This window comes from Panthera leo, chromosome E3 (assembly GCF_018350215.1).
Source record: "Panthera leo isolate Ple1 chromosome E3, P.leo_Ple1_pat1.1, whole genome shotgun sequence".
Taxonomy (NCBI): domain Eukaryota; kingdom Metazoa; phylum Chordata; class Mammalia; order Carnivora; family Felidae; genus Panthera; species Panthera leo.
Window position 1 is genome coordinate 16,130,035 of NC_056694.1, and position 57,466 is coordinate 16,187,500.

The 57,466-nt window shown below is 38.9% G+C and overlaps 1 protein-coding gene across 3 annotated transcripts; it reads right to left on the reverse strand.

The window, feature by feature from the left end:
• Positions 1–1,328: 1,328 nt before the first annotated feature.
• ZNF713 (zinc finger protein 713) lies at positions 1,329–48,119 on the reverse strand. 3 transcript variants are annotated; one of them, XM_042922226.1, is made up of 6 exons: positions 47,927–48,118; positions 35,381–35,469; positions 14,633–14,759; positions 14,203–14,295; positions 3,855–4,841; positions 1,329–1,422 (listed from the first exon to the last, which is right to left on the reverse strand). In XM_042922226.1, coding segments are annotated over exons 2-6 (1,296 nt in total). In that variant the 5' UTR covers positions 35,468–35,469; positions 47,927–48,118; the 3' UTR covers positions 1,329–1,420. The 3 variants fall into 3 exon arrangements, with proteins under 3 accessions (XP_042778160.1, XP_042778158.1, XP_042778159.1); XM_042922224.1 differs by lacking the exon at positions 1,329–1,422 and having other exon boundaries at positions 2,881–4,841; positions 47,927–48,119; XM_042922225.1 differs by lacking the exons at positions 1,329–1,422; positions 47,927–48,118 and adding an exon at positions 37,541–37,742 and having other exon boundaries at positions 2,881–4,841.
• Between the last annotated feature and the right edge of the window lie 9,347 nt (positions 48,120–57,466).

Genomic DNA, 57,466 nt, shown 5'->3' on the forward strand with positions numbered 1-57,466 from the left:
AGAGCAAAGTTAATATAATCAAGTATGTTAAAACACAGCTGTAAAAAATTGAATATGGTATATGTATGATTCATTATTGACCTTAAAGAGTAATATAAAATTTTTCTTGCTAAGTATGTGTTTATGTACAGATGTGTGTTTGTATATACACATTTGTGTGTGTGTGTGTGTGTGTGTGTGTATAATTTGTTCCTGTTTAATTGGTTAAGAACAAACATAGGGGTGGTGTGTTGAACCATTATCAAGGAAGACGAAGAACTTGATCCAACCAAGCAGAAAGATGGTTCAACAGTTAATCAGCTCCAATGGTTATATACAATAACCAAGTAGAAAGAGGATTCAACAATGTGTTGCAAAATGATGAAGTAGCCAAATGTTCTACAGAGGAAAATGGATAACAAAACTTGGATTCTTCAGGAAGGAGCTGGAGGGCCTTATTAACTATACTAATGAAGCATAGAAAAGCTTTAAATAATGCTAGTCAATAAGATTCTTATATCAACTAGACAGAACAATGGGCCAGATGGTTTTGGGAAAGTTAAAGTGTCAAAAATTTCCAATCTATACAAAAAGAAAGTCTTAAAATGCCCCATGACATAATAAGTAATATTTTGATATAAAAGAAAAATGAAGAAAAGTTATTTGGTCTATGCAACTAGGTTTTATTGATGACCTGATTAAGGGTTGGCCAGTTGCTTATCTGTAAATTGCAATTTATTTGTCTGAGAAATTATTATTCTTATTTTGGGTTAGATAAGATTACTAGAACCCAGGAAAGGTACACAAATACCTGGTAGGACAACCTAAGCCTAGCAACCAATGGACAAAAACTGGAATGCCATTCAAATAAAGATAAGAAAACAATTAAATCCATGAAGCTAACATTTTAATGGTTTTGGTATAATTAATATTCTAGGTATGTCTTACCTGTTTCTTAAGGTATTTAAAATATTTACCACAATCTGAAATTTTAGGCTTGTGATTTAATGAGTTTTAGATGTTTTTAATCCCAAAACCCATGTTAAAAAGAGTGGGGATATCTAATTTTAGACATTCTTGTTTTTATTTATTAGTTTCACATCTGTGAATAATTAGGGGAATGTTGGATGCTTAAAGAATTTCAGTTTCTTAAACTAATAAACTAAACATTAATCAAAATACAAATAGTAATGACTATATTTCTCTAAGCCCACAAGGCCTGTGGACATAAGAGAATCTATCACATGATGATCCTTTAACACTCTGAAGTTCTGAGAAAGTCACACAGGTTTTAATGTTGAGCAGCAATCTTTCACTTTATTAATATTAATATATTTAACAATTGTTTTCAAAGTGTTACAAAATACTGCTCCAGGCACTGTTGGTATCCACTGAATCAGGAGTAGATGATCCATGTTCTAGTGACATTTCCAGTGAGAAATCCTGAATAATAAATTATTTATTATTATTGTGTCTAAGCTTAAATATCTCTTTTCATAAAAGAAAGGCATTAGCACCTGGTTAGACAGACCAAATGAACTAATATACATGAAAGGGTAATGTCTTGCCCTCCTAGACAGAAATAAGTCACAACTAACAGGTCTTTGAATAAGTACTACACCACTGGCTTCCCTGCTCTAAGAACCAGTATTTTGGTGTAATCAATATATTTAGGGTTCACTCCTTAGTTTGCAACATTTTGAAGAGAACAAAGGACATGAAAATAAATTCATCTCAGAATCACTAGTTTACTGTACACCTAAGCATAATCATTTATGACACTAAAGAATATTTAATAAGCTTCTATTTTTATGATTCTTATTATGTCAGTCCAGACACCTCTTTTCTAGGATTATCCAAGTTCTGAATCTCTTCTGAAAATTCCATTGTTCTCAATTCACCTGTTGGATATACTGCCTTATACTGTAGCTTTTAACACTCTTTGTGGATACATCTTTTTATTTTTTTTCCCGACTGCAAAATTAAACTTTGATCAAAGCATTTATCAATTGTAATTAGCCATTACTTCTTTTAATACATACCTCTACTGTCTGAGATTTCACCTTGGCTCACTCTCTCTTTTCCTGAAATCTGAGTGCCCTACTTATGGCAAATGAATGTTAAATGTAGTTCATTTTGGAACTACCCTGAAAATGGATCTCTACTACACAGACATCTGAGCACAAAATGTTATTAAAAATTCTCCTTGACCATAGTAACTCATGGTTTTATTAACTGTTGCACACTGCTGATGCACAGGACGTAAATGTACTTTGAAAAGTTTAACTTCTGTGATGAAATGAGTTCATTTTATTACTTTCTTTTAGTGTTTTAATTTTTAAGTGTCTTTAAATCATTTCAGCTTTGACTCAAGAACTTTATAAAATCTAGTCCTTCAGAGGGGAAAAAAAAGAGAAGTCTTGAGATGGGAGCTACGTTAGAAGAAAAAAGGTGAGGAAGCAAGGGGGAAATACATTTCTACCTTAGCCTCATGGCTTCTTCAAGCCATGCCTGAGGAAAGAGAAAAACAGAAAACCAAGAAACTGAAGCAGCCCCAAAAATGTATTTATTTGTGGCTTATGACAGTTTACATTTATAATGCTTTGTAACATCAAAATGTGATTATCTGTTACACAGGACAGTATTCATAAAAAAAATTAACTACTTTAAATTCTTTTTGGAAAAAGGTGTTACATAAATAAATTTATATAAATAAAATGAATTTTTAGGCCAATTTATTAGTACTTCCTTAGTTATTTATATAAGCCAGTAAGGCTCTTCCCTGGTTCTCAGCTTCATCATGGCACCACAGCTCAACATCTGGTATAGTCTTCTACTTCTTGTCTTTCACAGTTGTGTAGGGAAGTGTAGGGATTCTTAGCCCCTGGTCATTATATAAAAACAAAACAAAACAAAACAAAACAACAAAAAACTCTCTATTCAAACACACAAAAATACCCATTTTAATTAAAAAAGTCTATGTTTGCTAGAGGGAATTTTAAAACTAGAACAACAGGATAGAAAAGTAGGCTTCTCTGAATCATTTTCAAAGTTCATCACTATGACCCTTAGTCTCCTCCAACATGCTTCTTAAAATGATCCTATAAGTTGACGAAAACGCAAAAGTTGCTGAAATGAAAACAAACACTGCCAATATCCTGTCACATTGTATTTCAAATAAAGGTACGGAAGATTTAGGTAGTACATCAAACAGATATTTTTAATTTCAAAGTTATATATGTATTTTGATAAATAAATATGTTTATTTATTTTAGAACAAATATAATTGGCATATAAAACTCATAATTTCTGCAAATAATATTTCCTAGGCAATGCTAAAAATTCTGAGTCCCTTTAAGGAAAAATATTAAGTAAACACTGAGTATGGTAAAAACTGTAAAGGAAACAAATGGCTGGTTTGAGAAATATTGCTTTTATGTTTATTTCAAGTTTATGTGACTGGTTATACTACATCACTGCTTTAAGTAATCAATGTTTACATACTTTAAAAACTTTATATCATAAAAGTTACAGGAGAATAATTTCAGATTATTGCCTATAAGATTTCTGATCATTAAAAAAAGTTTTATATCATGTTTGGAACATGACTCAATATTACCTTATTTATAAAATAAATTATTTTCACTATTTATAACCTCTCCTGGGAATATGCTAATTTAAGATCTAAATTTATTTGGTTTCTATGCATTAAAAGTTTATTTATAAATTCTCTCTTCTCTATGAATAATTTGATATTCAAGGGGATGAAAAGATCTGACCAAAAGTTTTCCTATATTTATATATTCATATGATTTCCCCCCTGTGAGTTATATGCTGCTGGGTAAGAGAAGGACTGGAACTTAAGGTTTTCTCACATTTATTATATTCACACAATTTCTCCCGAGTATGGATCTTCCTATGTTGATTAAGATGTGCACTCTGGCTGAAGGCTTTCTCACATTCATTACATTTATAGGGTTTCTCTCCTGTATGAGTTCTCTCATGCTGATTAAGATGTGTCCTCTGGCTGAAGGCTTTCCCACAAAAACTACATTCATAAGGTTTCTCTCCGGTATGAAGTCTATGATGTTCAGTAAGGGATGTGATACGGCTAAAGGCTTTACCACATTGATTACATTTGTAGGGCTTCTCTCCAGTATGAATTCTCAGATGTTGAGTAAAGGATGAATGTTGACGGAAGGCTTTCCCACATTCATTGCATATAAAAGGTTTTTCTCCTGTGTGAATTCGCTGATGTTGAATAAGATGAATCCTCTGGCTGAATCTTTTCCCACATTCATCACACTTATAGGGCTTCTCTCCTGTAAGGACTATCTGAGGTTGAGTAAGAGATGAGTTGTGGCTGAAGGCTTTCCCACATTCACTGGGTTTCTCTTCAGTATGAATATGATTAGTAAGAAGAATATGTTGATTGAAGATTTTTCCACATTCATTATATTCATAAGGATTCTTTCTTACATAGTCTCCCTGATAGTAAATCAAGTCTGAATTATGTTTTATGCTATTTCCTTGTGTGTCAGAATTAAGGGGTATTTTAATTGAAGGAATTCTCTGATGCATAATAAGGTTTGAGTTTACATTATAGTTTTCTCCAAATCTATTACAGTCAAGGCTTCTCTCCTGTGTGATCTTTTTGTGGGTGAAAGATACTTGTGCTAAATGTCTCTGCTGATTTTCTTGGTTAAACTCTAATTGGTAATCAAAATCCCAGAGTCCTCCTAAGATGGAGTACCAGAAACTGTCTCCTGTTAGTCTCTCCATTATCATGTCATGGTTTTGATTTTCATCAGAAATATTCTGGTTTGGAATTGATTTTTTGATATCAGGTCTATTCTCTCCACCTAAAAGAAATTCAGAACATACAAATACTTTGCCATCTTCTCTGTTTTGAAAAAGAAATTGTTGCACAATGAATTACCAAGTGAGACTTAAAGTAATATGAACAAAGCATATGTGGCATAAGTTTTAAAATATGGCCATGTAACAAGGGGGAAGACTATAAAAGGATCACAAAAAGCAGTGAGCAGGGGGAAATTTTAAAACATGTGTGGTAATCATAAGAAAAGATCATCCAGGAGTATCCACAGTTGAAAGGAAATGGAAAGGAGAGTAAGAAATATCAGAGAAAGATCTGTGTTCAGAGGTAGGAGGTATCAGAGGAAAGACTACTGGAAGAAGACAGATCCAGCCCTTATAAATCTCATCTGTGGATTATCCTTATGCAGTGTCAGCTACTTGTTTATTGAAAAAGTATGTATTTCTTCCTATTTTAATTTTTTGTTTAAAATGATAAAATGAATACTTGCTTTTAGTAACATATTCAAATAATGTAGAAATGCATAAAGTAAGAATTCCAATCTGTAGAGGCAGCTGTTTGGAGCTGTTTGGAGGCTGTCTTGCCAGATTTTTTCCCTATGTTCATACAAATATAAATGTAAATCATATGAATTGTGATAAAAACAAAATTTTATTTCAGCCTCCTACCACTTCTTTGAACTTAATTTAGTGGGGGTATTCTTATTCTGCTTCCAGATGAAGATTTGGGCAGGTTCCATGGCTTCTCCCCTCATTCTTAGATAACAGATACTCCTGTTACATTCAAACACAGTCTCTATTCAATAATTAAAAATTTTAGTCATGTGTTTAATAATCAAAGTTCCAAAATTAATCCCTTTCTCTTCCCCTGGGCTGTTATAGAGTCATATTCTTCCTTTCCTCCCACTGCCTGCCTCTTCCCCTGCCCTACTTTCTTCCTGCTAGATTTTTCCCTGACTACTCTCTCATTTCTTTCCCCACTTAACTATTTCCCTGGCCACTCTTTCCTTCACTTACTAAGTGTTGTTTAGTTCCCTTCTAACAAGAGTTGGAGGGTAGGAGTCATGTGGAGGGAGGGATTAAGAGAAAGGCCAATTTTTGTATAATTGAGTGGCTTCACATTCTCAGCTTGACAGAAAGCTAAATAGGACTCACTTTGGGAACTTTTATGATTCTTGGGAGGTTTTAGCTGGACCTCTCTCTCTCCTCTCATTTCCATGATCTAGACAGATAAAGCTCTAGTTTGGATAGTCCCTTCAGACCAGCCCTACAGCGTGAATCCTACTGGACAAGATCCAAGATCATGTTGCCTGACTCATAACACTCACGATACCTTGTTCTAACAAATTTGGATAGTACAGACAGATCCTAACTCAACAGTTTCTCTGGCTCACCTACAAAAGCCATTTCATTAGTTAGCTGTTCTTGGGCCTTAGACTGCTTTAGGTTTCTCAAATGTGAGTCACTCACTAGTCTTGGTCTTCCAACCATAGGGAATGTATATATAAAAGCTGAAGGAGTGTTGCCCTTGAAGCTGGCACATACAATTATCATCCTAATTAGGACACTTGAGAGTAAAAGGGGGCTCCATTAATAATAATGTCAACAACTGTCTTGGGAAAATAAACTGGAATTACATCATAATACTGTTTTGTATTTTGTTTTTTTACATTACTGCATATTATGAACACATTTACATGTCAACAAATACATTTCCATATAATTTTTAAAGGTTTTAAAATATCCAATTTTCTGGATATGTCAAAGTATTTTTAATCAATCACATTTAGGTTACCTTGGACTTACTGTTATCACAAACAGCATGGCAAGAATAGTTGGCTGAACATGAAACATATATTTTATAAAGAAAAAAAGAAAATTGTAAAAAACCAATCAGTTTGCTTAAAGATATACAAAAAGATACATAAACAGAACATACTCTGGTCTAAAATTGTATGTGGAAAAAAATAGTGATTTAGAAGATTCATTTTAAACCCACTGATCATTTCAACCAGATTACCAATCAGATTTTATTTTCAGCCCAAATGCTTTTGTCTTGCCTAGGGACTTTGGCTCTAAAATGTTTAGAATGACTGGCTATAACTTTGAAGACACATTTTCTGCCTAGGAGTAGAGTTCAGGGCCTTCATTCCCTATGGCCTAGCTTCTGAAACTTTTGTTTATTCCTGGAAACATGGTGGCTTGATCAACATATTCATGGCCATTTTTGTTGACTGCCTTCTTTCTATGCCTCTGTGAGGGAAAAGGGAAAACTGCTGCTGGTGGACAGACTTTTCATCTACTGATAACAGGAGTGACTATGCATGGGCTATATAAACACTGCTCCCCCACTCTGAATATCTTCAAGGCACATCAGATCTGCAATCACAAGGCTGCCTATCTACATCCCAGTGAGATGCCAGGGAACAGAATCTAGACTCCAAAGTGAGACAATGATCACCTTGAGTTTCAAAGCATTTGTGAAAAACAAACTCTAGTCCATTTGCTCTAGCTCCTCACCTAACCTAAGGCCCCATGTTAGCAGACATGACTGCAACTTTCCTTAAAAGGAGGGTGGGCTCTGATAAGGATGAATACTTTTATCAAGCCATGTATAAGACAGCATGCAGAGATGCTGTTCATTCATTATTCACTGTGTACTTTCTTCCTGGTTTGGCCTTACCTGGCTAGGAACCCAATCATTAATTGAAGCTCCCAAGTCCTACTTTGTACTATTGCCTACTCCCCTCTTACACTGCCTGATCCTCTGCTGTCTGAGATTACAGAAAAAGTGCTACCTGGGAAGAAAGTGTTTTCAGACATGGAAGCAGAAGAGCTTTGCCTGCCTACACTGTGAGAATGACATGCAATCTATTTTATGCCCAAGTGCTAAACTAAGCAGGTGTAATATCTTGGTCATGGCTACAGACTAAGCCTCTCTAGCTTATTGCAGGGGTTCATCAGGCTTTCATTATTCTTGCAGGAGCCTAAGGGCTCTACATGAAGAAAAACAGGGAGTTTGCTGTAGTCTCAAGTGGTTACTGTTTGTCTTCATTGACTCCATATTTCCTGGATCAACTTTTGGGGTTATGAGCTGCTGATAAAATTAGATTTCTAGGATACCTAGACCTCTGATCTCCTTTGTATCCAGGAAGGGATACCCTCTAGATGTGACCATGGTCAGTTTAAGCATGTTGTGATGTCACTGGGCAACTTGAACAACATCTTGAAGGGCCTTCTGGACTGCTGTATATCTCATCAAGTAAACAACTTACCCTGATGTTTAGCCTCATCCAATGCCTTTTGAACTGAATTATTTAGAATTAGGAAGGAAGGAAACAAGAAGGGAAAGAGGAACAGAGAGAGGGAGGGAGAGAAAGGGAAAGAATTAGGGAGAAAGGGAGGGAGAAAAACAAATTTTAAAAAGTTTGCCCTTTCTATGTGCAAGGCACTGTAGTATTTCCAGTTCCCTTTTGTTAATTAAAAAACATGCCCTGATCTATAGTGAGTTATGACATTAATTTATTGGGTAGAACAATAAATTAAAAACTGAAACAACAGTTATAGAGAGGGAGGGGGGAAAACCATAAGAGACTCTTAAATACTGAGAACAAACTGAGGGTTGATGGCAGGTGGGGGAGAGGGGAAAGTGGGTGATGGGCACCTGTTGAGATGTGCACTGGGTGTTGTATGGAAATCAATTTGATAGTAAATTATATTTAATATAAAAAATACTTCAAAAAATAAAAATAAATAAAAAATAAAGTCTTAATTTTAAAAAGAAAAAAAACTGAAACAAAATAGCTTAGAAAAGATGAGAAACTATCAGAGTTCATCTGACAGCAATAAAGATAAACAGTGTTTGGTAAAACTTTTGTCTCAATTTTATAGATTATACTGATCTTATGAGTTGCAATAAAAATGGATTTCTTGATGATAGTGGTGGTTATAAATAATTAAAAATGATTGTTTTAGCAGAGGTTGTAAACTTTTTCTATAAAGGGTCATCTCGTGAATATTTAAGGTTTTGTGGGTCATATGGGCGTTACTGTTTACTCAACTCTGCTGTTATAGTGTACAAGCAGCCACAGACAATATATGAGTGATAGAGGGAGTGTGGCTGTGTTCCCATAAAACTGTTTACACAAACATATGATTCTAGACAATGTTCGTTCATCCAAAGAGTCTACAATACCAAACAGGGTTGTCTGGAAAGGGAGACCCCCTTGATTAATCTAAGACATCCTGTGTTGACTGGTGGTTCATCTTATACTAGCAATGTATGAGAGTGCTTTCTTTCCTACAGACTTATCAACAGTGTATGCAGACAAATTTTTGGGCTTTTGCTAACCTGATAGGTGAGAAAAGGTCATCTGGTGTAGTTTCAATTTGTGTTTCTCTTATCATGAGTGAGACTGAACATTTTTTCTTACATTAACCATATTTGTACTCCTTTACCTAAGAACTGTTCACATGTGTATATTTCTATTGGGCTGTTGGCCTCTTATTGATTTAGAGGAGCCTTTTTAAAATTAGGCTAGATTAGATTATTTTGAGAGAGTGAGAGAGCGAGCGTGATTGAGGGAGGGGAGAGAGATAATCCCAAGCAGGCTCTGCACTGACAGTGCAGAGCCTGATGCAGGGCTGGAACCTGTGAACCATGAGATCATGACCTGATCCGAAACTAAGAGTTAGACACCCAACCAAGTTACTCAGGCACCCCAGGAGCCTTTTGTTAATGGGAGCTTAGCCCTTTTGATATAAGTTGCAAATATTCCCCCCCACCCCAACCATTGCCATTTACCTTTTCACTTTGCTTATTATTCTATACCATGCAGAATTTGGGGATTTGTGTCTGTTGAAAGTATAAATCTTTTCTTTTATGGCTTCTAGATTTTGAATCATAGTCAGAAATGACTTCCCCATTTCAAGGTTATAAAAGTTTCTCCTATGTTTTCTTCCATGCTCTTATGGTTTCATGTTTTACATTTAATGTCTCTGATTCTTTTGGAGTATCTTAGTTTAAGGGGTAAGCTATGGATCCAACTTTATCTTTTTCCAGATGACTACTCAATATTCATTAAAAGGTCTACCTTTTATAGTTACAATTGTGGTAAGCACAGCATAAAGATGATTCACTAAGCTGTGCTCCTGAAACTAATGTAACATTGTGCGTCAATTATACTAAAAAAAAAAAAAAAAAAAAAAAAAAAAAAAAGTCTACCTCTTAAATACCAGTTATCTCAATATCATTTTACTAAGATGTGTACCTTTTCCTTACTAATTTGAAATAATGCCTTTAACAGATACTAAACCCCTGCATACATCTAGGTCTATTTCTGGATTTTCTATTCTGTTCAGTTGGTTGCCTTGTTTTGCTTAATAAACTTTTGCTATATATTATCTAGTTGAGATAACCCCTCATTGTTTTCCTTTCAGAGTTTTCCAGATTATTTTTGTGTTTTGGTTTTTCAATATGAACTTTAGAATGAGCTTATCTAAGATTCCCCCAAAATCTTGAAGGCACTTTTTATGGGATGACATCACATGTGTATTAGGAACACTGACATCTTGGTATGTCTATTTATTCAAGTTTATTTTTGTGTCTGTCAGTGTTTTAAAGTTCTCCTCATGCAGGTGTTGCACATTTCTTTTTAAAAGTTTATTTCTATGTGTTTTATCTTTTTAGTTACTATTAATTGGGCTCTTCTCTTCCATCTTATTTTCTAACTGATAGTTGTTTGTGCTTTTACCTTCATCTCATTTCAACAATTATTTACCTGGCTATACAGTTATATCTGAACTTTGATCCATACAAGTAATCTCGAACTCAGTGTCACACTCTCTGGCTCAGTGAGTAGACTATGGCCTTATTCACTCTCCACCTGCTTTCTAATCTCATCAAGACCTCTGCTGCTTTGACTTGTTTGTTGTTTTCTGGTTTCCAGTCCTCTGCAGGCCTTACTTTACTTTTTGTCACTTTTTGGACTCTATGTCAACTCACCTGAATTAACAAACTCTCTCTCAGTTTTCCTCCTTCAGTTCCACCAGTCTGACAGGCTCTCAGCCTGGGCTCTACAAAGCCTTTCCAGGGGCGCCTGGGTGGCTCAGTCGGTTAAGCGGCCGACTTCGGCTCAGGTCATGATCTCTCGGTCCCTGAGTTCGAGCCCCGCGTCGGGCTCTGTGCTGACAGCTCGGAGCCTGGAGCCGGTTTCGGATTCTGTGTCTCCCTCTCTCTGACCCTCCCCTGTTCATGCTCTGTCTCTCCCTGTCTCAAAAATAAATAAAACGTTAAAAAAAATTTAAAAAAGCCTTTTCAGTGCCAAGAAGAATGGGAGAAATGGCAAATATATGCATAGTTACTGGAAACCACAAATGCATAGGGCAAAATCTCATCTGGACCCTCAAAGCTGCTTGGTAATCTCTTGATTCATTTTTGGTCAGTTTCTGTTGACCTTAGTAAGCTAAAGCAAGTGCTCCTCAAGTTCTGTACTTATCCTTCCCCGATTCCTTTATATTCAAAAGACAACCTTGCCTCCTACTTTGCCGAGAAAATAGAAATAACCATTGTGAACTCTCCCAAATCTTTCTTCAACAAAATTATTTACATAAAAAATCACCCTCATCTCCTTCTTTCCAATCCCACTCCCATCTCTTCTAGAACATTGCTTCATAATTTGTATCTATTTTCTAATTACCCCCTCTGTTAACTCCTCCCCTTCAGCATTACAAACAAGCTAAAACCATTCCTGCTTGGAACAATCCTCTTTGGACACTAGCTTCTATTCAAGCATATGCTTTCTATTGTCTCCCTTTATTATTCTGGCTTCTTATAAGAGTACTGCATACTTACCAGCTCTACTTGTTTACTTCCTGTTCACTCAAAATGTACTAACTGATCATTCTTATATAATCACTCTTATTAATATAATTATTAACTTCTTTGTTTCTAAGTCCACTGGACATTTTCCAGGTCTCATCTTCATCTGGAAGAGATTTCTAGATAAACAGGCATCAGTAGATGCCAAAAAGGCAAGCAGTAACCCAGAGGGCAAGCCAGAATTAGATCAGTTCATCAACGGAAATGTTTTGCCACATCCTCATCAGAGGAACCAGCCACTGTGTCTCTGTGTCTTACAGGATAATGCAAAAATGCAATCTGTCTTCTTGGAGGAGACTGCCAGGCTGCTGATTCCTGACAAGGAGGATATGAGGAAATCACTTGTTCAAGCCGATCTGTGAACCAAGAGCCTTAGGCATGCACATAATAATTTCTGGAAATTTTCCTAAGTTAGCAATTATTTTCTCTACCTGGGGGTCTGTGGATAGGGACATAATGGGAAAGAGCGTGGATCTTACAAATGGATATGTCTGTGGGGAAAAATATGTGCCTGAGGGAAAGAATAGCTTTGTCTTCTGCTGTAAGTTCCTATGCTGGCAATTCACCTGGGAAGGGAGTTTTCATTTTCTTCCTTTACTTTCTTACTTCCCAGGTTTCAAAGTGTGGAAATTCATAGAAATAACGTCACTTACTGTTGTCAGGGAAAGTGTTAGGGTTCCTGAAAAAATGTTTTAATTATTAGCCTCTACTTATGGAATGGCAGCACTGGTCAGACCAAAATTCAGGTTCAATGAGACTAAAACAGGAACAAGGATTCCTACCTAACATGACCTGGAGAACTAAAAGCAAGGACAGCCAAGTCAAAGCCACACTGAAAAATAAGCTGAAGACTGAATGACAGAAAACCAAGTCTAAATGGGAAAACCAGGTGCCAGAGCAAAGAATCAGGGTGGACACTAGACACAGATGGCGTAGGTTAACTTGACTTAATAAACCAGAGTGGAAAATACCTAACTCAGTGTCTGGCATATGTTTAACAGACAACTACTTGCTAATATAACTGGGCAGAACACTGTAGGTGGTATGCCAACAATAGAGAGCTAAGCGCTTGGGTTTTTTTGGTTAAGAAGCCTCTCATTTAAAGAGTCCATCAACTGATGAATGGATAAAGAAATTGTGGTTTATATACACAATGGACTACTACGTGGCAATGAGAAAGAATGAAATATGGCCCTTTGTAGCAACATGGATGGAACTGGAGAGTGTGATGCTAAGTGAAATAAGCCATACAGAGAAAGACAGATACCATATGGTTTCACTCTTATGTGGATCCTGAGAAACTTAACAGAAACCCATGGGGGAGGGGAAGAAAAAAAAAGAGGTTAGAGTGGGAGAGAGCCAAAGCATGAGAGACTCTTAAAAACAGAACAAACTGAGGGTTGATGGGGGGTGGGAGGGAGGGGAGGGTGGGTGATGGGTATTGAGGAGGGCACCTTTTGGGATGAGCACTGGGTGTTGTATGGAAACCAATTTGACAATAAACTTCATATATTGAATAAAAATAAAGAGATACTTTAAAGAGAGAGTATAAAGTCAACAAATCCAGGTTTTGAAATAATTAAAATAATGGTATGACATTCATAAACAAAAATATAATCTGAAATCTGGGAAGAGAATGTGGGTGAAATACTGAGGCTAGAAATATAGACATGGGAAAATGACACAGAAGGGCTATTTTAAAGCGATGTACTGCAGAGTTGAGCACCACGTCTGTAGGAATACATACCTTTAGAAGAATGAAAAGGGACAGAAGGTAGTGAAAGAAGCAGGTAGAGATACAAGACTGAGACTACAAGAGACAAGAATTGTGTGTATCACAAGCCAGGGTGGAAGAAAATTTCAAGAAAGTAAAGCCAACACAATCGAATGCAACAAAGTCATAGGAGACAATAACCGTTTTTGGTTTTTTTTTTTTTTTTTTTTTTTTTTTTTTTGCCACTGGATTTGACTGATAGGAAGTTAGCGGTAATCTCCAAGTAAACAATTTTAGTAGTACAGGTAGGACAGGGGTCATATCACACAGATAATCTAAAGAATTAAAATTCAGGTTATGGGTTTTAGGCAAATTTAAAGAATTTGATAATAAAAGGAAAAAGAATGAAAAGTAGGTAAAAATGGCAGAGGATCTTTGACATGGAAAAGAAAGATTTAAAGAATACTGAGAGAGGATGTATGAATAAAGCCCAGAAAATGTTATGTGGAGATTTACAACACCAAGGTATTTATGAATGTTAAAATTAATACCTTGAAAGTAACTTTTGTGTTGTGTAAATTTTTAAATAATAAGTATATATTATCTGTTTAATCAGAAAAAAATAAGAGAGCCATTTCCACTTTGGAAAAAAGTCAAACATAAACTGAATTTAAAAAGTCCTCAGTATTCTTTAAATCCCAGAGGCAGAGATTTGGAGCACACTCAGTTGAATATTTCAAAAGTGACTGCTTCTCTTTACTGAGCAGCAAATACCCAAATGCTTGCTCCTCACCTGCACGAATGTCCCCTGAGCTGCCTCTTTCCATCATCCATTGCTCCTCCTGCTCCAACTGACAGATCACCTCTGGCTTATAAAGTTGATGCCCTATTCATGGGAAAAATGTATGCCATAGAAGTTTATACTGGGAACAAAACTGTCTCTCAGAACTCATTTCCAACTTTTTTAGTCTTTAGAGCCTCTGGATTTGGAAAGGGGAAACTTCAGAGGCAGCGAAATAAAGCTTACTCATCTCAAACTCAACAAAGTCAAGACCTTTTACCTGAGGAGAAACAGCAGGAAACAAAGGTCCTCTGTCTCCAAGCATTGATTAACATTCTGTCCTGGCCTGAACTATATTCACAAAAGCTTTGGAAATTTTCACTACTTAAGGAAACAAACCCCTTAAGAATGGTTTCTAGTTTTACAGGGGCAACATCCTTACCCAGTGCGACCAGATTCCTGTAGTTCTCCAGCATCACATCTCGGTAAAGATTCTTCTGAGCAGGGTAGAGCTGGTCCCACTCCTCTCGTGTGAAGTCCACAGCCACATCCTGGAATGTCAGTGATTCCTGAAATATCAAGAACACCCTGCTTAGCCAGACACTGCTTTTTACAGGGGTCCTTTGGGGAAAGGGCAAAGGTGCAACAGTGGCAGTGGCAAAGGTTAGGATGTCTGAACTGTTGAGCTGCCAGTCTTCAAGGCTCTCTCTTGAGTAATCTAGGTCAAAAATTTTAAAACAACAATTACTGCCTGTCTATCATCTTTTAAGACAGACATAAAGACATGCACGAAATAATGCTTGCTTTTAAGTTTTTTACAGTTTGTTGCAAGGGAAAGACTCTCCTCACCTAAACAATTGAAAAACTATAGGAAATTCATGCTGTAAGATTTCAGAAATGAAAGAATCCAGGATCAGTAGAAATACTGAGGTGTAAGGAGGTGTCAAGTTGGGGGATTTTGTGTATTCTCAACAGATCCTTAATAGATTTTTAAATTTCAGACAGAATTAAGAGAAAGTATTCCAATGGGTTGGAAAAAAAAAAAAAGCAGCAAGGGCAAACAGGTTGAGAATAGAAGACACATGGTGCATGTGGGGATCAGAAAAAGAAACTACCTTGTTACAGGTAGGAAATTCAAATAAAAAAGGGTGACTTCTAAATTTCCTCCACTGTCAGTGCTTTTTAACAATCCTTTTGCTTTAAGGGACACACCATACAAACACAGGCACATACAAACAATATATATACCTCCCCCTCTTCCCTTACTACCTAACTGTCTCCCACCCCCACCAAATACCACCCATAATAACTCCTCAACCCATCAGAATGAGTGTAGTGTTACAAATAAGTCTTTTCCCCCATAAGGTAATAGTCGATATTTAAATACAGTTCTGGCATTTTACTTATATTAATTTTCATGCTTTGATAACATATCCTTCTAAAATATATTTCAATTAAGTGACATAGACAATTTAGAGATGAGTCACCAAGGCTGGAAGAAATTAAATAATTTATCCAAGGACATACAGCTAGTAAATAGCAGGAACTGGATTTTATCTTCAATCTTATTCTAAGACTATGTTCTTTCCATCATACCACAAAGATGTGTTTTCTGCTTCTACGAACATCTTCCCTCTTGTGACTTTTATTTCTAATTTCCATTCTACTTTCCCCATGCTTCTTGCATGCAGTACCAGGGTGAGGAAAACTTTTAATTTATTATAGTCTACATTTTTTAATACCTGCATTTGTAGTTCTTTTTTGGCTGTTTTATTTAGTACTTTTTATTTCCTTCTATACCTTCTAATGATTTTGCATTTGGTTACCTGTTTCTATTTTATTCTTTTTAAAAAATATCCTTATTTGAATTCTATTTTTAGGTAGATAATGTATTAATATTAATATAGTTCATAAACAAAAACATATAAAAAGGTAGTAAAAAAAAATCTCTCTCCCAGGCTTCTTTCCTCTCTATCCAGCTCTTGCTCCCAATAGATAATCACTATTTATAATTTTTAGTGTATTTCCCCAAAGTTCTTTATGCAAATATGAATATGGATTTTTATTTTCTCCCACTTTTTTTTTTTACCTCAAATGTAACATATTGTATAGATTGTTTTTTTAAATTTTATTTAAAGTTTATTTATTTAATTTGAGAGAGAGAGAGTGAGAGCAAGACCAGGTGCGTAAGCAGGGCAGGAGCAAAGAGAGAGGGAGAGACAGAATCCCAAGCAGGCTCCGTGCTTTCAGCCCAGAGCCCTACTTGCAGCTCAAACTCACAAACTGTGAGATCATGACCTGAACTGAGATCAAGAGTTGGATGCTTAACTGACTGAACCACCCAGGGGCCCCTCATTATAGTTTTTAAACTTAAAAAATTTTGACATAATTTCAGACTTAAAGAAAAGCTGCAATAATAAAAAAAAATTCCTCCTTCTCCTCTACCTTTTTCTTTCTATAATTTTTCTGGACTGTTTAAGAGTAAGTTGCAGACATGATGCCCCTTTACCTCTAAGAAATTCAGTGTTTACTTTCTAAACAAGGGATTCTCTTATGTAACAACAGCACAATGATCAAAATCAGGAAATTAGCACTGACACAATACTGTTGTCTAAACTATATACTAATTCAGATTTCATGAAATGTCCTAATAATGTCCTTTATAACAAAAGAAATTTCAAGACCATGTACTACATTTGTCTTCTATCTTTTGTCTCTTTTACTCTGCAGCAGTTACTGAGCCTTTCTTTAAATTTCATAACATAGATATTTGGAAAAGTATAAGCTAGTTATTTTGAGAATAAAACTCTGTTTGGTCTTGTCTAATGTCTCCTCACGAGTAGATTGACACCACACACTTTTGGCAGAGGTAGTACGGAAGGGATACCGGATTCTCGGTGAATCCTATCAGAAGGCACACATTATTGACTCGTTCCATTACCAGCAATTTTGATAATTTGGTTAAGGTGGTTATCTACCAGCAATTTCTACTAGAAAATTACTATTTCATCCTGAAATTTTTAAGTATCTTGTGGGGGAGATACTTTGAGACTATGTAAATATCTTGTTCCTTAAACTTTTATCCACTAGTTTTGGCACTGATACTTCTTGCCTGAATGAATTACATTTATGATGGTTGCTTACTTTTCTAATTCCATCATTCTTTGTATAAGTTGGCTTTCTATTGTGATGAAGAGGTTTCCCTTCTCATTCATTAATTTGTATCAGGTGGATTTATTTATTTTATTCAGTAATTTATAATCATTTACTATCACTATTTATTTTAATGCTCAGATTGTCTTAAATTTAGTTGGGAGGAGTCCTTCAAACTGGCTCTGTGTCCTTCAACATTTCCCTATCATTCTCTGAGCACTTTACTTTTTGGGGACAGAAAAATGTTCTTTCAAGGTACATTTTGTGCTTTTCTGTCCCAAGGATGGAATTAACAATTTCTTCAAGGATCCATGGTTCCTTCTAGTGGTCAAACACTGAGCGGCTCTGCTTCTAACCAAAGGATCTGTAGGGCTGCCGTGTATCATGTTCTGTTCTATTGGTCAAATACGGAGTGTTATGTCTACTTCCTCTTAATGGAGAATGGCATTTAAAAACCAAGATGTGGACCCTAGGTGTGTTCAATGCTACTGGAATGTTACTGCTTTTAGGCCTTCTAAGTGGTTGTACCTGGGAAATAGAGGTATGTATATAATGATGTATGTATACATGAACACAAATACAACTCCATAACCATTTCTATACTTAGCTGTATATATTATGAGATCACACTGATACCTCTAATTCCAATCCAACATGGCAGAGTTTATCATCTCTTTTCGTGCTAACTCATGCCTCTGCACAAAAGAAACCTACAACTTAGAGCTCTGTATTTGCAGTTGCTTTTGCTTTTAGCCTCTGAGTAGAGTCCAACAATTTAGGTTTAAAGGTTAACTCCTTTTTCTGCCTGATTCCTTAAGTGTGGTTATGTCAGTAATTTGAAATACAGTTTAGTTCATTTGTTTCTGCTTGTATTCGATTGTAGGCCCTCCCTGCAAACTCTTTCCCTCTCCCTGCCATTCCCTCTTTCTTTTTCACCCATTCTCATTCAAGCCCTATTGGCAACCAATCTCAGACTAAATTTCAACCTGGTGTTCCTTTTTTCTCAAATGAGCAAATATACATATACGTATGTTTTTATTTCCTCTTCTTTCGTACACAAAAAATAGTGCACTATAGATACTCTTGTATTTTGATTTTTTCACTGAACAGTTTATCCTGGAAATTCCTCCACATCAGTTCATGGTTATCTATCTCATTCTTTTTCATGGCTACATGGATGTCTCTTGTGTGAATGTTGCACAATTTATTTAACTAGTGTATTAAAAACACTTTAGTTATTTTCTACTCTTGCTATTATAAATAATGCTGCAATGAATTATCTTGTATGTATATTATTTTGCAACTGTGAACAAGTCTGTCTGATGAATCAATTTCCCAAAATAGGATATCTAGTAACAGAATACATGAATCTGTAATTCTGATATATATTGTCAAACTGATCTTTTATAAGGGTTCTATCAATTTACATGCTATAACAATCTATTGTTGCATAACAAACTACTCCAAAGTTTAGTAGCTCAAAAGAACAATCATTTATTTTGTTTACAAAATCTGAAACATGGGCAAGACTCAATGAGATTAGCTCATCTTTGTCCCATTTGGTTTCAGCTGGGATGGCTCAACTTTGGGCTGTAGGAATCACTTGTAAGATGGCTTGCTCATAAGGCTGACAAGTTGGCTGTCAGATGGTGCTCAGACAGGGGTCTCAGTTTCTCTCTGCATGGGTCTCTCAACAGGGTGCTTCTGACTTCTTCATGGGATAGTAGTTGGATCCTGAGTGTAAAATTCCCAAAAGGACCACCTTTTATGACCAAGCTTCAGCAGTCACATTGTTCACTTCCACTATAGTCACAAGCCTATGAAACTGCCCAGATCCAAGGGGAAGATACAGAGCCTTACCTCTTAATGGAAAGTTTGTCTTTCTTTCTTTCTTTCTTTCTTTCTTTCTTTCTTTCTTTCTTTCTTTCTTTCTTTTTCTTTCTTTCTTTCTTTCTTTTTCTTTTCTTCTTTCTTTCTTTCTCTCCTTTCCTTTCCTTTCCTTCTTTTCTTCCTTTTCTTTCTTTCTTTCTCTTTCTTTCTTCCTCTTTCTTTTTTTTTTTTTTAATTTTTTTTGGAGAGAGAGAGAGAGAGGAAGAGGGAGGGGAGAGAAAGAATCTTAAGCAGGCTCCACACTCTGTACAGAGCCCTGTGTGGGGTTCAGTCTCACAGCTGTGAGATCATGACCTGAGCTGAAATCAGGAATTGGATGCTTAACTAAGCCACCCAAGCTCAGATGGAAAGAGTTTTCAAGTCACATTATAAGAGGAGTCTGTGGGATGGGAGAGATTATGCCATTTGTGGAAAATACTCTCTGCCACAGTATATCTTCTAGAATATAAAAATTCACATTCCTTCCACATGCAAAATATACCCATCTTCTTCCCCTAAGCCCCCAAGTTTCATTCCATTATGGCATCAGTTTGAAGTCCAGGATCTTGTCATCTAAATTAGGTCCACATACAGATAAGGATCTTAGAGTGTAGTTCCTCATGTTTGGTTCCTTGAATGATTTCTGTCTATACTATGACCTGTGAACTAAAGAAGTAGTTATTTGGTCCCATCCTGAACTCCTCCCCCCACCCCCAATTTACAGTGGTAGGAAAGGCACAGAAATAATCACTGGAGGTATCCCCATTCAAGTAAATAGCCGTTCATTGTAGTTCGAAAATGTAGCTGAACTGTGCACATGTTGAGAGGTGTGAATGGGAAAGTTTCATTTTCAAATCCAGTAACTCTCGGTTTCTGTATATTTAATGGACCTTTTTTTAGCCTATATTTTTCCTTTTACATTTTACTTTAGGTAGCCAGAAGCTAAAGCAATCAGGGATTTCAATTTTCTACGTGAAAATCTCCTTAGATAGATCATTGGGTTCATTAAGTATATTTCCTATTTTCCTTATTATGAAGGTGACAACATTGCCCATTATTTCTTCTTTGAGGATGTTGTTTCCTCTTCACGTGGGCTTCTCCAAGGACTGTCTGGTGCTCTAAATGGCAAGGTAGCTGGATTTAGAGCAAGCATCCCAAGAGAATGAGGTGGAAGACTTATTGCTTTTTGACTTGCCTTTGAAGTCACAAAGCTTTACTTCCACTGGTCATAGACCTGCCCAGAGTCATCGGAGGGAATACACACCTCAATGTCTCTTGATGCAATGAGTATCAAAGTCACACTGTAAAGGAAGTGTTTCTGATGGGAGATGTTTTGGCCACTTTTCTGAAAAAGCAAGTTGCCACACACTTATACCAGCAATGTAAGAGAGTGCCTGTTTCCCCAAAGCTTTGCCAAGAGATTATTTGACAAGCTTGTGGAAAATGTCAAACTCATGGCACATATGAAGCTTGGTGATAAAATATCAAGCTTCTCTAGTTTTATTTTTTTTTAAGCTTCTCTAGTTTTAATTTAAACTTTCTCTTGTTATGAGTATATTTGACATTTTCTTTAAGATCTACCTGAATTTTCTTTCCTGTGAATTGTCTTTTTATGTTATTTGTACATTTTTTTATTGGATTAATAATCTCTTATTGATTTAGAGAAGTGTTTTATATATTTCAAAAATTAGCCCACTGTTAATTTGAGTGGCAAAATGTTTTTCATCATTTGACAATGTCTTTTTACTTTGCTTATAGTTTTCTTATCATGCAGACTTTTTGGGTATTTTTAAGGAGTTGAGTCCATCAATCTTTTCTTTTATGGTTTCTGGATTCCCAGTAATTATAAAACCTTTCCTCAGTGAAGGGATTCTTCCATTTTTTAAATTGATGTATAATTGAGATACATTATGTCAGTTTCAGGTATACAACATAATGATTTGACATTTGTATACATTGCAAAATGATCACCACATTAAGTCTATTTATCATCTGTCACCATACAAAGTTACCACACTTTTTTTTTTCTTGTGATGAGTTTTGCTTTCTTAGCAACTTTCAAATTTGTCATATAATATTATTGACTAAAATCCCCCCACTGTACATTACATCCCCATGACTTATTTTATAACTCAAAGCTTATATTTCTTGATCTCCTTCACTCTTTTTGCCCACCTCCCAACTCCCCTCCCCTCTGGCAACCACCAATCTGTTCTCTGTATCTATGAGTTTTGGGGCTTTTTTTTTGCTTGTTCATTTGTTTTGTTTTTTAGATTCCAGATATAAGTGAAGTCATGTAAGATTTATCTTTCTTGGACTCATTTCATTTAGCATAATACTCCTGAAGTCCATCTATGTTGTCACAAATGGCAAGACTGCATTTTTTTTTTTAAGGCTGACTAGTATTCCCTTGTGTACACACACACACACATACATACATACATACATACATACATGTACACACACACTACATCTTTTTTAAAATGTTTATTAATTTTTGAGAGACAGGGAGACACAGAGTGCAAGCAGGGGAGAGGCGGAGAGAGAGGGAGACACAGAATCTGAAGCAGGCTCCAGGCTCTGAGCTGTCAGCACAGAGCCTGATGCAGGGGTCCAACCCATGAACTGTGAGATCATGACCTGAGCCAGAGTCTAACGCTCAACTGACTGAGCCACCCAGGAGTCCCCTACATCTTCTTTATCCATTGATGGGACATTTAGGTTGATTCCATATCTTGGTTATTACAAACAATGCTGCAAAGAACATAGGGGTGCATATATCTTTTTGACTTTGTGTTTTTGTTTTCTTCATATAGATACCCAGAGGTGGAACTGCTGGGTTGTATGGTAGCTCTATTTTTAATTTTTTTAAGAGTTTATTTATTTATTTTGAGAGAGAGAGAGAGAGAGGGAGGGAGGAAAGGACAGAGGGAGGGAGAGATCACATGCATGATCCAGGGAGGGGCAGAGAGAGAGGGAGAGAGAATCCCAAGCAGCCTCTGTGCTGTTAGCATATAGCTCGATGTGGGGCTTGATCTCATGAACTGCAAGATCATGACCTGAGCTGAAATCAAGAATTGGACACTTAACTGCCTGAGCCATCCAGGTGCTCCTATTTTTAATTTTTGAGGAACTTCCATACTGTTTTCCACAGTAGCTGCACTAATTTACATTCCCACCAACAGTGCACAAGGGTTCCCTTTTCTCCACAGCCTTGCCAACACTTGTTAGTTTTTGTCTTTCTGATAATAGTCAATCTGACAGGTGTGAGGTGATATCTCATTGTGGTTTTGATAATTAGTGATGTCGAGCATCTTTTCATGTGCCTATTGGCTTTCTGTATGTCTTCTTTGGAAAAATGTCTATTCAGATCGTCTGTCCATTTTTAAAATCAGATTGCTTGTTTTTCTGTTACTGAGCTGTATGAGTTCTTTATATGTTCTGGATATTAACCCATTATCTGATATGTTATTTGCAAATATCTTCTCCCATTCAGTAGGTTCCTTCTTATTTGTTTTATTTTATTTTTAAAAAATATTTATTTATTTTTGAGAAGAGAAAGCAAGTGGGGAGGTTCAGAGAGACAGGGGGACAGAGGATCTGAAACGGTGTCTGCTCTGACAGCAGGGAGCCAGATAGGGACTTGAACTCACCCGTGAGATCAAGACCTGAGCTAAGGTCAGATGCTCAACTGACCAAGCCACCCAAGTGCCTTAATATGTACCTTTTTAATTTTGTTGATGGTTTCTTTCACTGTGCAGAATCCTTTTAGTTTGATGTAGTCCCATTTGTTTATTTTTGCTTTTGTAGCCATTGTTTCTGGAGTCAGATCCCAAAAAATATCACTAAGACCAATGTCAAGGAGCTTACCATCTTTTTTTTCTTCTAGCTATTTTATGGTGTCTGGTGTTACAACTTCCATTTTTTCTTGTAATACTTTTAGGCTTAATTTTTCATATTTAAATCTTTGACCCATTTGAAGACTATTCTTTTTGTTCTTCCAAGTTTTAAATTCCAAATAGTTAACATACACTGTAATATTAGTTTCACATGTAGGATTTAGTGATTCATCACTTACATAGAATACCCAGTGCTCATCACAAGTGCCCTCTTTAACACCCATCACTCTTCATCACCCATCACCCATCATCCTCCCACCTACCTCCCCTCCAGCAACTCTCAGTTTGTTCTCTAGAGTTAAGAGTCTGTTTTATGGTTTGTCTCTCTCTTCCCACCTGCCCCTCCCATGTTCACCTGTTTTGTTTGCAGACTATTTTGATGTAAAGTATGAGGTGTGGATTCAACTTTACCTTTTTCCAGATGGCTCTCCAGAAATGCCAACATCAATTATTGAATAAACTATCTTTTCACCACTGGTTTGAGATAACAATCTTCATCATATGAAAATTTCTATTTTTCTTTCTTTCTTTCTTTTTTAAAGTTTACTTAATTATTTTGACAGAGAGAGAAAGAGAGAGAGAGAGAGAGAGAGAGAGAGAGAGAGAGAGAGAGAGAGAATCCCAAGCAGGCTCCACATTGTCAGAGCAGAGTCTGACACAGGGTTCTAACTCATGAACTGTGAGATCATGACCTGAGCTGAAACCAAGAGTTGGACACTTAACTGACTAAGCCACCCAGGAGCCCCACAAATTTCTATTTTTCAAAAAATATTCAGTGCTTCCTTATGTGACAATCATGGTGCTTGAGTGTCATAGATCCTGGGTCTAGAGTTCTCTCTTGTTCAGTAAGAATGCAGGTCGCAGAATTAAAACGCGAGAGAGGCTAATGTTCTGAGGAGACAAGAGCCCTGAGTAAGGGTCCTTGCTTTGTTTTTATTAAAATCAGAAGTCTTATTGTTGGAGAAATGAATAAAGTGCTGCACTAAAGATGGCCGACGGGACTAAAACAAGCTCTGGTCTCTAGCTTAGAGACCCCTCTTTCCGGGTTCTTCTTGCCCTGTTTGCTGTGAGCATGAAAACCCCCACAGATATGGAAGCTGACAACTATAAATTACCCTTCCCACTTGCATTCAGGCTCAGATCTTTGGAAAAAGTCTCCTCTGAGCCCGCCGGTGTTAAATAAATCTCTGAACCACCAAGATCTCCAAGTGCCACTTGTTTTTTTCTGCCAGTGTTCCAGCTTGGTTCTGTAACATATTTGGTTGCCTGACCAGGAAACCCAACCATGCTGGCCCATTGTTGCCACCGGTTTGGAAGAACGGTGAGGCAGTGACGGAGCGAGGAATCGCAAAGGAGAAGGCGCGCCCTGCCTGAATTTTGGCAGTCTCCTATTTGGTCGCCTCAGGCTGGCCCCGCTCCATCGTTCCCACCGGACTCAAAGAGACTGGTAGGTGAGGACCTGGACCCGACGTCAGAACCGGTAAGGCCGGGGCCCCAAAGTAGTCAGGCCCATCCAAAAGGGTGGATGGGGGACCTGATCACTCCCCAGAGACGTTAGCGCTCTCACGGGTAGAAAATTTTGCAGGAGGGAATGTAATAGCCTCTGGTGTGTGTGTGTGTGAATGTGCGGCTCAGCCAGGCTTGCCAGTCGAGTTTGAGTTTGTAGCTCCATGGACAGGCACCCTTAAGGTCCCCAAAAGTCTACGGAGTCTGAATGGGCTTTCCTGTATCGTGGTGAAAGCATACAGTCCAGGGCGGCATCAGGATAGACTCCAATTGCAAGTCACAAAGCTGAGTCCACTACAGCCAAGCCTCACCTAAAGTTTCCCTTGGGAACGCGACCAGTGGAGTATCTGATTGGTCCTCTCATCTGAGGGGATACCCTCCCTTTGTCTGTCTCCGCAACAGTGAACACGAGAAAGGAATTAATCATGAGGTCAAAATAGAGTAAGCCTATGATTTTAGAGGTCATGCTCAGAAATTTTAAAAAGGGATTTTCAGGTGATTATGGAGTCAAAATGACACCTGGGAAGTTAAGGAACTTTTGTGAACTAGAATGGCCCATATTCAATGTAGGATGGCCCCTGGAAGGGATATTAGATGCTGAAATAGTGCAGCAGGTTTGGCTGATAGTCACTGGGAACACAGGTCACCCTGATCAGTTTCCATACATCAACTCCTGGCTTGAAATTGCCTGAAATCCTCCGCCTTAGGTGCAATTCATCCATAGCAAGCAGAGCCAGGCAAAGGTTTGAGCTGTTTTATCCAAAGACTCACCCAGGTAGCCAAAGAAGCAATCCACCACTCCCCTAGTGTTTGCAGGAGACCCAGAGGAAGATCCCATCTTTCCACCACCTTATGACTCACTGGGCTCCCTCCCCCCTTCCCCTGAGCTTGAAACTCCCCGCCCCCCCCCCCCCCCCCCCGTCTGTCTCTCCTCCTCCACTGCTGCTGCCACCCATCCCTCCTCCCCTCCCAGACCCAGAGAACCCTCCCTACAAGGGCCAGCAGCCAGACTGCGCCCCAGACCCAGACCTAACACTCTCCAAATGCCTGTAAGGGAGACGAAAGAGCCTGAAAGACAGAATGAGGACAGAATAGTCCAGCCCAGCTGTTCCATGATGTATTATTATCAACCTTTCTCTACAACCAACCTCCTCAATTGGAAACATAACACTCCATCATACTCTGAAAAGCCACAAGCAATGGTCGACTTGATGGAGTCCCTCTTCCAGACCCACCAGCCGACTTGGGAAGATTGTCAACAGTTACTCTGTACTCTGTTTAATACAGAAGAAAGAAGAAGAATGAGAGAAACATGACAGTACCTAGAAGATCACGCACCTCTGGGGATCAATGACCCTGCTGTCTGGGCTCAAGCTGCTGCCCCTGATTCAATGCCCAACATGGGATTTCACCACAGAAGGAGGACAAGCCCACATCTGACAATACCAGGAAGCCCTCCTTCGGGGAATCTGAACTAGAGCCAAAAATCCCATGAACATGACTAAAATATTGTCAGTCACACAGCCTGGGGAGTCTCCCAGACACTACTATGAAAGACTATGTGAGGCATACCGTGTATACACTCCGTTTGACTCCCAGGCACCAGAAAGTCATCAAATGGTAAATACCTCTTTTGTGGCACAGGCTTCCCCAGATATCAGAAGAATACTCCAGAAGTTGGAGGGCTTTGCTGGGGTGAATATCACTCAGCTGATAGAGGTCACCAATAAAGTTTTCAGGAACAGATAAGTTGCAGCCGAAAGAGAAGTGGAGAGAAGACTAAAAAGAAGGCCACCTTTCTTGCAGCAGCACTGAAAGAAATAGACACTGCAAAGATGGGAAGACCCCAACCACCAAAAAGGGGGAAGCCCAGAGCCCCCTTAGCAAAGGACCAACGTGCATACTGCAAAGAGAAGGGACACTGGTAGAATGAATGTCCGAATTGGAAGGGGCCCTCAAAACCCAGCTGATATTGGGAGGAACCTCGAGGCGAGGACCTCATTGGTCTGGCCAGGATAGAATCAGACTGAGGGGGACCGGGCTCTTTCTCTCTTGGCCCCCATGAGCCCACGGTTGAAATGAAAGTAGGCAGCTGAACAATAACTTCCATGGTTGACACTGGGACTAAACACTTGGTTGTTACTTCCCCGGTAGCCCCTTTCAGCCAAAAGACAGCAACCATACTTGGAGCTACTGGGACATGGGCGATACAAGAGCCCTTCTGTCAAGCTCAACAATGTGAACTTGGGGGTCACAAGGTCTGGCATGAGTTCCTCTACTTACCTGACTGCCTGATTCCTCTCCTGGGCTGAGATCTGCTCTCCAAACTTGGGGCCAGATAACTTTTGAACCCACTGGACACACTAGCCTCCAATTAAACCCAAGGCAGAAGGAAACCCTGGTCTTGGTGATTACCCTGCCAAGGGAAGAAGAATGGAGACTATTCTGTGCCCAAGCCCTACCCTGTAACCCCTCAGAATTCAGGCTTACATTCCCTTCTGTATGGGCTGAAGATAATGCACTTGGACTAGCTTGGAGTCGGGCCCCCATCATTGTTGACCTGATCCCTGGAGCCCAACCTCAGAGACAAAGGCAGAACCCCTTCCACTCGAGTCTAGAATGGGTACACAAGAGCACCTGACCAAGCTCAGAGAGGAAGGTATTCCAATTGAGTGCCAATCAGCTTGCCAGTCAAGAAGCCAGGAGGAGGATACAGACCAGTACAGGATTTGAGGGCCATTAATAAAGTGACTGTTTCCTTACACCCAGTGGTTCTGAACCCGTGTACTCTCCTCAGCCAAATTCCAGGGTCAGCCAGATGGTTTACATGCCTCAACCTAAAGGATGCTTTCTTCTGCCTCTGCCTGGCTCCTCAAAGTCAACCACGGTTTGTCTTTGAACGGACTGAGCCCGTTACAGGGTGCCAGATGCAGCTGACCTGGATATGACTTCCCCAAGGCTTCAAGAACTCACCCACTTTTTTGGGGGAAGCATTAGCTACAGACCTCACCAACTTTCCAAGGGAAACCACAGGGTGTGTCCTCCTCCAATATGTAGGTGACCTCCTCCTTGCCACCGACACCCAAGAAGGCTGTATGAAAGGTACCAAGGCCCTCCTGCAGCTCCTATCCTACTTGGGGTACCGGGCCTCTTGGAAAAAGGCACAGATTTGCCAGCAGCAGGTCCAATACTTAGGTTTCCTCCTCACAAAAGGAAAAAGAAAACTAGGACCGGAAAGGAAGAAGGTTATCACCACACAGCCACAGCCCCAAACGAAATGAGGCTTGTGTGAATTTTTAGGGGCTGCAGGGTTCTGTCGCATTTGGATCCCTGGATTCTCAACCATAGCGAGGCCCCTCTATGACCTGTTGGGAGGGCCAGACTGGGAGCCCCTCGCATGAACTGATGAGGCAAGGGCCGCTTTCACAGAAATAAAGTTGGCTCTGGGACGAGCCCCAGCCCTGGGTTTGCCCGACACAGAAAAGCCCTTTAACCTCTTCGTACATGAAAAGGACAAAACAGCCCTTGGAGTGCTCACTCAGAGCATGGGGCCTTGGCAATGGCCAGTGGCCTAACTGTCAAAAAAAACTTGATCCTGTGGCTGCAGGATGGCCACTGTGTCTCAGAGCGCTGGCAGCCACAGTCCTGCTCATCAAGGAGGCAGACAAACTCACACTGGGACAAACACTTAATGTTAAGGTCCCACACGCGGTCATGTCCCTCATGAGTACCCAAGGATATCATTTCCTCTTCAATTCTCAGCTGACACAATACCAAGGACTTCTCTATGAAAACGCAAGGGTCACTCTCAAAACAGTAAGAACACTAAATACGGTCACCTTCTTTCCGACGGAAGAGGGAGAACACGACCATGACTGTTCCGAAGTAGTGGATGAAGTCTACGCCAGCCGCCTGGACCTCCAAGACCAGGCTATAACAAACCCAGAGATCACCCTGTTCAGCAATGGGAGCAGCTATTTACAAGAGGACAGCCAAAGAGCAGGATATGAAGTAACCACAACCACCGAAGTTCTGGATGCCGAGGCTTTGCCGGAAAGATGGTCGGCACAATGAGCTGAACTGTAAGCCTTAAACCCCAGCCCTCATCCTTAGCAAAGGTAAATGAGTTAACATCTACACTGATTCCCAGTATGCCTTCGCTACTGTGCATGTACATGGGGCCATCTATAAAGAAAAAAGACCTCCTTACTGCAGGGAAAGCTGCAGGGAAAACTATCAAAAACAAGGAAGAAATACTAAAGCTTCTTGAGGCTGTTTGGCTCCCAGACAAGGTAGCTATCCTACACTGTAAGGGACACCAGAAAGGAGATGACCCCACATCTCAAGGAAATTCCCTGGCCGACAAAACAGCCAGAGCGGCCGCCTGTGGTGATCCAGGTGAAGCTCCTCCCTACACTATGACTCTTGCACCCCAGAGGGAAGCCTCCCCACCCCTGTACGCAAATGAGGAAAGAAGTTGGGCCTCGACAGAAGGGGGCACATTAAGCAAAGAGGGATGGTGGGTCATGCCAAATGGGCACATCTTTGTCCCGTTGTCTATGGGAAAACACCTAGTGAAGGAATATCACCAACTCATGCACCTAGGGAAAACTGCACCAGAGGCCATCCTCAAAAAGAACTACTATATCAGCCAGCTGCTGGCATTATGCCGAGCTGTCAGTGAACGATGTGTAACGTGTGCCAAAAACAATGCTTGGTCTGTCCCACGGCCCCCGCCTGGCACACAAAGGAGGGAGGCCACCCCTTTCGAAGATTTAGAGGTGGACTTTACTGACATACAACCAAATAAAGGATTCAGGTATCTTCTTGTAATCATCTGCACATATTCGGGATGGGTCGAAGCATTCCTGATCAGAATAGAATGAAGTCGCGAGGTGGCCAAAGCTCTTCTACGGGAGATTGTGCCTCGGTTTGGTCTACCCTTAACCATACACAGTGATAATGGACCTGCGTTTGTGGCAGACATTACACAAACCCTGACAAAATCCCTTAACATTACCTGGAAACTGCACACTGCTTACCGACCCCAGAGCTCAGGGAAAGTAGAGCAGATGAATTGAACCCTCAAGGAAACCCTGGCTAAGTTCCACCAAGAGACTAATTGCCCATGGCCAGATTTACTACCGCTGGCCCTCTTGCATGCCCGATGCATGCCTGGGGCACTAGGATTCTCCCCTTTTGAGTTATTATATTGGTGACTCCCCATGTTTAGGAAAACTCTCAGGAGACCTACACCAGATTGGAGACAAGGGAATAAGAGAACAGCTCCAGACCTTGGGGGTAGTCCTAAACAAGTTACAGAGATACACCATAGAGAGGGCCCCAATTTCCTTAGGGACTCTCGTTCACCCCTTTCTGCCAGGAGACTCTGTGTGGGTCAAAGATTGGAAGAGGGAACGTCTTAAACCACGGTGGACTGGGCCTCATACTGTTATTCTAACAACTCCTACAGCCCTTAAAGTTTCAGGTATTACCCCATGGGTCCATCAATACAGAGTTAAGAAGGCCAGCTCAGAAGAACCCACAACTTGGCGAAGTGATCCAGATCCAGTCAACCCGCTTAAACTGGCCCTCAAAAGGGACACTGGCCCCTGAGACCTCCAGCCCTGCTCCAGCCACACCCTGGCTGTCCTGCGCATAGCAGAAGCTTGAGGAATCAACACGTGAACCTAGACCAGGGGTTTGGATGCAACTCTGCCAGCCCTTGCCCCTTACTGGTGTCATAGCACTAATCTTACATCTTTTAAAAATTATTTTTTTTACACTTATTTATTTTTGAGACAGAGCACAAGTGGGGGAGAGGCAGAGAGAGAAGGAGACACAGAATCCGAAGCTGGCTCCAGGCTCTGAGCTGTCAGCACAGAGCCCGATGCGGGGCTCAAACTCACGAACTTCGAGATTGTGGCCTGAGCCGAAGTTGGACGGTCAACCGACTGAGCCACCCAGGTGCCACCTAATCTTACTTCTTACTGTTGGGCTGATAGAGACTGCACCAACAAGCTGGACATGAGACAAAGGATGCATGCTGGGTATCACATACCTCCTCTGGATGGGAGGATTATTAAGTATTGCCTGCATATTATGATAACCTCTCTCACCCTCTCAACTGTTGCTTACCCACTTTGCTCCCAGGATTGTTATGTGACAATAAGGGGGTCAAGGGTGTTCAGCGCCTTCACCTCCCTCCACAAAGATTGCTACAAGGGAGAAACACTCACTCTCTGTCAGTCACCCGGTGCCCCAAGGACTAAGTATTGGACGCAGAGATAACCCAAAATGTCAGGAACCCATGTCACAATAAGGGCCTCCAGAGAGGGAAGCTTGCTACCTTACCTTACCTTCCTCAATGAGGGATCTCGGACGGGGGAGGGATGCAAGACACGGCCCTTCAAAACTTATAAAGGATACCCAGGATAGGGTAATATAAGCCATAAAGGTGACCATTCCCCCAGCAGCCTACCAGGGTTTGAACCTTTCAGCCTTCAATCAGATGTTTACCAATTCCCCACTCCAGTGTTGGACTAACACTACTCTACAAGTCCTCCATAAAATAGATAATCACACCCAAACCTGCTGGATGTGTTTGCCCCTCAGCAGAAGGGCTTACTTAGCCACTCCTATCCATTTGACTTGTGAAGCTTCTGAAAATCTCAAAACCAACACTTCTGTCTTAATTGGACCCCTGGCCCCTGGGATCCGTCTCACAAATGCTGACAATCTAATCTGTACAGTCCCTGAAGGTATGAATGGTAACTCTCTATACAGAAGAAATATAACCTTAAAGAGGAATACAACCCTATGTTCAACCCCTGGGTTGTTCTATCTCTGTTCTAATTCGGCCTACCAATTGCTTAGAGGCCAACTGGACTCAGATATGTTATTCCGTCTTCCTAACCCCAGAGATATCCATATACACTGAAGATCAGTTCCTAACAGCCTTTAGCCCCAAGTCCTGGACTAAACAGGTAATCCTGCTACTCATTCTGATAGGAGCAGGAATTGAGACAGGAATAGGGACTGGAATAGGGGGCACAGGTTCATCCGTAGGACTGTACCATAGACTATCTCAAGAGCTGAATGAAGACATGGAACAGGTGGCAGATTCTCTGGTAACCTTACAAAGCCAAATAAACTCTCTGGCAGCAGTGACCCTCCAAAATGGGCAAGCCCTCAACCTCCTCACTTCAGAAAAAGGAGGGACTTGCATCTTTCTGGGGGAGGAATGTTGCTATTTCATAAATCAGTCAGGAATAGTTACAACTAAGGTTAAGGAGCTCAAGGAAAGAATTCAACATAGACAACAGGAAAATATCAATCAATGGAAAGGATGGGATCTCACGGATTGGGCATCCTGGCTTTCTGCCCTGATGGGGCCTCTCCTCTCCATAATTTTACTTGTATCCATTGGCCCCTGTATACTGAATGCCATGATACATTTTATTGAAAACACTGTTGCTTGCCAAACTACTGCCCATATCTTAGCCTTCTGAGAGTACCAACCTGTAAAACTGAAAGGTGATGCCTACTAAAAGTTTTTTTAAAAGGCATCAAAAGGGGGAATGTTGGAGAAGTGGATAAAGTACACCAAAGATGGCTGATTGGACTAAAACAAACTCTGGTCTCTAGCTTAGAGACCCCTCCTCTGGGTTCTTCCTTTGTTTGCTGCGGCATGAAAACCAACCCCCCCTCCCCCAACACACACACAAATATGGAGGCTGATAACTATAAATTACCTTTCCTGCTCGCATTCAGGGCTCAGATCTTCCGAGAAACGGTCTCCTCTGAGCCCGCCGGTGTTAAATAAATCTCCAATCCACCAAGGTCTCCGAGTGTCGCTTGGTTTTTCTGCCAGCGTTCCAGCCTGATTCTGTAACAAACTGACTGAGCCACTCAAGGGCCCCTTCTCCACCTAGTTTTAAGTTATTCTTTTCTATCATCTACAATGTGGTAGTAACTTCCTAAGTGGTTCTCTCCCCCTTCCTTTCTTGCCTGTCAAAAATTCATTTGTTATATAGCACACATCTGGGTGATCTTTAAAGTGGAATTCAGCTAATTATTATGTTACTGTCCTGCTTAAATTCCCCCAAGGCTTTCTACCTCATTTAGAATAAAACCCAAACTTTTCTTGCATAAGAAAGTCCTGCATACTTAGGCCATGTATACTTCTCCAAGCTTATCTCAAGTCATTCTCTCCCTCCCTCCACTCCAACAATGGTGGCCTTCTTTTAACTTCTCAAATATACCCATAGCTTTTACACATGATGTTAAATGCTCTTTTTCACTTACTTCTTTTAACATTTGTATAACCTTTACATTTCACCTTAAATTTCACTTCCCCAGAGAGTTTTTTCTTGATTCCCTAATGCACATTCACAGCCTCTTATTCTTATTTTGTATAATAAACACCTCAATTTGCAAGTGAGTGGACGTTTCTGTTAGACTCTAAGCAACTTGGATTTAGGAACGTCTATTTTGCTTACTGATGTATATCTGATGCCAAGCACAATTTCTGGTACATAGTAGCTGCTCAAAAAATACTTGATGAATTAACCATCTTTCTTTTTTCTTTTTTAAGTTTATTTTGAGAGAGAGAGAGAGAGAGAGAGAGAGAGAGACAGAGACAGAGACAGAGAGACAGAAAGCGAGCGCTAGCAGGGGAGGGGCAGAGACAGAATCCCAAGCAGGCTCTGTCCTGACAGCGCAGAGCCCAACACAGGGCTCAATCTCATGAATCATGAGATCATGACCTGAGTTGAAATCAGGAGTCTGTCACTTAAGTGACTGAGCCACCCAGGTGCTTCTGAATCATCTTCTTTCTTAACATAATAAGTGGTTCTGGAAAATGAAAACAAACTTCTTTGGCTAGAATGCCAAGAGGCAGATATGTCACCTTAGTTCTTGATGTCTTTCTATTCCTGTCTGTGGGGAGCCTTATAATTAAGAATAAACCTAATAAATCTATTCCCTGCAACCCAAAGATTCCCAAAGCACTAATGTACCAAATAAACGCTCAGCTCCAGCTGCCAGTCTTCTTATTGTCCCTGCTCTTGCACAAGTTTTATTTCCTGTCTGCAGTGCTCCTGTCTACTTCAGTCCCCAAATTCTACCCAATATCAGCACAAATTCAAACTCTATCTTCTTCATGAAGTCTACCCTCATCATTCTGGTCTCAAACAGATTTCACCCTTCTCTGAGTACCTAGTGTATTTTGTTGCATTCTACACTCATAGGAGCATCCAACATTACACTTTTGTAAGTGCTGTATGGTGTAGACCTGTAAAAATCTCCTCCAATGAATTTATTGGCTACCTACAGATAATGATTATTTCATATAATTTGGGACAAGAGAAGTCCTCCTGATGAGGGAAACAAAGACAAGAAAAATGTAGTTTAAATTAAATCCCCTCACAGCTTGCAGACCACTGATAGATACCAGAGACCTGTAGTGTATAACATTCTTCAAGGAGTTTGTGGCTGCCTTAATGCATTAATGTTTACATTTCGTTACAATGTAAAAGCAACCTTATCTTGACAATAGCTAAGTCTTCAGGGTTCAGTAAGACCCTGCTTTCACCATACAGAAATTCCTTAGAAACTAATGTTTTCTTCATCTAACCCCGCTCCCTCCACAAACTTAAAAGTATATAATCAATCGCTTCTCGGCCTTTTGGCTAAGATCAAGTGTATAATCAGTTGCTCCTCCCAATCCCAGTGCAGCTCTTTCTGCCCATGGGTCCTGTCCTCGTGCTTAAATAAAATCACCTTTTTGCACCAAAAAAAAAAAAAAAAAAAAGTCTTGAGAATTCTTTCTTAGCCATTTGTTCATGAACCCCACTTCAAATTTCATCACTCCTATCTGAATTAATTGATACTGGTAGCTGGTGTGTTAAGCTAAAAAGCTGTTAAAGTTGAGATCCATAAAAGATATCTTAAACATTTTCATTTGAAATTATAAATGTATATTCATTTGCTCATCTTTCGATGCAAATCTAAGCCTCTTCTATGAGAGTGATTTTAATGATTGAATGCCCATACCCATAATACATCAGTTTTTGTTTCATTAAAGTGGAACAAGCAAGTGACACTTGGGAAATTATACAAGCGTAGAATCCTCTGAGATTTTTATAATTTTACTTCAGTGTTTTACAGTTTTCTCACACATAATTTGATAGCAATTTAAAAAAAGTGGCATTTATAAGGTCTTTCCAAAGCATTCAACTAGTTTTCATAGAAACAACTTCTTGTCATAGTTACACCTTATCAGTTTACATAATACTTAAATTATGGAATAGTAACAACAGGCTTAAACAGATTTTGTAAGAGATACAAGAGATTCTTGATAAACACTGTCTTGTAGCAGCTGTCCTCAGGTATATTTAATAATGTCATTAGCTCCAAGAAGTCATACTTGGGCATCATTCATTGTTTACAGAGAGAATGACAAGTGTTGTTTAAAGTCTGGTGAGCTGTTTAAGTAAAGGGTGATTAAAAGATAGTCAATGGCTTCTTTTGTTTCCTTTAAAATATCTAGAACAGACATCAGCCCGTGATCTGGTAAAAATGCTGGAAGGAGAGAAGAGTTATAAAGGGTATATAAGGCAAATGGGAAACATCTTACAGAGATTATCATTTGCCATAAAAGTCTAAAGGGCTCTGGATTCAAAACTGAGAACTGAAAAATAAAAGTGCCCACATTCTTAGAACTATAACAGCATTTCCGAGGAGAATAAAAGTGAACTTACCTGAGACCTGACTATCTGTGATTCATCATTCATTTCCTTCTCTTCCATGTTCCCTCTTTGGGAAAGTATAACATTCTGAGAGGGCATAACTAAGAAAAAGAGCAAAGAAGCATCTGGTCAATACATGACATTAACACTGACACTAACTCTTAGAGTTTTTGCTTTGTGTTAGGATGGCAGACAGTTTAGAGAGAAGCCCTCTAAGACATAAGCTCAAAGGCTGGATAACTTAACCGTGACATTCTTGCTCTTCCAACATACTGAGGAATTCAGTGTAGGACTTTCTCTTATTGTGGCATATGGGAAGCTCAAGGAAGTTCAGTGATTTTCAGCCCTGGCTACACACTTGGGGGATGTTCTAAAAATGCAAATGCTAAGATTTGGATAAATCCAGTATTATACAAATTGGTCTACGATGACCCTGGGCAACAGCATTTTAAATTCTAAAGTCTCCAAGTGACTTCTAAGTAAGGAGATGCAAACCACTGATATGAGCTGATAGAGAAAACATATGTTGAGAGCCTGATCTTATTTTTAAGGGGATACATTCATCCCCAAACTCAAACTCCAGGGATCTTCTCTAGTTTACTCTCTTTAAGCTGATCTTTCTGGGCTTTCTTGATCTTGGGGTTGTGAGTTAGAGCCCCATGTTGGGTGAAGAGATTACTTAAAAAGAAAATCTTTAAAGATGATTTTTTCTAACACACAAAGGAGATTTCACTCTTCTCATTTTTCAAAATGTTCACCTTCCTGTTTGAGTACATGGATTCAGTCCTCCACCAGGATTACTACACCTCTTTGCAGTTCTTAAGTTATAATGCCATCAAAGCTTTGCTTTCTTCTAGAAGGACAGTCAGGAGATACACCAGTACTAACAGCTTCAGTGTCCTTGTCAGTCCCTGAAAGCTGATTTTCCAATGCCTTATGGAAAACAATCACTCATTCCCAGGTATTAAAGGTGCCTCATCTCTGATGAGAACCTCAGGAGCCAATGGCTATCCACAAGAATGACTTCTCAGGGCAGCCACTCTCAGAATCTTGCCTTGTTCATGCAAGGTTGACATGTGGGGGTTCCTCAAGGTGGCTATTACCTTTTCCCCCTAAAGGCATCAGTCCTTCATGAACAGACTTCACTATGATACTCAAATCTCCCTTCTGACAGGAATCTTGTAAGATACTCTATCAGGTGTAGCACATGTAATGAGATGCACCAGTCTACAGAAGAAGTCCAGCAGTCTCAGTCACCCAGTGACCTAGAGAGTCTGTAAAGAAACATACTAAACTATCTGTTCATACTTCACAGTATGGTGTGGAATTTTTAAAGACAATCAAAAAGCATTTCTAGAATTTCTCAGATTCACACATTACAAAAAGCAGATATATACAGATCCATCAACCAAAAACAAACTTTAGCTTTAGTTCTTACCCATCCTCTTAGAATAGAAAACATGTGGTCCGTGCCTAGTGAAAGATTTTCAGAAGACTTTCACCAACATCAACAACAGAGCAAAATGTCTTGATCTGCTGATAAGCATGAAAGAAAACATTCTTTTTTCTGTTCACAACGTTTGGCCTGAAAAATTTCTCTCAAAAGCTAGTGATGGTATTAAAGAATGAAGTCATTCCTGAGAAGTAAGTTTTTTTAAGAAGAGAAAATCACAGTTCCAGTGGAATGGCCTTGTTAGATGAGGAAGCCAATCACTGCCCAAGATAGGGCATGAATTCAACATTTTACAACCAGTTGACTAAGAGGTACACCTTTCGGGAGTAATTTAAAAGCATTTTAAGAATCAGGTCCTAGGGCGCTTGGGTGGCTCAGTCGGTTAAGTGTCCAAATTCAGTTCAGGTCATGATGTCATGGTTTGTGGGTTCAAGCCCAGCCTCGGGCTCTGTGCTGACAGCTCAGAACCAGGAGCCTGCTTCAGATTCTGTTTCCCCCTCTCTCTCCCCCTCCCCTGTTCTCTCTCTCTCTCTCAAAAATAAATAAACATTAAAAAAACCAACAACAGGTTCTATTTCACCAAGCAAAAGCTCTAAAAGTGTCCTATTCTCTGAAGAGCCAGACAGAATCTATGAGAATGCTTTGATGGTTTCAACCCAATCACCTCAAAACCACTTACAAAATAATAAATAATCACAATAATAAAAAACAGCATTTACCAAGTTAGGCAGAACAGGGTTTGTCCTTCATACGTGTGAACCCAAGGGGATAAAGAGCATGTCAAATATATATTGCTTGCAAACTTAGTTATTTGAGAATTTTCTTATGGCATCTGATGAGACTAAGTTTCCAGAGAACACACGTTGGAAGCACTGATTTAGTTCTCAGCTTTTTGGTTTAAAGGAGGATTCTGAAGCTGAAGATCATAGAACTAAGTGAAAAAGCTGGTTCTAGACCCTAGGTCTCCTGGTTCACAGCCCTAGGTTCCTTCTAGTATACTCTGAAGTTCTTCTTAGTACCTGTTCTCTCCGTTTTCATTTTTTAATCTGATCCCCTTCTCAAAATTTCCCTTTTAATTCCTGTATTGGAAACACACACACATAAAACCCCACAAACCAACCACTCTCCATCCCCAAACTGTGTGTAATTTTTTATACAATACACATGTAGTCCTTTTCAGAGAAGCCTGTGGTATCACCACAGGCTTTTTCAAATATGTAACCATGATGGCTTGGAAAGTAAGGAATTCCCATGACTGCCTAAGGAATACTAAAATTATAATCAATTCAGATGAAGAATGACTTCTGGCTTAATACCCTTTTTCCTCCAAGCTCTTCCAAAAATTTGAGTGAACTTCCTTGACCATGTATATATTAACGTATATATACATGTCCAGGTTCCACCCAAAAACTGTTGAGATGAAGTCCGGCATCTATACATTTTTTAAGTGCCTCACAAGTGATTTTGAAGCAAGCAGGAATTCAGAACCATTATCAGAGCCTCTAATTTTGTTAACTTCTTCAATGCCAGTGATTTTCACCATCATTCTACTTCTGTTACCCACTTCCGGTGCCATAGTAGTTCTGAAGTTTCTTCCCTTACAAAATGCTAGACTATGAATCGGGAAACCTTATGTTATAGACTGGATGGGGAAGAAAGTGAAGACAGGGGTGGCTTGGGGTGCCTGGGTGGCTCAGTCAGTTGGGTGTCCAACATCGGCTCAGGTCATAATCTCGCTTGTGAGTTCAAGCCCCACGTCAGGCTGGGTGCTGACAGCTCAGAGCCTGGAGCCTGCTTCAGATTCTGTGTCTCCCTCTCTCTCTCTCTCTCTGTGCCCCTCCCCCGCTCATGCTCTGTCTCTCTCTCTCAAGAAGTAAACATTAAAAAAAAAAAGACAGGAATGGCTTAGTATAGGGGAAAAATAGAAAAAAAGAGCAATGTTTATCAAAGTGTGGTCTGCAGATCACTTGAATCACACAGCATTTGCTGAAAAGCAGATTCACTGGTTCAATCCCAGACCTAATGAAATGGCATCTCTGGGGGAGTATTCTTGACCCAGGGATTTGCCTTAAAAAATATTTCTTCTCTAGGATCAAACCATTCTCTCCAGCCTCCCTACAGGCCTGAATCTAGCATATATCTTCTCAGTCCTTGATCTGCAACTTCATCTTTCATTTTATTGACTCCTCCTGTCATAATTTAAAACCATTTAATATCTCTCCCAGCATTAAAAACTTTCACTGGCTATATGCCCTTTTGTAACTAATATCCATTCTTTTTTCAAGGCTACAACTCTTCAAAGGATTGTTAGTACTTGTCTCTGCTTCTTCACTACCCATTTATTTTTCAATTATCTATGATCTTTCTTCTGTTTTGCCATCAGCACACCGCTAAAATTGCTCTGGTTAGGAATGTCAACAACACTTTTGTTCATGCAATGGGGTTTATTACTTCCTGAGCTCTGATGGGTATCTGACATTACTAACAGCTGTGTTTTGCTTTATGTCCACAGTCTTTCTCAGCAGGCTATGCTCTAGTCCCTTTTCCTCTGCCTACCATTTACATTATGTTGTTCCTTAGGAGTTTTCAATATCTATCTTTGTTCCCTCCACAGGTGAAGTAAAGGAATCTTTAAAGGTATACAAATCTGATCATATCAGTCCCTTATTTGAAATTCTTCAGTGGCTCCCTACAGCTCTTAGGCTGGAATACAAAGCCATAAAAAACCCTGTGACCTGCTTCCTGATCTTTCAAGCCACTCCCCTGCTTGCTTCTGAGATTTCATCTACACAGCTCTGCTTTTAAGTCCTTAAATGTGTCCTGTGTGGTATCTCCCCTCCTCCACTCCAGATGATACTTACTCTTCCTTCAGGTCTCAGTTTAAATCAAGGAAGATTTTTAATATCACAGACATGTGAGGTCCCTCATTTACACCTTCCTTTTTTTTTGGTAGCACTTTTTATCATTGTAATTATTTGTAGTCATCATTTTTATTTATACCTCACCATTGTGTGATGTTAACCTCCGTGAAGACAGGAATCTTTTCTGTCTTATTTACTATTCCACTTTTAATACTTTCAGTATGTGGCTCATAGTAGGTACTCAGTATCTGCTAAATGAGTAAATGAAAGGGTTCTTCTGTTTCCTCTTCTATTTTTTATTTTTAACTTATTTTGAACCAATTTTAGACTTACGGTAAAGTTACAAGAATAATACACAATTCCCACATACAATTCACCCTACTTGTCCAAATGTTAATATTTTATATGCCTATGGTACAATGATCAAAACAAGGAATTTAAATTGGTACAATACTATTAATTCAAACTACTCAAAATTTACTAGTTTCTCTAGTAGTATTTTTTCTTTGATCCAGGATCCCACATGGAATTTAGTTGTTTTTTCCCTTTGTCTTCCCCAATCTGTAAGTTCCTCAGCCTTTCTGTCTTTCTTGAGCTTAATACTTTTGAAGAGTACTGATGAGTTATTTTGCAGTGTCCCTCAATTCGGGTTTGTCTGATGTTTTCTCATGGTTGGAATGAAGCTAAGTATTTTTGGCAAGAATAACACAGAAGTGATCTTTTATCTTTCTTAGTACATCGCATTAATGGGTTTATGATGTTGGTACACTTCATTAATGATAATGTTAACCTTTATCACTTGGTTAAGGTGGTGTTCACCTGGCTTCTCTACTGTAGAGCAACCATCTTTCCCTCTGTAGCTGATAAATATCTTGGGGAGATACTTGAAGATTATATAAATATCCTGATTCTTCTCAAACCCACTAACTTTAGCATCCATCAGTTTATCTTGTCTGCAACAGTTAGTAATATAGTGTTGGTCTAATGGTGATTTCCCTATTTCTCTCTTTCCCATTAACTTATTTATGTATATATTTTTAATGTTTATTTCTGAGAGAGGGAGAGGGAGCTGGGGAGGGGCAGGGAGACAGGATCTGAAGCAGGCTCTGCACTGTCAGCCAGCGCCTGACGCAGGGCTTAAACCCATGAACTGTCAGATCATGACCTGAGCCAAAGTCTGACGCTTAAGCAACCGAGCCACCCAGGTATACCTCCCACTAATTTATTAACTGGAATTTTTCTGCAAGGAAAAGCTGCTCCATATCTCTTATCATTTATTTACTAATTTATTTATGTCACTATGAACTCATGAATATTTTGTAAGCACCAATATTATCATTATTTTATTGCACAAATAGTTTTGGCTTTGACCAGTAGGAGGCTCCTATGTTATTCTGACCAGCCTCTATCCTATTTTGAGCACTTCTTGGCACTGTAAGATGTTTCAAGTTCTTGTATTATCCCTGCCCAGCCCTAGAAATCAACTTCTCCAAGGAGCCCTAGTTCCTTTTATTGGAGAAGTGCTTAGAAACAAAGATCTGGGTGCTGGATCTGCACAAAGATCAGCTGTGCTCGCTGCTACTGGGGTATCATTGCTTCTAGGCCCTCTAGGAGAGATAGGACGCACGGACACACAGACACACACACACACACACACACACACACACACACACACACACTGTATTCATCTATGTATTAAATGCCACAAGTTCATTATGACACCTCTGATTCCAATCCAATACCTCAGGGCTCATTTTTAATCTTCCTCTTTTCCTCACTTCTTTCTTCAACAAAGAAGTTACCAGTGAGGAAAGGAGGAAGATTGTTGGCTCTTAGTATTCACAATAGATTTACTTATTTGTTCAGTTTTGGTATATACATAAAGTAGTTTCAGAATTGACTCATACCCCTGTGACAAACACAGTTATTAACTGGAAATTACAGCATCTGTGTAGAGTTCTCTTTGTCTTTAGTTATACAGTATCTAGTCAAGATAGTGTTTTCTAAAGTAATTTAACTTTTTTTCTTTGCCACTTCCTTCAGTGTGGTTATGTCATTCACTTGTAATACAGTTAGGTCCATTTGTTAGTACTTGTGTTTATTCTCTTCTATTTGTTCTCAGGTGGCTTCCTTCAGCTTTACCCACTGCCATGATTTCACTGATCATCTTTTTTGAGCTACATAACCACATATCTACCCAACCACCTTACTGGACATCCCCAGGCATGTGTCCCCCAGATCTCTCAAACCTAACATGTCCCAAACTCATTCTCTCTTAAGCCTCTTGCCATATATTTGCAATGAAGTATGCATGAACACCAACCCTATCGTCAAACTGATTGGGTTTGATTCCTAGCTCCACAACTTACGAGCTGTGTGAGTTTGGTTGTATAAGTTACTCAACCTTTCAATGTTTCAATTTCCTCATTTGTAAAACTAGTTATAATAGTACCTACTTCATGGGTTTGTTGCGGATTAAGTAAGTGAATATTTTGAAAATATTTAAAACAAAATGCCACATAGTAGACATATTTATATGTTACATACTGTTCTTTTTTTGTTTTGTTTTTTTTTTAGTATTTATTTATTTATTTATTTATTTAAAAATGAAATGTATTGTCAAATTGGTTTCCATACAACACCCAGTGCTCATCCCAACAGGTGCCCTCCTCAATGCCCATCACCCAACCTCCTCTCCCTCCCACCCCCTATCAACCCTCAGTTTATTCTCAGATTTTAAGAGTCTCTTATGGTTTGGTTCTCTCCCTCTCTTTTTTTTTTTTCCTTCCCCTCCCCCACGGTCTTCTGTTAAATTTCTCAGGATCCACATAAGAGTGAACACATGTTATCTTTCTCTGTATGATTTATTTCACTTAACATAACACTCTCCAGTTCCATCCATGTTGCTACAAAAGGCCATATTTCATTCTTTCTCATTGCCAAGTAGTATTCCATTGTGTATATAAACCACAACTTCTTTATCCATTCATCAGTTTGTTACATACTGTTCTTATTCTCCTGTTAAATTCCCTATCTCAATGAATAGCACCACCAAGCCTGAAACCTGAATGCCATTCCTGACCTCTCTTTCTTTCTTTCCCTTAGTCTCTCTCTTCAATTAAAGTCAAATCCTGGTAAATTTATCCCCTTAAATATGTAGTGAATGTCTCATCTTCTCTTCCACTACCTTGATTCAGGCCACTATCATCTCTCACTTTGACTACTTCTGCATCCATCAAACTGGTCCTTAACTTTAGTCCAGTATTTTCTTCATGCTGGAGCCAGAGTGATTTCTCTCTCCACACCTTTTCTCTATCTTGGAAACACCTTAATTTTATTTTCTGACAAATATTAAAACAAAAATTTTTGTAAACATAGAAAAGCAGAAAGAAAATCACTTATAATATCATTACCCAGAGATAACCAGTTTTTTGGGGATACATACTTCCCAGCTTTTTCTATACTAATTCTCACACATATTATAATATGGCATATGTCATTATCATATGTCTGATTTTATTTTCTGAAATCTGGGTTTTAATTGACAGTATTGTGTATATCACTTCAGGACAGAAAACAAAAATCTAAATATTCAAAAAACTAGGGTCATACAGTCTCTTCAACAAACGGTGCTGGGAAAATTGGACAGCTATGTGCAAAAGAATGAAACTGGACCACCTTCTTATACCATATGCAAATATAAATTCAAAATGGATTAAAAACCTAAATGTAAAACATGAAACTATAAAAATTCCAGAAGAGGGCACAGGCACTCGGACATCAGCTGTAGCAAAAGTTTTCTAGATAAGTCTTCCAAGGTAAGGGAAATAAAAGCAAAAATAAGCTATTGGGACTACATCAAAATAAAAAGCTTCTGCACATCGAAGGAAACATCAACAAAACTAAAAGGTAACCTACTGAATGGGAGAAAATGTTTACAAATGATCTATCTGATGAAGCGTTAGTATCCAAAATATATAAAGAACTTATACAAACAACTCAATACCAAAAAAAAAAAACAAAACAAACAAACAAAAAAAAAAACCTCCCAAATAATCCAATTAAGGATGGGCAGAAGAAATGAACAGAAATTTCTCCCAAGAAGACATCCAGATGGCCAACAGATGCATGAAAAGATATTCAACATCACTCATCAAGGAAATGCAAATCAAAACTAGAATGAGGTGTCACTTCACACCTGACAGAATGGCTAAAATAAAAAGCACATGAAACAATAAGTGTTGGCTAGGATGCAGATAAAGGGGAAACTTCTTGCACTGTTGGGAATGCAAACTGGTGCAGCCACTGTGGAAGACATTATGGAGGTTTCTGAAAAAGTTAAAATTAGAACTGCCCTATGATCCAATGGCACTACTGGGTATTTACCCCCAAACACAAAAAAACACTAATTCAAGGGGATACATGCACCCCTGTGTTTACTGCCACACTGTTTACAGCAGCCTGTGTCTACAGATAGATCGATAAAGATGTGGCATATGTATGCAATGGAATATTAATCAGCCATCAAAAAAGAATGAAATTTTGCCATTTGTGATAGCATGGATGGAGCTAGACAGTATTATGCTAAGCAAAATAAGTCAAGTCAGAAAAAGATATATTCCATATGACTTCACTCACAGGTGGTATTTAAGAAACAAAACAAACAAGCAAAAGAAAAAAAAAAAAAAAGAAAGAAAGACAAACCAAGAAACAGATTCTTAACTATAAAGAACAAACTAAACTGATGGTTACCAGAGATGAGGTGAGTGGGGAGGGATGGTGAAATGGGTGATGGAGATTAAAGAGTAGGTTTATTATGATGAGCACTGAATAGTATATAGAATTGTCAAATCACTTATTGTACACCTGAAGCTAATATAACACTGTATGTTAAGTTTACTGGAATTAAATAAATAATAAAATAAAAGACAAAAGAAATAAAATAAAAAAGGAAAAAAATTTTAAAAAAATAGTGTCATGGTATATTCAATTGCTTGCAATACCCAAAACTTGTTTAATAAGTTAATTATTAATAGGCATTTAGGGAGCTTTATTTCTCTTTTCCTGTTATAGACTACAGCAAACATTATACAGTCTTGGCATAATTTTGTGTGATTATTTCTTTAGGATAGATTCCTAGAAGTGGAACTGCTGGATCAAAAGGAAGACAAAATACTATTAAGGAAGGTTGTACCATTTTACATATTAATCAACAATATATGAGAGTGACCATTAGCCAAGAATGATCAGCATTATTCTTTTTAAATATAATACATAGTATATAATTACTGCTTTAGAATGTAATTCTTAGATAACATGGGAGGCAGACTTTACATTTTTAGTTTTCATGTTTCTTCTTTCATAAATTACACTTTTGTGTAATTTGTCCACTTTTCTACCATTTCGCCTTTTCCACTAATTTGTAAGAATTCTTTATTACAAAGTGCAGAGTGCAGGAAAGGATGAACTAAGCAGGTCTGGGTGGTCCAAACTGTACATTTTAAGGCAAGGTTTGATCGTGGCCTGGTTCCTGAAAGATAATCTATAGCCTTGCAACACCCTGCCTTTTAAGAGTGTCTCTGTTTACCTGAGGCCTTGGGACAGGTCAGAAAGTTTATGCCAAAAGAGGATTTATAGTGGGATCCTTGGGCCATGTGGTATCAGCTTGCCTTCTGGAGAGACTGGAGACTGAAGGTCAGCAGCACAGGTGGTCAGCTATGCCTACATGAACAACTTCCGATAAATACTCTGGATGCCAAGGTTTGGAGGAGATTTCCTGGTTGGCAATACTGCATACATGTTATTACATGTCACTTCTGGGAGGATGTAAATGCTAGCTGCGTGACTGTTATTGACAGAAGACAACTGGAAGCTTGTACCTGGTCTCTTCTGGACTCGCATTTTTTGTTGCTGATTTTAATGTGTATCTTTTCACTGTAATACTTATGCTACTGTACGTATAACAGTTTTGTTGAGTTCTGTGAGTCATTTTAGCAAATCATTGAACCTAAGGGTAGTCTTGGGGATCCCTGAACACAAACAGTAAACAGCAACTCCCTTGGTATAACATAAATAACAAATGTAGTCTTCTTGTTATCATTTGTCTTTTATTCTTTGCTGCTTTAAAAAAAAGTTAATTTAAAAATTTTCTGCATCATAAAACACTTTCCCCCCTGTGTAGATCTTAAGTTCATGTGAGGCTTTTGTTTTGTTTTTTCCTTACACAAGAAATAGCTTCTCGGTCTTTTGGCTAAGATCAAGTGTTTTTTCCTTACACATGTAATATATGTTCCAATTTTTTTTTACACATTCTACATGAAACCATAAGTATTCAAAACATGGGAATATACTGAGTAAGATGTGAGTGACTTTCAATCCCTCTTCTCTATTCGATTTCCCTCTCTGAAAATAAATCATTGCCAGTCATTTGGTGTACATCCTTTTCTGTGCATTTATGAACATATATAACCACATCCATACTTAATATGATGCACACTATATTACGTGCCATTGTTCTCTAGCATCCTTTATTCACTAAATGTCTTTATTCACTAAATTGTTCCTTGTTTGTTAACTTCAAAATAAACTACCTTATTCTATTTTATGGCAGCACAGTATTCCATTGTATGGATCTATCATAATATATTTAAGCATATCCCTAGTGAACATTTAAGCGTACTTATTTCTCACAATTACAAATAATATTGAAATAAACATCTTTTTACACACTTTTTTACACATTTTGTACCTGTGCAACTATTTCTGCAGGACTGATTCCAGAATGAAATTTCTGAGCCAGGGTGAGCTCATTTAACATTTTGGTAGGTACTGTCACACTGCCATTCAAAGTGTCTTCCTCAATTTTACAACTGGGTCCTTCTCCTGGGCATTTCCCTCACACCTTTTATCATCAATATTTTTATATTTTTCCATTCTATTTTGTGAAAAATATCCTTGTCTTCATTTGCATTCTCGGGTTACTTATGAGGTTAAGCATTAGAAATTTTTGTTTTGTTTTGTTTTTTGGTTACCTGTATTCTATAAATTGCCTGTGCATACCCTTTGACCATTTTCCCTTTTTCCTTCTGTTGTTTCTTTCTTTCTTTCTTTCTCTTTCTTTCTTTCTTTCTTTCTCTTTCTTTCTTTCTTTCTTTCTTTCTTTTTGCTATTTACAGAGATTCTTTACATATTATGGACATTAATCCTTTGTCTCTTACACATGTTGCACATTTTTTCATGTCTCTTGTTTTTTAGCCCTTTGTTCTTTCTGAATACAGAAATTTAAATTTTTGACATAATCAAATGAATGAATTTTTCCCAGAGGGTTTTGTGTCATGTTTCAACAGTTTGGTATGGCTATAGCACGATGTGCAAGAGTGGACGGCAAAATATTATGCAATATTAAGATCATAACGGGCTTTGAAGGCACTTCTAAGAAACTAGATTATCCTGATGGCAACAAGTAAACGTAAACATTTTCAACAACACAGTGACTTTCAACAAACATTCCCTAGTTTAATAACTATCTGTTGAGCACCACTAAGTGCCACGATCAATTCTTTCTCTTAGAGAATTATAATTTTTGAACCTTTACATTTTTCACAATTGCAAATACGTCAAAAGAAATAGATCATTACTGTCAGAGGACATAATTAGGGGGCGTTTGCTCTGCCACATATTAAAACATACTTAACATTAAAACACAGTGCAAAAACTGTCAGAGCAGTGCAAGAAACTGTCTGGAAACATTTCCGAGTATATACACGCCTGCAGAATGTAATAGAAGTGTCATTTCAATTCAGTGGGAAAATGATTCAATAGATAATGGCAGGACAACTGGGAAAAAGGCTCATTTCTATCCAACACCTGACAACAAATTAATATCCAACATAATATAAGTACAAATGTAAACAATACATTTTTAAAATCCTTTAAAAACATTAGAAAAAAGTAAAGGTTAAGGTTTTAATAATCTTGAGATGGGGAAAAACTTTCCAAAAAATGACACCCACCCATGCCCACACCAAATAACAACTGCAGAAGATACCAGAGGAAAATATGTTTGTACTCTGGGGATGGGGCGGCCTTTCTATCAAAGAAGGGGCGCGGGTCTCCGAGGAGGAGGACGGCGCTGCAGAAGTACTCCGAGTTGAACGCGGACTGCGACCGCTCCCCGGGCACCCTTGGGCCGCCGCCCGCCCTTCCCCCTCGCCCGCCTCCGGGCCCGCGGCACGCCGCACTCACCAGCCTCCACAGACAAAGGGCGTTCGGGGCGGCTCCGCCCCCTGACGCCACCGCCGCCGGGCCCGACCTAGGCGGGACAGGGTGATGAGGGCCTTACGGCCTGAGCCAATGACGCCCAGCGGCTGGGTCCCTGGAGCTGGACCAGCCGCCGGCTCCAGGCCCGCTTTAACGGAAACCTTCCCGCGATGGCGACCGCGTCGCGCTGGCTGAAGCTCCCCGATACGCATGCGCCAGCGGCGCCCCAGGCAGAGCGCTTCCCACATGCTGGACTCGGAACTCCCACCCGCTGCCCCGGTCGGCTTTCGCCCGGGCAGCGCTCACCCAGGAGGCTCGGACCTCCGCCCCAGGCCTCGCAAAATTTCGCTTACCGGGGGTGGAAGTTGGGGTAGGGGTGGGAGTGAAGGTGGGGGGAAGAAAAGGGAAGGCCGAGGACCCTCCCATAGTCCCTGCCAATGGGAAACATCGTACTGCCCCGTTCCCCCGCGCTGTAGCTGCTGCGTCCCAAGGCGACGAGGGAAGCCCTCCTACTCCTCAGTCCCGGCATACCCCTCCCACCCTCCTTTTGTACTGAGAGACTCAAAATGTAATTAATGATTGAATTCAATTTTCTGTTTTGTAATACAGGTCTACTGATGAGAAGAATGAAATTCTTTTAACAGGGATAACTTAATTGGGATTCAAAATGTTCTCCATCATCAAAATTGATTGCCATGGTTGATCTCTTAATGCCATTCTATATTTAACATATTTCATCTTTGAAAACTTTTCAAGTAGATAGGTACTGTCAAATACTAACATTCACAAGGTTATGATTTAAACGGAGCATGTTCATTGCTTGGAAGGTATTTATGGAATCCCATAATTTTCCTCTTTTTATATTTGCTTTTTAGCATGCTAAAAAAGGCAGATTAACCACTTCTGAATGAAGGTTAGGTGGCAGGCCTTCTCGACTGCACAGTTAAATGGATTGTAAAATACAGAAACGTCCTTTGCACTTGCATGGAGGATTTTTAAAATTAAATTTTAATTCCAGTCTAGTTAATATACCATGCTATATTAGTTTCAGGTGTACAATATAGTGATTCAATAGTTCTATATATTACTCAGTGCTCATCAAGATAACTGCATTTTTGTCCCCTTCACCTATTTTACTCATCCCACACCCACCTCCTTTCTGGTAACTATCAGTTCTGTATAATTAAGAGTCTGTTTCTTGGTTAGTCATTTTTTTTCTCCCTGTGCTGTTTGTTTTGTTTCTTAAATATCACGTATGAGTGAAACCATATGGCATTTGTCTTTCTTCGAATTGACATATTTTTCTCACTAGCTCCATCCATGTTGTTGTAAATGACAAGATTTCGTTGTTATATCTCAGTAATAGTCCATTGTACATATATACAAGTATATATATACTTTGGCTGTTTCCATAACTTGGTTACTGTAGATAATGCTGCTGTAAACATAGGGGTGCAGGTCTCCATTTGAATTAGTGTTTTTGTATTATTTGGGTCAATACTGCAATTGCTAAATCATAGGGTAGTTCTATTTTTTTCTCTTTATTTTTATTTTTATTCATTTATTTATTTTATATTAAATATAATTAATTGTAAGATCGGTTTCCATACAACACCCAGTGCTCATCCCAACAGGTGCCCTCCTCAATGCCCATCACCCACTTTCCCCTCCCCTCCACCCATCACCAACCCTCAGTTTGTTCTCCGTATTTAAGAGTCTCTTATGGTTTGCCTCCTTCCCTCTTTGTAACTTTTTCCCCCCTTCCCCTCCCCCCTGGTCTTCTGTTGAGTTTCTCAGGATCCACATAAGAGTGAAAACGTATCGTATCTGTCTTTCTCTGTATGACTTAATTCACTTAGCATAACACTCTCCAGTTCCATTCACGTTGCCACAAGTGGCCAGATTTCATTCTTTCTCATTGCCACGTAGTATTCCATTGAATATATAAACCACATCTTTATCTGTTCATCAGGTGATGGACATTTAGGCTCTTTCCATAATTTGGCTATTGTTGAAAGTGCTGCTATAAACATTGGGGTACAGGTGACCCTATGCATCAGTACTCCTGTATCCCTTGGGTAAATTCCTAGCAGTGCTATTGCTGGGTCATAGGGTAGATCTATTTTTAATTTTTTGAGGAACCTCCACTCTGTTTTCCAGAGTGGCTGCACCAGTTTGCATTCCCACCAACAGTGTGAGAGGGTCCCCATTTTTCCACATCCTTGCCAGCATCTATAGTCTCCTGATTTGTTCATTTTAGTCACCCTGACTGGTGTGAGGTGGTATCTGAGTGTGGTTTTGATTTGTATTTCCCTGATGAGGAGTGACATTGAGCATCTTTTCACGTGTGTGTTGGCCATCTGAATGTCTTCTTTAGAAAAGTGTCTATTCATGTTTTCTGCCCATTTCTTCACTGGATTATTTGTTTTTTGGGTGTGGAATTTGGTGAGTTCTTTATAGATTTTGGATGCTAGCCCTTTGTCCGATATGTCATTTGCAAATATCTTTCCCCATTCCATTGGTTGCCGTTTAGTTTTGTTGATTGTTTCCTTGGCAGTGCAGAAGCTTTTTATCTTGATGAGGTCCCAATAGTTCATTTTTGCTTTTAATTCCCTTGCCTTTGGAGATGTGTCAAGTAAGAAATTGCTGTGGCTGAGGTCAAAGAGGTTTTTTCCTGCTTTCTCCTCTAGGGTTCTGATGGTTTCCTGTCTCACATTCAGGTCCTTCATCCATTTTGAGTTTATTTTTGTGAATGGTGTGAGAAAGTGGTCTAGTTTCATTCTTCTGCACATTGCTGTCCAGTTCTCCCAGCACCATTTGCTAAAGAGACTGATTTTTTCCCACTAGATACCCTTTCCTGCCTTGTCAAAGATTAATTGGCCATACATTTGTGGGTCCACTTCTGGAGTCTCTATTCTATTCCATTAGTCTATGTGTCTGTTTTTGTGCCAATACCATACTGTCTTGATGATTACAGCTTTGTAGTAAAAGCTAAAGTCTGGGATTGTGATGCCTCCACTTTGGTCTTCTTCTCCAATATTACTTTGGCTATTCGGGGTCTTTTGTGGTTCCATACAAATTTTACGATTGCTTATTCTAGTTTCGAGAAGAATGCTGATGCAATTTTGATTGGGATTGCATTGAATGTGTAGATAGCTTTGGGTAGTATTGACATTTTAACAATATTTATTCTTCCAATCCAAGAGCACAGAATGTTTTTCCATTTTTTTTGTATCTTCTTCAATTTCCTTTATAAACTTTCTATAGTTTTCAGCATACAGATCTTTTACATCTTTGGTTAGATTTATTCCTAGGTATTTTATGACTCTTGGTGCAATTGTGAATGGGATCAGTTTCTTTATTTCTATTTCTGTTGCTTCATTATTGGTGTATAAAAATGCAACCGATTTCTGTACATTGATTTTGTGCCCTGCAATTTTGGTGAATTCATGTATCAGTTCTAGCAGACTTTTGGTGGAGTCTTTGGGTTTTCCATGTAGAGTATCATGTCATCTGTGAATAGTGAAAGTTTGACAACATCTTTGCCAATTTTGATGTCTTTGATTTCCTTTTGTTGTCTGATTGCTGATGCTAGGACTTCCAATATTATGTTAAACAAGAGTGGTCAGAGTGGACATCCCTGTCGTGTTTCTGATCTCAGGGGGAATGCTCTCAGTTTTTCTCCATTGAGGATGATATTAGCTGTGGGTTTTCATAAATGGTTTTTTATGATGTTTAAGTATGTTCCTTCTATCCCAACTTTCTCGAGGGTTTTTATTAAGAAAGGATGCTATATTTTGTCAAATGCTTTTTCTGCATTGATAGACAGGATCATATAGTTCTTATCTTTTCTTTTAATAATGTGATGTGTCACATTGATTGATTTGCGAATATTGAACCAGCCCTGCAGCCCAGGAGTGAATCCCACTTGATCATGGTGAATAATTCTTTTCATATGCTGTTGAGTTCTATTTGCTGGTATCTTGTTGAGAATTTTTGCATCCATATTCATCAGGGATATTGGCCTGTAGTTCTCTTTTTTTTCTGGGTCTCTGGTTTGGGAAGGAAAGTAATGCTGGCTTCATAGAATAAGTCTGGAAGTTTTCCTTCCCTTTCTATTTTTTGGAACAGCTTGAGAAGGATAGGTATTATCTGTGCTTTAAATGTCTGGTAGAATTCCCCAGAAAAGCCGTATGGTCCAGGGCTCATATTTGTTGGGAGATTTTTGATAACTGATTCAATTTCTTTACTAGTTATGGGTCTGTTCAAATTTTCTATTTCTTCCCGTTTGAGTGTTGGTAGTGTGTGGGAGTTTAGAATTCGTCCATTTCTTCCAGGTTGTCTTTTTGTTGGCATACAATTTTTCATAGTATTCCCTGATAATTGCTTGTAATTCTGAGGGATTGGTTGTAATAATTACATTTTCATTCGTGATTTTATCTACTTGGGTCCTCTCTCTTTTCTTTTTGAGAAGCCTGGCTAGGGGTTTATCAGTTTTGTTTATTTTTTCAAAAAACCAACTCGTGGTTTCATTGATCTGTTCTACTGGTTTTTTTAGATTCTATATTGTTTATTTCTGCTCTGATCTTTATTATGTCTCTTCTGCTGGGTTTGGGTGTCTTTGCTGTTCTGCTTCTAGTTCCTTTAGGTGTGCTGTTAGATTTTTGTATTGGGGATTTTTCTTGTTTCTTGAGATAGGCCTGGATTGCAATGTATTTTCCTCTCAGGACTGCCTCTGCTGCATCCCAAAGCTTTTGGATTGTTGTATTTTCATTTTCATTTGTTTCCATATATTTTAAATTTCTTCTCTAATTGCCTGGTTGACCCACTCATTCTTTAGTAGGGTGTTCTTTAACCTCCATGCTTTTGGAGGTTTTCCAGACTTTTTCCTGTGGTTGATATCAAGTTTCATAGCATTGTGGTCTGAAAGTGTGCATGGTATGATCTCAATTCTTATACTTATGAAGGGCTGTTTTGTGACCCAGTATGTGATCTATCTTGGAGAATGTTCCATGTGCACTCGAGAAGAAAGTATATTGTGTTGCTTTGGGATGCAGAGTTCTAAATATATCTGTCAAGTCCATCTGATCCAATGTATCATTCAGGATCCTTGTTTCCTTACTAATCCTGTGTCTAAATGATCTATCCATTGTTGTAAGTGGAGTATTAAAGTCACTGCAATTACCACATTCTTATCAATAAGGTTGCTTATGTTTGTGAGGAATTGTTTTATATATTTGTGGGCTCCCGTATTTGGCATATAGACATTTATAATTGTTAGCTCTTCCTTATGGATAGACCCTGTAATTATTATATATTTCCCTCCTTCATCTCTTGTTGCAGCCTTTAATTTAAAGTCTAGTTTGTCTGATATAAGTATGGCCACTCCAAATTTCTTTTGACTTCCAGTAGCATGATGGATAGTTCTCCATCCCCTCACTTTCAATCTGAAGGTGTCCTCAGGTCTAAAATGAGTCTCTTGTAGACAGCAAATAGATGGGTCTTGTGTTTTTTTTTTTTTATCCATTCTGATACCCTATGTATTTTGATTGGAGTATTTAGTCCATTTACATTCTGTGTTATTATAGAAAGATATGGGTTTAGAGTCATTGTGATGTCTGTAGGTTTCATGCTTGTAGTGGTGTCTCTGGTACTTTGTGGTCCTTGCAACATTGCACTCACAGAGTCCCCCTTAGGACCTCTTGTAGGGCTGGTTTAGTGGTTATGAATTCCTTCAGTGTTTGTTTGGGAAAATGTTTATCTCTCCTTGTATTCTGAATGACAGGCTTCCCCTATAAAGGATTTTTGGCTGCATATTTTTTCTTCATCACATTGAAGATTTCCTACCATTCCTTTCTGGCCTGCAAGTTTCAGTAGATAGGTCTGCCACTAGTGTTATGGGTTTGCCCTTGTAAGTTAGAGCGTGTTTATCGCTAGCTGCTTTCAGAATTTTCTCTTTATCCTTGTATTTTGCCAGTTTCACTATGGTATGTCATGCAGAAGATCTATTCAAGTTACATCTGAAGGGAGTTCTCTGTGCCTCTTGGATTTCAATGCCTTTTTCCTTCCCCAGATCAGGGAAGTTCTCAACTATGATTTGTTCAGGTACACTTTCGGCCCCTTTCTCCCACTCTTCCTCTTCTGGAATTCCTATTATACGGATATTTTTCCATTTGATTGCATCACTTAGTTCTCTAATTCTCTGGATTTTTTATCTCTCTTTTTCTCAGCTTCCTCTTTTTTCATAATTTTATCTTCTAATTCACCTATTCTCTCCTCTGCCTCTTCAATACGTGCTATGGCTGCCTCCATTTTATTTTGCACCTCATTTATAGCATTTTTAGCTCCTCCTGACTATTTCTTAGTCCCTTGATCTCTATAGCAATAGATTCTCTGCTGTCCTCTATACTTTTTCAAGCCCAGCGATTAATTTTATGACTATTATTCTAAATTCTTGTTCCATTATATTGCTTAAATCGTTTTTGATCAATTCATTAGCTGTCGCTACTTCCTGGTATGTCGTTTGAGGAGAGTGCTTCCATTTCATCATTTTGGGTAGTCCCTGGGGTGATGCCGAACTGCAGGGTACTTCCCCTGTGCTGTCTGGAGTGATTTATGTTGGTGGGCGGGGCCACATTCAGTCCCAATATCTGCCCCCAGCCCACTGCTGGGACCACAGTGTAGCTAAAAGGTTTATAAGTTCGGTTATTTTTAAAGAACCAGCTCCTGGTTTCATCAATCTGTTTTTCTTTGAAAATAAATTTATATCATCTATTTCTACTCTATCCTTCTTTCTACTGTTTTTAGGTTTTCCTTGTTCTTTTTCTAGCTCCCTCAGGTGTAAAGTTAGGCTGTTCATTTGAAATTTTTCATGCTTCCTGAGGTAGGCCTGTATTACTATAAATTTTCCTTCGAGAAAATTTTGCTGCCACTCAAAGATTTTGCACCATTGTATTTTCATTTTAATCTGTCTCTATGTATTTTTTTTTTTACTTTCATTTTGATTTCTTGGTTTACCCATTCATTGCTTAGTAGCATGTTTTTCTTTTTCAAGTTATTTATTTATTTTGAGAGTGGGGAAAGACAAAGAGGGAGGGAGAGAGAGAATCCCAAGCAGGCTCCATGATGTCAGCGCAGAGCCCAAAATGGGACTTGATCTCACTAACCGTGAAATCATGAGCTGAGGCTAAATCAATAATCATACACTTAACTTACTTGGGTACCCAGGTGCCTCCTAATAGCATGTTTTTAATCTCCATGTATTTGTGGTCTTCTCAGATTTTGTCCTGTGGTTGACTTCTTGTTTCATAGTGTTGTGATGAGAAAAGATACATGGTGACTGTGATCTGTTTGAATTTGTTAAGACTTGCTCTGTGGCCTAATATGTGATCTATTCTGGAGAATGTTCCACGTGTACTTGAAAAGAATGTGTATTCTGCTGTTTTAGGTGAAATGTTCTGAATATATCTGTTAAATCAATATGGTTGAATCTGTCATTCACAACCGCTATTTCATTTTAGATTTTCTGTTTGGATGATCTGTCCATTGATGTACGTGGGGTATTAAAATTCCTTACTATTATTGTATTGATTAATTCCTTTATGTTTGTTATTAACTATTTTATGTATTTGGCTGTTCCCATATTTATGTACATAAATATTTTCAATTGTTTTATCTTGTTGTTTTGTCTGTGTTATGATTATATAGTGTCCTTTTTTGTCTCTTATTGCAGTCTTTGTTTAAAGTCCACTTTATCTGATGTAAGTATTGCTAGAACAGCTTTCTTTTCATATCCATTGCATGATAATGTTTCTCCATCTCCTCACTTTCAATATGCATGTGTCTTTAGGTCTGAAGCAAGTTTGTTTTAGGCAGCATATAAATGTGTCTTTTTAAAAAATCCATTCTGTCACCCCATGTCTTTGTCTTTATTTTATTCTATTTTATTTAAACATTTATTTTTTTGAGAGAGAGAGAGGCAGTGAGAGAGGGAGAGAGAGAGAGTCCCAAGCAGGCCCTGTGCTGTCAGCACAGAGTCTGATGTGGGTCTCAAACTCACAAACTGTGAGATCATGACCTGAGTCAAAATCAAGAGGCAGACACTTAGCTGGTTGAGCCACCCAGGTGTCCCTGTCTTTGTTTTTAATGTTTATTTACTTACTTTGAGAAAGAGAGAATACACATGCATGTGCGTGCTTACAAGTGGGAGAGGGGAGGCTTGATCATGGGGTAGTTCTATTTTTAGTTTTTTAAGGAACCTCCATACTGTTCTCCAGAGTGGCTGCACCAGTATGCATTCTCACCAGCAGTACAAGAGGGTTCCCCTTTCTCCACATCCTCATCAACATCTGTTTTTTCCTGAGTTGTTACTTTTAGCCATTCTTAGAGCTGTGAGTTAGTATCTCATTGTGGTTTTGATTTGTATTTCCCTGATGATGAATGATGTTGAGCATCTTTTCATGTGTTTGTTCATCATCTGGATGTCTTTCTTGGAAAAGTGTCTATTCATGTCTTCTGCCCATTTCTTAACAGGAGTATTTGTTTCTTGAGTGTTGAGTTTGAGAAGTTCTTTATAGATTTTGGATACTAACCCTTTTTTCAGATATGTCATTTGCAAATATCTTCTCCAATCCTGTAGGCTGCCTTTTGTGTGTGTGTGTGTGTGTGATTGTTTCCTTCACTGTGCAGAAGACTTTTATCTTGATGAAGTCCCAATAGTTCACATTTATTTTCATTTCCCTTGCCTTTGGCGACATGTGTATTAAGAAGTTGCTCTGGCTGCAGTCAAAGAGGTTACTGCCTGTGTTCTCCTCTAGGATTTTGATGGTTTCCTGCCTCAAATTTAGAATTTAGAATTTATCTTTGTGCATGGTGTAAGAAAGAAAGTGGTCCAATTTCATTTTTCTGCATGTTGCTGTCCAGCTTTCCCAACACCACTTGTTGAAGCGACTGTCTTTTATACATTGCATATTCTTTGCTGTTTTGTCAAACATTAATTGACTATTTAGTTGTGGGTCCATTTTCTATTCTATTCTATCTGTTCTGTTGGTTTTTTTTAATGTTGATATCATTGATTTCTGCTCTAATTTTTCTTATTTCCCTTCTTCTGCTGTTTTTGGGCTTTAGTTGCTGTTGTTTTTCCAGCCCTTTTAGGTGTATGGTTAGGTTGTGTATTTGAGGCCTTTCTTCCTTCTTTAGGAAGGCCTGGATTGCTATATACTTCCCTCTTATGACTGCTTTTGCTACATCCCAGAGGTTTTGGCGTGTTGTGTATTCATTTTCATTGGCTTCCATGTACTTTTTACTTTCCTCTTTAATTTTTTGGTTAACCCATTCATTACTTAGTAGGTTGCTCTTTAATTTCCAAGTACTCATGGTGTTTCCAACTTTTTTCTTGTGGTTACTTCAAGATTCATAGTGTTGTGGTCTGAAAATATGCACGGTGTGATCTTGATCTTTTTGTACTTGTTGAGCATTGATTTGTGACCCATATATGATCTAATCTGTAGAATGTAACATGTTCCT

Excerpts from the sequence above, each read along its gene's own strand:
- ZNF713 (XM_042922224.1), bottom strand. The coding sequence starts at position 35,467 with ATGCCCTCTCAGAATGTTATACTTTCCCAAAGAGGGAACATGGAAGAG. Across the intron at positions 14,296-14,632 it reads CAGGAATCTGGTCGCACTGG|GGCATCAACTTTATAAGCCA; the intron begins GTAAGGATGTTG and ends TCCCATGAATAG. Across the intron at positions 4,842-14,202 it reads CTCAGGGGACATTCGTGCAG|GTGGAGAGAATAGACCTGAT; the intron begins GTGAGGAGCAAG and ends AATTTCTTTTAG.